We start from the raw sequence: 72,089 nt of genomic DNA, 5'->3' as shown, positions 1-72,089 counted from the left end.
AATGGAATCGAATGGAATGGAAAGGAATCAACCCGAATGGAATGGATTGGAATCTAATGGAATGGAATGGAATGGAATGGAATCTACCGGAATGGAATGGATTGGAATCAACCCGAATAAAATGGAATGGAAAGGAATGGAATGGAATGAAATCGAATGGAATGGAATCACCCCAATGGAATGGAATGGAATGGAATGGAATCAACCGGAATGGAATGGAATGGAAAGTAATGGAATGGAATGGAAAGGAATCAACCCGAATGGAATGGAATGAAGTGGAATGGAATGGAATGGAATGGAATGAAATGGAATGGAATGGAAACAACCCGAATGGAATGGAATGCAATGGAATGGAATGGAATCAACCCGAATGGAATTGATTGGAATGGAATGGAGTGGAGTGGAGTGGAGTGGAGTGGAGTGGATTGGAGTGGAATGGAATGAAATGGAATGGAATAGAATGGAATGGAATGGAATGGAATAGAGTGCAATGGAATGGGATGGAATCAACCCAAATGGAATGGAAAGGAATGGAATGAAATGCCATCAACCCGAATGGAATGGAATGGAATGAAATGGAAAGGAATGGAATGGAATGGAATGGAATGAATTGGAAAGGAATGGAATGGAATGGAATGGAATGGAATCAAACCGAATAAAATGGAATGGAATGGATTGGGATGGAATGGAATCCACCGGAATGGAATGGAATGGAATGGAATCAAACCGAATAAAATGGAATGGAATGGACTGGGATGGAATGGAATCCACCGGAATGGAATGGAATGGAAAGGAATCCACCAGAATGGAATGGAGTGGTATGGAATGGAAAGGAATGGTATGGAATGGAATGGAATCAAACGGAATGGAATGGAATGGAATGTAATCAACCCGAATAGAATGGAATGGAATGGAATGGAATAGAATGGAATCACCCCAATGGAATGGAATGGAATGGAATGGAATCAACACGAATGGAATGGAATGGAATGGAATGGAATCGAATGGAATAGAATGGAATCAACCCGAATGGAATGGAATGGAATGGAATGGAATCACCCAGAATGGTATGGACTGGAATTCAATGGAATGGAGTGGAATCAACCGGAATAGAATGGAATGGAATGGAATGCAATGGAATGGAAAGGAATGGAATGGAATGGAATCAACCCGAATGGAATGGATTGGACTGGAATGGAATCAACACGAATGGAATGGAAAGGAATGGAATGGAATGGAACGGAATCAACCTGAGTGGAATGGAACGGAATGGAATGGAATGGAATGGAATGAAAAGAAATAGAATCAACCTCAATGGAATGGAATGGAATGGAAACAGCCCGAATGGAATGGAAGGGAATGGGATGGAATGGAATGGTATAGAATCAATCCAAATGGAATGGAAAGGAATGGAATGGAATCAACCCGAATGAAATGGAATGGAATGGAATGGAATGGAATGGAATGGAATGAAATCAACCTGAATGGTATGGAATGGAATGGAATGGAATGGAATGGAATGAAATCAACCTGAATGGTATGGAATGGAATGGAATGGAATGGACCCAACGTGAATGGAATGGTATGGAATGTAATGGAATGGAATCAACCGGAATGGAATGGAATGTAATGGAATGGAATGGAATGGATACAACTCGAATGGAATGGAACGGAATGGAATGGAATGGAATGGAACAAACCTGAATGGATTGGTATGGTATGGAATGGAATGGAATGGAATGGAAAGCAATGGAATGGAATCAACACGAATGGAATGGAATGGAATGGAATGGAATGGAATGGAATGGAATGGAATAAACCCGAATGGAATGGAAGGGAATGGAATGGAATGGAAGGGAATCAATACGAATGGAATGGAATGGAATGGAATGGAATCAACCGGAATGGAATGTAATGGAATGGAATCAACCCGGATAGAATGGAATGCAATGGAATGGAATAGAATGGAATCACACCAATGGAATGCAATGGAATGGAATGGAATCAACACGGATGGAATGGAATGGAATGGAATGGAATCAACCCGAATGGAATGGAATGGAATGGAATTGAATCACCCAGAATTGTATGGACTGGAATTCAATGGAATGGAGAGGAATCAACCTGAATATAATGGAATGGAATGGAATGGAATGGAATGGAATGGAATGGAATGGAATGGAATGGAATCAACTCGAATGGAATGGAATGGAATGGAATGGAATGGAATGGAATGGAATCAACCCGAATGGAATGGAATGGAATGGAATGGAATGGAATGGAATCACCCAGAATGGTATGGACTGGAATGCAATGGAATGGAGAGGAATCAACCCGAATATAACGGAATGGAATGGAATGGAATGGAATGGAATGGAATCAACTCGAATGGAATGGAATGGAATCGAATGGAATGGAATGGGATGGAATGAAAAGGAATGGAACCAACATGAATGGAATGGAATGGAATGGAATGGAATGGAATGGAATGGAACGGAATTTATTCAACACGAATGGAATGGAATGGAATGGAATGGAATCACCCTGAATGATATGTACTGGAATTCAATGGAATGGAGTGGAATCAACCCGAATAGAATGGAATGGAATGGAATGGAATGGAATGGAATGGAATGGAAAGGAATGGAATGGAATGGAAGCAACCCGAATGGAATGGAATGGAATGGAAAGGAATGGAATCAACACGAATGGAATGGAAGGGAATGGAATGGAATGGAATGGAATGGAATGGAATGGAATCAACCTGAATGGAATGGAATGGAATGGAATGGGATGGAATCAACCGGAATGTATTGTAATGTAATGGAATGGAATGGAGAAAAAGGGAACGGAATGGAATGGAAGCGAATCAAATGGAATGTAATGGAATGGTATGGAATGGAATGGAATGGAATGGAATGGAATGGATCTGAATGGAATGGAATGGAATCAACCCGAATGGAAAGGAATGGAATGGAAAGGAATTGAATGGAATGGAAAGGAAAGTAATGGAAAGGATTGGAATGGAATCAACCCGAATGGAATGGAATGGAATGGAATGGAATGGAATGGAATTGAATCAACCCAAATGGAATGGAATGGAATGGAATGGCATCAACCCGAATGGAATGGAATGGAATGGAATGGAATGGAATGGAATGGAATGGAATGGAATGGAATGAAATCAACCTGAATTGTATGGAATGGAATGGAATGGAATCCACCCGAATGGAATGGAATGGAATGGAATGGAAAGGAATCAACCCGAATTGAATGGATTGGAATCTAATGGAATGGAATGGAATGGAATGGAATGGAATCGAATGAAATGGAATCAACACGAACGGAATGGAATGGAATGGAATGGAATCCACCCGAATGGAATGGAATGGAATCGAATGGAATGGAAAGGAATCAACCCGAATGGAATGGATTGGAATCTAATGGAATGGAATGGAATGGAATCTACCGGAATGGAATGGAATGGAATGGAATCAACCCGAATAAAACGGAATGGAAAGGAATGGAATGGAATGAAATCGAATGGAATGGAATCACCCCAATGGAATGGAATGGAATGGAATCAACCGGAGTGGAATGGAATGGAAAGTAATGGAATGGAATGGAAAGGAATCAACCCGAATGGAATGGAATGAAGTGGAATGGAATGGAATCAACCCGAATGGAATTGATTGGAATGGAATGGAGTGGAGTGGAGTGGAGTGGAGGGGATTGGAGTGGAATGGAATGGAATGGAATGGAATAGAATGGAATGGAATGGAATGGAAGAGTGGAATGGAATGGGATGGAATCAACCCAAATGGAATGGAAAGGAATGGAATGAAATGCCATCAACCCTAATGGAATGGAATGGAATGAAATTGAATGGAATGGAATGGAATGGTATGGAATGAATTGGAAAGGAATGGAATGGAATGGAATGGAATGCAATCAAACCGAATAAAATGGAATGGAATGGATTGGGATGGAATGGAATCCACCGGAATGGAATGGAATGGAATGGAATGGAATCAAACCGAATAAAATGGAATGGAATGGATTGGGATGGAATGGAATCCACCGGAATGGAACGGAATGGAATGGAATGGAAAGGAATCCACCGCAATGGATTGGAATGGAATGGAATGGAATGGAATGGAATGGAATGGAATCAAACGGAATGGAATGGATTGGAATGCAATCAACCCGAATAGAAAGGAATGGAATGGAATGGAATAGAATGGAATCACACCAATGGAATGGAATGGAATGGAATTGAATCAACACGAATGGAATGGAATGGAATGGAATGGAATGGAATAGAATGGAATAGAATGGAATCAACTCGAAAGGAATGGAATGGAATGGAATGGAATCACCCAGAATGGTATGGACTGGAATTCAATGGAATGGAGTGGAATCAACCGGAATAGAATGGAATGGAATGGAATGGAATGGAATGGAAAGGAATGGAATGGAATGGAATCAACCCGAATGGAATGGAATGGGATGGAATGGAATCAACAAGAATGGAATGGAAAGGAATGGAATGGAAAGAAATAGAATCAACCTCAATGGAATGGAATGGAATGGAATCAGCCCGAATGGAATGGAAGGGAATTGGATGGAATGGAATGGTATTGAATCAACCCTAATGGAATGGAATGGAATGGAATGGAATCAACCCGAATGAAATGGAATGGAATGGAATGGAATGGAATGAAATCAACCTGAATGGTATGGAATGGAATGGAATGGAATGGATCCAACGTGAATGGAATGATATGGAATGTAATGGAATGGAATCAACCGGAATGGAATGGAATGTAATGGAATGGAATGGAATGGAAACAACTCGAATGGAATGGAACGGAATGGAATGGAATGGAATGGAACAAACCTGAATGGAATTGTATGGTATGGAATGGAATGGAATGGAATGGAAAGCAATGGAATGGAATCAACACGAATGGAATGGAATGGAATGGAATGGAATGGAATGGAATAAACCCGAATGGAATGGAAGGGAATGGAATGGAATGGAAGGGAATCAATACGAATGGAATGGAATGGAATGGAATGGAACGGAATCAACCAGAATGGAATGGAATGGAATGGAATGGAAAGGAATAGAATCAACCTGAATGGAATGGAATGGAATCAGCCCAAATGGAATGGAATGCAATGGGATGGAAAGGAATGGAATGGAATCTACCCAAATGGAATGGAATGGAATGGAATGGAATCAACCCGATTGCAATGGAATGAAATCAACATGAATGGAATGGAATCAACATGAATGGAATGGAATGGAATGGAATGGAATGGAATGGAATGCCATGGAATGGAGTCAACCCGAATGGAATGGAATGGAATGAAAGGAATTGAATGGAAAGGAATGGAACTGAATCAACTGGAATGGAATGGAATGGAATGGAATGGAATGGAATGGAATGGAATCAACTCGAATGGAATGGAATGGAATGGAACCAACCTGAATGGAATGGAATGGAATGGAATGGAATGGAACCAACCTGAATGGAATGGAATGGAATGGAATGGAATGGAACGTAATGGAATAAACACGAATGGAATGGAAGGGAATGGAATGGAATGGAATGGAATGGAATCAACCTGAATGGAATGGAATGGAATGGAATGGAATGGAATGGAATGGAATGGAATGGAATCAAGCTGAATGGAATGGAATCAACCGGAATATATTGTAATGTAATGGAATGGAATGGAGAAAAAGGGAACGGAATGGAATGGAAGCGAATCAAACCGAATGTAATGTAATGTAATGGAATGGAATGGAATGGAATGGAACTGAATGGAATGGAATGGAATCAACCCGAATGGAAAGGAATGGAATGGAAAGGAATTGAATGGAATGGAAAGGAAAGGAATGGAAAGGATTGGAATGGAATCAACCCGAATGGAATGGAAAGGAATGGAATGGAATGGAATGGAATGGAATCAACTGGAGTGGAATGGAATGGAATGGAATGGAATCAACCCGAATGGAATGGAATGGAATGGAATGGAATGGAATGGAATCAACGCGAATGGAACTAAATGCAGTGGAATGGAATGGAAAGGAATCAAACTGAATAGAATGGAATGGAATGGAATCAACCCGAATGGAATGGAATGGAATGGAATGGAATGGAATGGAATGGAACGGAACGGAATACAATCGAATCACACCAATGGAATGGAATGGAATGGAATGAAATTGAATGGAATGGAATCAACCCGAATGGAATGGAATGAAATGGAATGGAATGGAATGGAATGGAATCAAACCGAATGGAATTGATTGGAATGGAATGGAGTGGAGTGGAGTTGAGTGGACGGGATTGGAGTGGAATGGAATGGAATGGAATAGAATGGAATGGAATGAAATGCAATAGAGTGCAATGGAATGGGATGGAATCAACCCAAATGGAATGGAAAGGAATGGAATGAAATGCCATCAACCCGAATAGAATGGAATGGAATGAAATGGAAAGGAATGGAATGGAATGGAATGGAATGGAATCAAACCGAATAAAATGGAATGGAATGGAATGGGAGGGAATGGAATCCACCGGAATGGAATGGAATGGAATGGAATGGAATGGAATGGAATCCACTGGAATAGAATGGAATGGAAAGGAATGGAATGGAATGGAATCAACCGGAATGGAATGTAACGGAATGGAATCAACCAGAATAGAATGGAATGGAATGGAATGGAATAGAATGGAATCACACCAATGGAATGGAATGGAATGGAACGGAATCAACACGGATGGAATGGAATGGAATGGAATGGAATGGAATGGAATGGAATCAACCCGAATGGAATGGAATGGAATGGAATCACCCAGAATGGTATGGACTGGAATGCAATGGAATGGAGAGGAATCAACCCGAATAGAATGGAATGGAATGGAATGGAATGGAATGGAATGGAATCAACTCTAATGGAATGGAATGGAATCGAATGGAATGGAATGGAATGGAATGGAATGAAATGGAATGGAACCAACCTGAATGGAATGGAATGGAATGGAATGGAATGGAATGGAATGGAACGGAACGGAATGGAATCAACACGACTGGAATGGAATGGAATGGAATGGAATGAAATGGAATCACCCAGAATGGTATGTACTGGAATTCAATGGAATGGAGTGGAATCAACCCGAATAGAATGGAATGGATTGGAATGGAATGGAATGGAATGGAAAGGAATGGAATGGAATGGAATCAAACCGAATGGAATGGAATGGAACGGAATGGAATGGAATGGAATGGAATGGAATGGAATGAAACCGAATGGAATTGATTGGAATGGAATGGAGTGGAGTGGAGTGGAGTGGACGGGATTGGAGTGGAATGGAATGGAATAGAATGGAATGGAATGAAACGCAATAGAGTGCAATGGAATGGGATGGAATCAACCCAAATGGAATGGAAAGGAATGGAATGAAATGCCATCAACCCGAATAGAATGGAATGGAATGAAATGGAAAGGAATGGAATGGAATGGAATGGAATGGAATCAAACCGAATAAAATGGAATGGAATGGAATGGGAGGGAATGGAATCCACCGGAATGGAATGGAATGGAATGGATTGGAATGGAATCCACTGGAATAGAATGGAATGTAATGGAATGGAATGGAATCAACCGGAATGGAATGTAATGGAATGGAATCAACCCGGATAGAATGGAATGCAATGGAATGGAATAGAATGGAATCACACCAATGGAATGGAATGGAATGGAATGGAATCAACACGGATGGAATGGAATGGAATGGAATGGAATCAACCCGAATGGAATGGAATGGAATGGAATGGAATGGAATCACCCAGAATTGTATGGACTGGAATTCAATGGAATGGAGAGGAATCAACCTGAATATAATGGAATGGAATGGAATGGAATGGAATGGAATGGAATCAACTCGAATGGAATGGAATGGAATGGAATGGAATGGAATGGAATGGAATGGAATGGAATGGAATCAACCCGAATGGAATGGAATGGAATGGAATGGAATGGAATCACCCAGAATGGTATGGAATGGAATGCAATGGAATGGAGAGGAATCAACCCGAATATAACGGAATGGAATGGAATGGAATGGAATGGAATGGAAAAACTCGAATGGAATGGAATGGAATCGAATGGAATGGAATGGGATGGAATGAAATGGAATGGAACCAACCTGAATGGAATGGAATGGAATGGAGTGGAATGGAATGGAATGGAACGGAATTTATTCAACACGAATGGAATGGAATGGAATGGAATGGAATGGAATGGAATGGAAAGGAATGGAATGGAATGGAATCAACCCGAATGGAATGGAATGGAATGGAATGGAATGGAAAGGAATGGAATCAACACGAATGGAATGGAAGGGAATGGAATGGAATGGAATGGAATGGAATGGAATGGAATCAACCTGAATGGAATGGAATGGAATGGAATGGGATGGAATCAACCGGAATGTATTATAATGTAATGGAATGGAATGGAGAAAAAGGGAACGGAATGGAATGGAAGCGAATCAAATGGAATGTAATGGAATGGTATGGAATGGAATGGAATGGAATGGAATGGAATGGAACTGAATGGAATGGAATGGAATCAACCCGAATGGAAAGGAATGGAATGGAAAGGAATTGAATGGAATGGAAAGGAAAGTAATGGAAAGGATTGGAATGGAATCAACCCGAATGGAATGGAATGGAATGGAATGGAATTGAATCAACCCAAATGGAATGGAATGGAATGGAATGGCATCAACCCGAATGGAATGGAATGGAATGGAATGGAATGGAATGGAATGGAATGGAATGGAATGGAATGAAATCAACCTGAATTGTATGGAATGGAATGGAATGGAATCCACCCGAATGGAATGGAATGGAATGGAATGGAAAGGAATCAACCCGAATTGAATGGATTGGAATCTAATGGAATGGAATGGAATGGAATGGAATGGAATCGAATGAAATGGAATCAACACGAACGGAATGGAATGGAATGGAATGGAATCCACCCGAATGGAATGGAATGGAATCGAATGGAATGGAAAGGAATCAACCCGAATGGAATGGATTGGAATCTAATGGAATGGAATGGAATGGAATCTACCGGAATGGAATGGAATGGAATGGAATCAACCCGAATAAAACGGAATGGAAAGGAATGGAATGGAATGAAATCGAATGGAATGGAATCACCCCAATGGAATGGAATGGAATGGAATCAACCGGAATGGAATGGAATGGAAAGTAATGGAATGGAATGGAAAGGAATCAACCCGAATGGAATGGAATGAAGTGGAATGGAATGGAATCAACCCGAATGGAATTGATTGGAATGGAATGGAGTGGAGTGGAGTGGAGTGGAGGGGATTGGAGTGGAATGGAATGGAATGGAATGGAATAGAATGGAATGGAATGGAATGGAAGAGTGGAATGGAATGGGATGGAATCAACCCAAATGTAATGGAAAGGAATGGAATGAAATGCCATCAACCCTAATGGAATGTAATGGAATGAAATTGAATGGAATGGAATGGAATGGTATGGAATGAATTGGAAAGGAATGGAATGGAATGGAATGGAATGGAATCAAACCGAATAAAATGGAATGGAATGGATTGGGATGGAATGGAATCCACCGGAATGGAATGGAATGGAATGGAATGGAATCAAACCGAATAAAATGGAATGGAATGGATTGGGATGGAATGGAATCCACCGGAATGGAACGGAATGGAATGGAATGGAAAGGAATCCACCGCAATGGATTGGAATGGAATGGAATGGAATGGAATGGAATGGAATAAAACGGAATGGAATGGATTGGAATGCAATCAACCCGAATAGAAAGGAATGGAATGGAATGGAATAGAATGGAATCACACCAATGGAATGGAATGGAATGGAATTGAATCAACACGAATGGAATGGAATGGAATGGAATGGAATGGAATAGAATGGAATAGAATGGAATCAACTCGAAAGGAATGGAATGGAATGGAATGGAATCACCCAGAATGGTATGGACTGGAATTCAATGGAATGGAGTGGAATCAACCGGAATAGAATGGAATGGAATGGAATGGAATGGAATGGAAAGGAATGGAATGGAATGGAATCAACCCGAATGGAATGGAATGGGATGGAATGGAATCAACACGAATGGAATGGAAAGGAATGGAATGGAAAGAAATAGAATCAACCTCAATGGAATGGAATGGAATGGAATCAGCCCGAATGGAATGGAAGGGAATTGGATGGAATGGAATGGTATTGAATCAACCCTAATGGAATGGAATGGAATGGAATGGAATCAACCCGAATGAAATGGAATGGAATGGAATGGAATGGAATGAAATCAACCTGAATGGTATGGAATGGAATGGAATGGAATGGATCCAACGTGAATGGAATGGTATGGAATGTAATGGAATGGAATCAACCGGAATGGAATGGAATGTAATGGAATGGAATGGAATGGAAACAACTCGAATGGAATGGAACGGAATGGAATGGAATGGAATGGAACAAACCTGAATGGAATGGTATGGTATGGAATGGAATGGAATGGAATGGAAAGCAATGGAATGGAATCAACACGAATGGAATGGAATGGAATGGAATGGAATGGAATGGAATGGAATAAACCCGAATGGAATGGAAGGGAATGGAATGGAATGGAAGGGAATCAATACGAATGGAATGGAATGGAATGGAATGGAACGGAATCAACCAGAATGGAATGGAATGGAATGGAATGGAAAGGAATAGAATCAACCTGAATGGAATGGAATGGAATCAGCCCAAATGGAATGGAATGCAATGGGATGGAAAGGAATGGAATGGAATCTACCCAAATGGAATGGAATGGAATGGAATGGAATCAACCCGATTGCAATGGAATGAAATCAACATGAATGGAATGGAATCAACATGAATGGAATGGAATGGAATGGAATGGAATGGAATGGAATGACATGGAATGGAGTCAACCCGAATGGAATGGAATGGAATGAAAGGAATTGAATGGAAAGGAATGGAACTGAATCAACTGGAATGGAATGGAATGGAATGGAATGGAATGGAATGGAATGGAATCAACTCGAATGGAATGGAATGGAATGGAACCAACCTGAATGGAATGGAATGGAATGGAATGGAATGGAACCAACCTGAATGGAATGGAATGGAATGGAATGGAATGGAACGGAATGGAATAAACACGAATGGAATGGAAGGGAATGGAATGGAATGGAATGGAATGGAATGGAATCAACCTGAATGGAATGGAATGGAATGGAATGGAATGGAATGGAATGGAATGGAATGGAATGGAATGGAATCAAGCTGAATGGAATGGAATCAACCGGAATATATTGTAATGTAATGGAATGGAATGGAGAAAAAGGGAACGGAATGGAATGGAAGCGAATCAAACCGAATGTAATGTAATGTAATGGAATGGAATGGAATGGAATGGAACTGAATGGAATGGAATGGAATCAACCCGAATGGAAAGGAATGGAATGGAAAGGAATTGAATGGAATGGAAAGGAAAGGAATGGAAAGGATTGGAATGGAATCAACCCGAATGGAATGGAAAGGAATGGAATGGAATGGAATGGAATGGAATCAACTGGAGTGGAATGGAATGGAATGGAATGGAATCAACCCGAATGGAATGGAATGGAATGGAATGGAATGGAATGGAATCAACGCGAATGGAACTAAATGCAGTGGAATGGAATGGAAAGGAATCAAACTGAATAGAATGGAATGGAATGGAATGGAACGGAATGGAATAGAATCAAACAGAATGGAGTGGAATGGATTGGAATGGAATGGAATGGAATGGAATCAACCAGAATGGAATGGAATGGAATGGAATCAACCCGAATGGAATGGAATGGAATGGAATGGAATGGAATGGAATGGAACGGAACGGAATACAATCGAATCACACCAATGGAATGGAATGGAATGGAATGAAATTGAATGGAATGGAATCAACCCGAATGGAATGGAATGAAATGGAATGGAATGGAATGGAATGGAATCAAACCGAATGGAATTGATTGGAATGGAATGGAGTGGAGTGGAGTTGAGTGGACGGGATTGGAGTGGAATGGAATGGAATGGAATAGAATGGAATGGAATGAAATGCAATAGAGTGCAATGGAATGGGATGGAATCAACCCAAATGGAATGGAAAGGAATGGAATGAAATGCCATCAACCCGAATAGAATGGAATGGAATGAAATGGAAAGGAATGGAATGGAATGGAATGGAATGGAATCAAACCGAATAAAATGGAATGGAATGGGAGGGAATGGAATCCACCGGAATGGAATGGAATGGAATGGAATGGAATGGAATCCACTGGAATAGAATGGAATGGAATGGAATGGAATGGAATGGAATCAACCGGAATGGAATGTAACGGAATGGAATCAACCCGAATAGAATGGAATGGAATGGAATGGAATAGAATGGAATCACACCAATGGAATGGAATGGAATGGAACGGAATCAACACGGATGGAATGGAATGGAATGGAATGGAATGGAATGGAATGGAATGGAATCAACCCGAATGGAATGGAATGGAATGGAATCACCCAGAATGGTATGGACTGGAATGCAATGGAATGGAGAGGAATCAACCCGAATAGAATGGAATGGAATGGAATGGAATGGAATGGAATCAACTCTAATGGAATGGAATGGAATCGAATGGAATGGAATGGAATGGAATCAACCCGAATGGAATGGAATGGAATGGAATGGAATGGAATCAACCCGAATGGAATGGAATGGAATGGAATGGAATGGAATGGAATGGAACGGAACGGAATGGAATCAACACGACTGGAATGGAATGGAATGGAATGGAATGAAATGGAATCACCCAGAATGGTATGTACTGGAATTCAATGGAATGGAGTGGAATCAACCCGAATAGAATGGAATGGATTGGAATGGAATGGAATGGAATGGAAAGGAATGGAATGGAATGGAATCAAACCGAATGGAATGGAATGGAACGGAATGGAATGGAATGGAATGGAATGGAATGGAATGAAACCGAATGGAATTGATTGGAATGGAATGGAGTGGAGTGGAGTGGAGTGGACGGGATTGGAGTGGAATGGAATGGAATAGAATGGAATGGAATGAAACGCAATAGAGTGCAATGGAATGGGATGGAATCAACCCAAATGGAATGGAAAGGAATGGAATGAAATGCCATCAACCCGAATAGAATGGAATGGAATGAAATGGAAAGGAATGGAATGGAATGGAATGGAATGGAATCAAACGGAATAAAATGGAATGGAATGGAATGGGAGGGAATGGAATCCACCGGAATGGAATGGAATGGAATGGATTGGAATGGAATCCACTGGAATAGAATGGAATGTAATGGAATGGAATGGAATCAACCGGAATGGAATGTAATGGAATGGAATCCACCCGGATAGAATGGAATGCAATGGAATGGAATAGAATGGAATCACACCAATGGAATGGAATGGAATGGAATGGAATCAACACGGATGGAATGGAATGGAATGGAATGGAATCAACCCGAATAGAATGGAATGGAATGGAATGGAATGGAATCACCCAGAATTGTATGGACTGGAATTCAATGGAATGGAGAGGAATCAACCTGAATATAATGGAATGGAATGGAATGGAATGGAATGGAATGGAATCAACTCGAATGGAATGGAATGGAATGGAATGGAATGGAATGGAATGGAATCAACCCGAATGGAATGGAATGGAATGGAATGGAATGGAATCACCCAGAATGGTATGGACTGGAATGCAATGGAATGGACAGGAATCAACCCGAATATAACGGAATGGAATGGAATGGAATGGAATGGAATGGAATCAACTCGAATGGAATGGAATGGAATCGAATGGAATGGAATGGGATGGAATGAAATGGAATGGAACCAACCTGAATGGAATGGAATGGAATGGAGTGGAATGGAATGGAATGGAACGGAATTTATTCAACACGAATGGAATGGAATGGAATGGAAAGGAATGGAATGGAATCACCCTGAATGATATGTACTGGAATTCAATGGAATGGAGTGGAATCAACCCGAATAGAATGGAATGGAATGGAATGGAATGGAATGGAATGGAATGGAATGGAATGGAATGGAAAGGAATGGAATGGAATGGAATCAACCCGAATGGAATGGAATGGAATGGAATGGAATGGAAAGGAATGGAATCAACACGAATGGAATGGAAGGGAATGGAATGGAATGGAATGGAATGGAATGGAATCAACCTGAATGGAATGGAATGGAATGGAATGGAATGGAATGGAATGGAATGGAATGGAATGGAATCAACCTGAATGGAATGGAATGGAATGGAATGGGATGGAATCAACCGGAATGTATTGTAATGTAATGGAATGGAATGGAGATAAAGGGAACGGAATGGAATGGAAGCGAATCAAATGGAATTTAATGGAATGGTATGGTATGGAATGGAATGGAATGGAATGGAATGGAATGGAACTGAATGGAATGGAATGGAATCAACCCGAATGGAAAGGAATGGAATGGAAAGGAATTGAATGGAATGGAAAGGAAAGTAATGGAAAGGATTGGAATGGAATCAACCCGAATGGAATGGAATGGAATGGAATGGAATGGAATGGAATTGAATCAACCCAAATGGAATGGAATGGAATGGAATGGCATCAACACGAATGGAATGGAATGGAATGGAATGGAATGGAATGGAATGGAATGGAATTGAATGGAATGAAATCAACCTGAATTGTATGGAATGGAATGGAATGGAATGGAATGGAATCCTCCCGAATGGAATGGAATGGAATGGAATGGAAAGGAATCAACCCGAATTGAATGGATTGGAATCTAATGGAATGGAATGGAATGGAATGGAATGGAATCGAATGAAATGGAATCAACACGAACGGAATGGAATGGAATGGAATGGAATCCACCCGAATGGAATGGAATGGAATCGAATGGAATGGAAAGGAATCAACCCGAATGGAATGGATTGGAATCTAATGGAATGGAATGGAATGGAATCTACCGGAATGGAATGGAATGGAATGGAATCAACCCGAATAAAATGGAATGGAAAGGAATGGAATGGAATGAAATCGAATGGAATGGAATCACCCCAATGGAAGAAATGGAATGGAATCAACCGGAATGGAATGGAATGGAAAGTAATGGAATGGAGTGGAAAGGAATCAACCCGAATGGAATGGAATGAAGTGGAATGGAATGGAATGGAATGGAATGAAATGGAATGGAATGGAATCAAACCGAATGGAATGGAATGGAATGGAATGGAATGGAATGGAATCAACCCGAATGGAATTGATTGGAATGGAATGGAGTGGAGTGGAGTGGAGTGGAGGGGATTGGAGTGGAATGGAATGGAATGGAATGGAATAGAATGGAATGGAATGGAATGGAAGAGTGGAATGGAATGGGATGGAATCAACCCAAATGGAATGGAAAGGAATGGAATGAAATGCCATCAACCCGAATGGAATGGAATGGAATGAAATTGAATGGAATGGAATGGAATGGTATGGAATGAATTGGAAAGGAATGGAATGGAATGGAATGGAATGGAATCAAACCGAATAAAATGGAATGGAATGGATTGGGATGGAATGGAATCCACCGGAATGGAATGGAATGGAATGGAATGGAATGGAATCAAACCGAATAAAATGGAATGGAATGGATTGGGATGGAATGGAATCCACCGGAATGGAACGGAATGGAATGGAATGGAAAGGAATCCACCGCAATGGATTGGAATGGAATGGAATGGAATGGAATGGAATGGAATGGAATCAAACGGAATGGAATGGATTGGAATGCAATCAACCCGAATAGAAAGGAATGGAATGGAATGGAATAGAATGGAATCACACCAATGGAATGGAATGGAATGGAATTGAATCAACACGAATGGAATGGAATGGAATGGAATGGAATGGAATCGAATGGAATAGAATGGAATCAACTCGAAAGGAATGGAATGGAATGGAATGGAATCACCCAGAATGGTATGGACTGGAATTCAACGGAATGGAGTGGAATCAACCGGAATAGAATGGAATGGAATGGAATGGAATGGAATGGAAAGGAATGGAATGTAATGGAATCAACCCGAATGGAATGGAATGGGATGGAATGGAATCAACACGAAAGGAATGGAAAGGAATGGAATGGAATGGAACGGAATCAACCTGAGTGGAATGGAACGGAATGGAATGGAAGGGAATGGAATGGAAAGAAATAGAATCAACCTCAATGGAATGGAATGGAATGGAATCAGCCCGAATGGAATGGAAGGGAATGGGATGGAATGGAATGGTATTGAATCAACCCAAATGGAATGGATTGGAATGGAATGGAATCAACCCGAATGAAATGGAATGGAATGGAATGGAATGAAATCAACCTGAATGGTATGGAATGGAATGGAATGGAATGGAACCAACCTGAATGGAATGGTATGGAATGTAATGGAATGGAATCAACCGGAATGGAATGGAATGTAATGGAATGGAATGGAATGGATACAACTCGAATGGAATGGAACGGAATGGAATGGAATGGAATGGAACAAACCTGAATGGAATGGTATGGTATGGAATGGAATGGAATGGAATGGAATGGAATGGAATGGAATGGCATGGAATGGAGTAAACCCGAATGGAATGGAAGGGAATGGAATGGAATGGAAGGGAATCAATACGAATGGAATGGAATGGAATGGAATGGAACGGAATCAACCAGAATGTAATGGAATGGAATGGAATGGAATAGATTGGAATGGAATGGAATGCAATAGAGTGCAATGGAATGGGATGGAATCAACCCAAATGGAATGGAAAGGAATGGAATGAAATGCCAGCAACCCGAATGGAATGGAATGGAATGAAATGGAAAGGAATGGAATGGAATGGAATGGAATGGAATCAAACCGAATAAAATGGAATGGAATGGAATGGGAGGGAATGGAATCCACCGGAATGGAATGGAATGGAATGGAATGGAATCAACCGGAATGGAATGTAATGGAATGGAATCAACCCGAATAGAATGGAATGGAATGGAAAGGAATAGAATGGAATCACCCCAATGGAATGGAATGGAATGGAAAGGAATCAACACGAATGGAATGGAATGGAATGGAATGGAATGGAATGGAACGGAATCAACCCGAATGGAATGGAATGGAATGGAATCACCCAGAATGGTATGGACTGGAATGCAATGGAATGGAGTGGAATCAACCTGAATACAATGGAATGGAATGGAATGGAATGGAATGGAATGGAATGGAATGGAATCCACTCGAATGGAATGGAATGGAATGGAATGGAATGGAATGGAATGGAATGGAATGAAATGGAATGGAACCAACCTGAATGGTATGGAATGGAATGGAATGAAATGGAATGGAATCCACCCGAATGGAATGGAATGGAAAGGAATCAACTCGAATTGAATGGATTGGAATCTAATGGAATGGAATGGAATGGAATGGAATCGAATGAAATGGAATCATCACGAACGGAATGGAATGGAATGGAATGGAATCCACCCGAATGGAATGGAATGGAATCGAATGGAATGGAAAGGAATCTACCCGAATGGAATGTATTGGAATCTAATGGAATGGAATGGAATGGAATGGAATCTACCGGAATGGAATGGAATGGAATGGAATGGAATGGAATGGAATCAACCCGAATAAAATGGAATGGAAAGGAATGGAATGGAATGAAATCGAATGGAATGGAATCACCCCAATGGAATGGAATGGAATGGAATGGAATGGAATGGAATCAACCCGTATGGAATGGAATGGAATGGAATGGAATGGAATCACCCAGAATGGTATGGACTGGAATGCAATGGAATGGAGAGGAATCAACCTGAATAGAGTGGAATGGAATGGAATGGAATGGAATGGAATGGAATGGAATGGAATGGAATGGAATCAACTCGAATGGAATGGAATGGAATTGAATGGAATTGAATGGAATGGAATGGAATGAAATGGAATGGAACCAAGCTGAATGGAATGGAATGGAATGGAATGGAATGGAATGGAATGGAATGGAATCAACACGAATGGAATGGAATGGAATGGAATGGAATGGAATGGAATGGAATCACCCAGAATGGTATATACTGGAATTCAATGGAATGGAGTGGAATCAACACGAATAGAATGGAATGGAATGGAATGGAAAGGAATGGAATGGAATGGAATCAACCCGAATGGAATGGAATGGAAAGGAATGGAATGGAATGGAATCAACCCGAATGGAATGGAATGGAATGGAATGGAATGGAATGGAATGGAATGGAATGGAATCAACACGAATGGAATGGAACGGAATGGAATGGAACGGAATCAACCTGAGTGGAATGGAACGGAATGGAATGGAATGGAATGGAATGGAAAGGAATAGAATCAAACTCAATGGAATGGAATGGAATGGAATCAGCCCGAATGGAATGGAATGGAATGGAATGGAATGGAATGGAATGGAATAAACCCGAATGGAATGGAATGGAAGGGAAGGGAATCAATACCAATGGAATGGAATGGAATGGAATGGAACGGAATCAACCAGAATGGAATGGAATGGAATGGAATGGAATAGAATCAACCTGAATGGAATGGAATGGAATGGAATGGAATCAGCCCAAATGGAATGGAATGCAATGGGATGGAATGGAATGGAATGGTATCTATCCAAATGGAATGGAATGGAATGGAATGGAATCAACCCGATTGCAATGGAATGAAAGCAACATGAACGGAATGGAATCAACATGAATGGAATGGAATGGAATGGAATGGAATGGAATGGAATGGAATAGAATCAAACGGAATGGAGTGGAATGGAATGGAATGGAATGGAATGGAATGGAATGGAATGGAATCAACCAGAATGGAATGGAATGGAATGGAATCAACCCGAATGGAATGGAATGGTATGGAACGGAACGGAATAGAATCGAATAACCCCAATGGAATGGCATGGAATTGAATGGAATGGAATGGAATGGAATCAACCCGAATGGAATTGATTGGATTGGAATGGAGTGGAGTGGAGTGGAGTGGACGGGATTGGAGTGGAATGGAATGGAATGGAATGGAATAGAATGGAATGGAATGGAATGCAATAGAGTGCAAATGGAATGGGATGGAATCAACCCAAATGGAATGGAAAGGAATGGAATGAAATGCCATCAACCCGAATGGAATGGAATGGAATGAAATGGAAAGGAATGGAATGGAATGGAATGGAATGGAATCAAACCGAATAAAATGGAATGGAATGGAATGGGAGGGAATGGAATCCACCGGAATGGAATTGAATGGAATGGAATGGAATCAACCGGAATGGAATGTAATGGAATGGAATCAACCCGATTAGAATGGAATGGAATGGAATGGAATAGAATGGAATCACCCCAATGGAATGGAATGGAATGGAATGGAATGGAATCAACACGATTGGAATGGAATGGAATGGAATGGAATGGAATGGAATGGAACGGAATCAACCCGAATGGAATGGAATGGAATGGAATCACCCAGAATGGTATGGACTGGAATGCAATGGAATGGAGTGGAATCAACCTGAATACAATGGAATGGAATGGAATGGAATGGAATGGAATGGAATGGAATGGAATGGAATGGAATCAACTCGAATGGAATGGAATGGAATCGAATGGAATGGAATGGAATGGAATGGAATGAAATGGAATGGAACCAACCTGAATGGTATGGAATGGAATGGAATGGAATGGAATGGAATCCACTAGAATGGAATGGAATGGAAGCGAATGGAATGGAATGGAATGGAATGGAATGAAATGGAATGGAACCAACCTGAATGGTATGGAATGGAATGGAATGAAATGGAATGGAATCCACCCGAATGGAATGGAATGGAAAGGAATCAACTCGAATTGAATGGATTGGAATCTAATGGAATGGAATGGAATGGAATGGAATCGAATGAAATGGAAACATCACGAACGGAATGGAATGGAATGGAATGGAATCCACCCGAATGGAATGGAATGGAATCGAATGGAATGGAAAGGAATCTACCCGAATGGAATGGATTGGAATCTAATGGAATGGAATGGAATGGAATGGAATCTACCGGAATGGAATGGAATGGAATGGAATCAACCCGAATGGAAAGGAATGGAATGGAAAGGAATTGAATGGAATGGAAAGGAAAGGAATGCAAAGGATTGGAATGGAATCAACCCGAATGGAATGGAAAGGAATGGAATGGAATGGAATGGAATGGAATCAACTGGAGTGGAATGGAATGGAATGGAATGGAATCAACCCGAATGGAATGGAATGGAATGGAATGGAATGGAATGGAATGGAATCAACGCGAATGGAACTAAATGCAGTGGAATGGAATGGAAAGGAATCAAACTGAATAGAATGGAATGGAATGGAATGGAACGGAATGGAATAGAATCAAACAGAATGGAGTGGAATGGATTGGAATGGAATGGAATGGAATGGAATCAACCAGAATGGAATGGAATGGAATGGAATCAACCCGAATGGAATGGAATGGAATGGAATGGAATGGAATGGAACGGAACGGAATACAATCGAATCACACCAATGGAATGGAATGGAATGGAATGAAATTGAATGGAATGGAATCAACCCGAATGGAATGGAATGAAATGGAATGGAATGGAATGGAATGGAATCAAACCGAATGGAATTGATTGGAATGGAATGGAGTGGAGTGGAGTTGAGTGGACGGGATTGGAGTGGAATGGAATGGAATGGAATAGAATGGAATGGAATGAAATGCAATAGAGTGCAATGGAATGGGATGGAATCAACCCAAATGGAATGGAAAGGAATGGAATGAAATGCCATCAACCCGAATAGAATGGAATGGAATGAAATGGAAAGGAATGGAATGGAATGGAATGGAATGGAATCAAACCGAATAAAATGGAATGGAATGGAATGGGAGGGAATGGAATCCACCGGAATGGAATGGAATGGAATGGAATGGAATGGAATGGAATGGAATCCACTGGAATAGAATGGAATGGAATGGAATGGAATGGAATGGAATCAACCGGAATGGAATGTAACGGAATGGAATCAACCCGAATAGAATGGAATGGAATGGAATGGAATAGAATGGAATCACACCAATGGAATGGAATGGAATGGAACGGAATCAACACGGATGGAATGGAATGGAATGGAATGGAATGGAATGGAATGGAATCAACCCGAATGGAATGGAATGGAATGGAATCACCCAGAATGGTATGGACTGGAATGCAATGGAATGGAGAGGAATCAACCCGAATAGAATGGAATGGAATGGAATGGAATGGAATGGAATGGAATGGAATGGAATGGAATCAACTCTAATGGAATGGAATGGAATCGAATGGAATGGAATGGAATGGAATGGAATGAAATGGAATGGAACCAACCTGAATGGAATGGAATGGAATGGAATGGAATGGAATGGAATGGAACGGAACGGAATGGAATCAACACGACTGGAATGGAATGGAATGGAATGGAATGAAATGGAATCACCCAGAATGGTATGTACTGGAATTCAATGGAATGGAGTGGAATCAACCCGAATAGAATGGAATGGATTGGAATGGAATGGAATGGAATGGAAAGGAATGGAATGGAATGGAATCAAACCGAATGGAATGGAATGGAACGGAATGGAATGGAATGGAATGGAATGGAATGAAACCGAATGGAATTGATTGGAATGGAATGGAGTGGAGTGGAGTGGAGTGGACGGGATTGGAGTGGAATGGAATGGAATAGAATGGAATGGAATGAAACGCAATAGAGTGCAATGGAATGGGATGGAATCAACCCAAATGGAATGGAAAGGAATGGAATGAAATGCCATCAACCCGAATAGAATGGAATGGAATGAAATGGAAAGGAATGGAATGGAATGGAATGGAATGGAATCAAACCGAATAAAATGGAATGGAATGGAATGGGAGGGAATGGAATCCACCGGAATGGAATGGAATGGAATGGATTGGAATGGAATCCAGTGGAATAGAATGGAATGTAATGGAATGGAATGGAATCAACCGGAATGGAATGTAATGGAATGGAATCAACCCGGATAGAATGGAATGCAATGGAATGGAATAGAATGGAATCACACCAATGGAATGGAATGGAATGGAATGGAATCAACACGGATGGAATGGAATGGAATGGAATGGAATCAACCCGAATGGAATGGAATGGAATGGAATGGAATGGAATCACCCAGAATTGAATGGACTGGAATTCAATGGAATGGAGAGGAATCAACCTGAATATAATGGAATGGAATGGAATGGAATGGAATGGAATGGAATGAACTCGAATGGAATGGAATGGAATGGAATGGAATGGAATGGAATGGAATGGAATCAACCCGAATGGAATGGAATGGAATGGAATGGAATGGAATGGAATGGAATCACCCAGAATGGTATGGACTGGAATGCAATGGAATGGAGAGGAATCAACCCGAATATAACGGAATGGAATGGAATGGAATGGAATGGAATGGAATCAACTCGAATGGAATGGAATGGAATCGAATGGAATGGAATGGGATGGAATGAAATGGAATGGAACCAACCTGAATGGAATGGAATGGAATGGAGTGGAATGGAATGGAATGGAACGGAATTTATTCAACACGAATGGAATAGAATGGAATGGAATGGAATGGAATGGAATCACCCTGAATGATATGTACTGGAATTCAATGGAATGGAGTGGAATCAACCCGAATAGAATGGAATGGAATGGAATGGAATGGAATGGAATGGAATGGAAAGGAATGGAATGGAATGGAATCAACCCGAATGGAATGGAATGGAATGGAATGGAATGGAAAGGAATGGAATCAACACGAATGGAATGGAAGGGAATGGAATGGAATGGAATGGAATGGAATCAACCTGAATGGAATGGAATGGAATGGAATGGAATGGAATGGAATGGAATGGAATGGAATCAACCTGAATGGAATGGAATGGAATGGAATGGGATGGAATCAACCGGAATGTATTGTAATGTAATGGAATGGAATGGAGATAAAGGGAACGGAATGGAATGGAAGCGAATCAAATGGAATGTAATGGAATGGTATGGAATGGAATGGAATGGAATGGAATGGAATGGAACTGAATGGAATGGAATGGAATCAACCCGAATGGAAAGGAATGGAATGGAAAGGAATTGAATGGAATGGAAAGGAAAGTAATGGAAAGGATTGGAATGGAATCAACCCGAATGGAATGGAATGGAATGGAATGGAATGGAATGGAATTGAATCAACCCAAATGGAATGGAATGGAATGGAATGGCATCAACCCGAATGGAATGGAATGGAATGGAATGGAATGGAATGGAATGGAATGGAATGAAATCAACCTGAATTGTATGGAATGGAATGGAATGGAATCCTCCCGAATGGAATGGAATGGAATGGAATGGAAAGGAATCAACCCGAATTGAATGGATTGGAATCTAATGGAATGGAATGGAATGGAATGGAATGGAATGGAATCGAATGAAATGGAATCAACACGAACGGAATGGAATGGAATGGAATGGAATCCACCCGAATGGAATGGAATGGAATCGAATGGAATGGAAAGGAATCAACCCGAATGGAATGGATTGGAATCTAATGGAATGGAATGGAATGGAATCTACCGGAATGGAATGGAATGGAATGGAATCAACCCGAATAAAATGGAATGGAAAGGAATGGAATGGAATGAAATCGAATGGAATGGAATCACCCCAATGGAATGGAATGGAATGGAATCAACCGGAATGGAATGGAATGGAAAGTAATGGAATGGAATGGAAAGGAATCAACCCGAATGGAATGGAATGAAGTGGAATGGAATGGAATGGAATGGAATGAAATGGAATGGAATGGAATCAAACCGAATGGAATGGAATGGAATGGAATGGAATGGAATGGAATCAACCCGAATGGAATTGATTGGAATGGAATGGAGTGCAGTGGAGTGGAGTGGAGGGGATTGGAGTGGAATGGAATGGAATGGAATGGAATAGAATGGAATGGAATGGAATGGAAGAGTGGAATGGAATGGGATGGAATCAACCCAAATGGAATGGAAAGGAATGGAATGAAATGCCATCAACCCGAATGGAATGGAATGGAATGAAATTGAATGGAATGGAATGGAATGGTATGGAATGAATTGGAAAGGAATGGAATGGAATGGAATGGAATGGAATCAAACCGAATAAAATGGAATGGAATGGATTGGGATGGAATGGAATCCACCGGAATGGAATGGAATGGAATGGAATGGAATGGAATCAAACCGAATAAAATGGAATGGAATGGATTGGGATGGAATGGAATCCACCGGAATGGAACGGAATGGAATGGAATGGAAAGGAATCCACCGCAATGGATTGGAATGGAATGGAATGGAATGGAATGGAATGGAATGGAATCAAACGGAATGGAATGGATTGGAATGCAATCAACCCGAATAGAAAGGAATGGAATGGAATGGAATAGAATGGAATCACACCAATGGAATGGAATGGAATGGAATTGAATCAACACGAATGGAATGGAATGGAATGGAATGGAATGGAATCGAATGGAATAGAATGGAATCAACTCGAAAGGAATGGAATGGAATGGAATGGAATCACCCAGAATGGTATGGACTGGAATTCAACGGAATGGAGTGGAATCAACCGGAATAGAATGGAATGGAATGGAATGGAATGGAATGGAATGGAAAGGAATGGAATGTAATGGAATCAACCCGAATGGAATGGAATGGGATGGAATGGAATCAACACGAAAGGAATGGAAAGGAATGGAATGGAATGGAACGGAATCAACCTGAGTGGAATGGAACGGAATGGAATGGAAGGGAATGGAATGGAAAGAAATAGAATCAACCTCAATGGAATGGAATGGAATGGAATCAGCCCGAATGGAATGGAAGGGAATGGGATGGAATGGAATGGTATTGAATCAACCCAAATGGAATGGATTGGAATGGAATGGAATCAACCCGAATGAAATGGAATGGAATGGAATGGAATGAAATCAACCTGAATGGTATGGAATGGAATGGAATGGAATGGAACCAACCTGAATGGAATGGTATGGAATGTAATGGAATGGAATCAACCGGAATGGAATGGAATGTAATGGAATGGAATGGAATGGATACAACTCGAATGGAATGGAACGGAATGGAATGGAATGGAATGGAACAAACCTGAATGGAATGGTATGGTATGGAATGGAATGGAATGGAATGGAATGGAATGGAATGGCATGGAATGGAGTAAACCCGAATGGAATGAAAGGGAATGGAATGGAATGGAAGGGAATCAATACGAATGGAATGGAATGGAATGGAATGGAACGGAATCAACCAGAATGGAATGGAATGGAATGGAATGGAATAGATTGGAATGGAATGGAATGCAATAGAGTGCAATGGAATGGGATGGAATCAACCCAAATGGAATGGAAAGGAATGGAATGAAATGCCATCAACCCGAATGGAATGGAATGGAATGAAATGGAAAGGAATGGAATGGAATGGAATGGAATGGAATCAAACCGAATAAAATGGAATGGAATGGAATGGGAGGGAATGGAATCCACCGGAATGGAATGGAATGGAATGGAATGGAATCAACCGGAATGGAATGTAATGGAATGGAATCAACCCGAATAGAATGGAATGGAATGGAAAGGAATAGAATGGAATCACCCCAATGGAATGGAATGGAATGGAAAGGAATCAACACGAATGGAATGGAATGGAATGGAATGGAATGGAATGGAACGGAATCAACCCGAATGGAATGGAATGGAATGGAATCACCCAGAATGGTATGGACTGGAATGCAATGGAATGGAGTGGAATCAATCTGAATACAATGGAATGGAATGGAATGGAATGGAATGGAATGGAATGGAATGGAATCCACTCGAATGGAATGGAATGGAATGGAATGGAATGGAATGGAATGGAATGGAATGAAATGGAATGGAACCAACCTGAATGGTATGGAATGGAATGGAATGAAATGGAATGGAATCCACCCGAATGGAATGGAATGGAAAGGAATCAACTCGTATTGAATGGATTGGAATCTAATGGAATGGAATGGAATGGAATGGAATCGAATGAAATGGAATCATCACGAACGGAATGGAATGGAATGGAATGGAATCCACCCGAATGGAATGGAATGGAATCGAATGGAATGGAAAGGAATCTACCCGAATGGAATGGATTGGAATCTAATGGAATGGAATGGAATGGAATGGAATCTACCGGAATGGAATGGAATGGAATGGAATGGAATGGAATGGAATCAACCCGAATAAAATGGAATGGAAAGGAATGGAATGGAATGAAATCGAATGGAATGGAATCACCCCAATGGAATGGAATGGAATGGAATGGAATGGAATGGAATCAACCCGTATGGAATGGAATGGAATGGAATGGAATGGAATCACCCAGAATGGTATGGACTGGAATGCAATGGAATGGAGAGGAATCAACCCGAATAGAGTGGAATGGAATGGAATGGAATGGAATGGAATGGAATGGAATCAACTCGAATGGAATGGAATGGAATTGAATGGAATTGAATGGAATGGAATGGAATGAAATGGAATGGAACCAAGCTGAATGGAATGGAATGGAATGGAATGGAATGGAATGGAATGGAATGGAATCAACACGAATGGAATGGAATGGAATGGAATGGAATGGAATGGAATGGAATGGAATCACCCAGAATGGTATATACTGGAATTCAATGGAATGGAGTGGAATCAACACGAATAGGATGGAATGGAATGGAATGGAATGGAATGGAAAGGAATGGAATGGAATGGAATCAACCCGAATGGAATGGAATGGAAAGGAATGGAATGGAATGGAATCAACCCGAATGGAATGGAATGGAATGGAATGGAATGGAATGGAATGGAATGGAATGGAATCAACACGAATGGAATGGAACGGAATGGAATGGAATGGAATCAACCTGAGTGGAATGGAACGGAATGGAATGGAATGGAATGGAATGGAAAGGAATAGAATCAACCTCAATGGAATGGAATGGAATGGAATCAGCCCGAATGGAATGGAATGGAATGGAATGGAATGGAATGGAATGGAATAAACCCGAATGGAATGGAATGGAAGGGAAGGGAATCAATACCAATGGAATGGAATGGAATGGAATGGAACGGAATCAACCAGAATGGAATGGAATGGAATGGAATGGAATAGAATCAACCTGAATGGAATGGAATGGAATGGAATGGAATCAGCCCAAATGGAATGGAATGCAATGGGATGGAATGGAATGGAATGGAATCTATCCAAATGGAATGGAATGGAATGGAATGGAATCAACCCGAATGGAATGGAATGGTATGGAACGGAACGGAATAGAATCGAATAACCCCAATGGAATGGCATGGAATTGAATGGAATGGAATGGAATGGAATCAACCCGAATGGAATTGATTGGATTGGAATGGAGTGGAGTGGAGTGGAGTGGACGGGATTGGAGTGGAATGGAATGGAATGGAATGGAATAGAATGGAATGGAATGGAATGCAATAGAGTGCAAATGGAATGGGATGGAATCAACCCAAATGGAATGGAAAGGAATGGAAAGAAATGCCATCAACCCGAATGGAATGGAATGGAATCAACTGGAGTGGAATGGAATGGAATGGAATGGAATCAACCCGAATGGAATGGAATGGAATGGAATCAACCCGAATGGAATGGAATGGAATGGAATGGAATGGAATGGAATGGAACGGAACGGAATACAATCGAATCACACCAATGGAATGGAATGGAATGGAATGAAATTGAATGGAATGGAATCAACCCGAATGGAATGGAATGAAATGGAATGGAATGGAATGGAATGGAATCAAACCGAATGGAATTGATTGGAATGGAATGGAGTGGAGTGGAGTTGAGTGGACGGGATTGGAGTGGAATGGAATGGAATGGAATAGAATGGAATGGAATGAAATGCAATAGAGTGCAATGGAATGGGATGGAATCAACCCAAATGGAATGGAAAGGAATGGAATGAAATGCCATCAACCCGAATAGAATGGAATGGAATGAAATGGAAAGGAATGGAATGGAATGGAATGGAATGGAATCAAACCGAATAAAATGGAATGGAATGGAATGGGAGGGAATGGAATCCACCGGAATGGAATGGAATGGAATGGAATGGAATGGAATGGAATGGAATCCACTGGAATAGAATGGAATGGAATGGAATGGAATGGAATGGAATCACCCGGAATGGAATGTAACGGAATGGAATCAACCCGAATAGAATGGAATGGAATGGAATGGAATAGAATGGAATCACACCAATGGAATGGAATGGAATGGAACGGAATCAACACGGATGGAATGGAATGGAATGGAATGGAATGGAATGGAATCAACTCGAATGGAATGGAATGGAATGGAATGGAATGGAATGGAATGGAATCAACCCGAATGGAATGGAATGGAATGGAATGGAATGGAATGGAATCACCCAGAATGGTATGGACTGGAATGCAATGGAATGGAGAGGAATCAACCCGAATATAACGGAATGGAATGGAATGGAATGGAATGGAATGGAATCAACTCGAATGGAATGGAATGGAATCGAATGGAATGGAATGGGATGGAATGAAATGGAATGGAACCAACCTGAATGGAATGGAATGGAATGGAGTGGAATGGAATGGAATGGAACGGAATTTATTCAACACGAATGGAATAGAATGGAATGGAATGGAATGGAATGGAATCACCCTGAATGATATGTACTGGAATTCAATGGAATGGAGTGGAATCAACCCGAATAGAATGGAATGGAATGGAATGGAATGGAATGGAATGGAATGGAATGGAAAGGAATGGAATGGAATGGAATCAACCCGAATGGAATTGAATGGAATGGAATGGAATGGAAAGGAATGGAATCAACACGAATGGAATGGAAGGGAATGGAATGGAATGGAATGGAATGGAATCAACCTGAATGGAATGGAATGGAATGGAATGGAATGGAATGGAATGGAATGGAATGGAATCAACCTGAATGGAATGGAATGGAATGGAATGGGATGGAATCAACCGGAATGTATTGTAATGTAATGGAATGGAATGGAGATAAAGGGAACGGAATGGAATGGAAGCGAATCAAATGGAATGTAATGGAATGGTATGGAATGGAATGGAATGGAATGGAATAGAATGGAATGGAACTGAATGGAATGGAATGGAATCAACCCGAATGGCAAGGAATGGAATGGAAAGGAATTGAATGGAATGGAAAGGAAAGTAATGGAAAGGATTGGAATGGAATCAACCCGAATGGAATGGAATGGAATGGAATGGAATGGAATGGAATTGAATCAACCCAAATGGAATGGAATGGAATGGAATGGCATCAACCCGAATGGAATGGAATGGAATGGAATGGAATGGAATGGAATGGAATGGAATGAAATCAACCTGAATTGTATGGAATGGAATGGAATGGAATCCTCCCGAATGGAATGGAATGGAATGGAATGGAAAGGAATCAACCCGAATTGAATGGATTGGAATCTAATGGAATGGAATGGAATGGAATGCAATGGAATGGAATCGAATGAAATGGAATCAACACGAACGGAATGGAATGGAATGGAATGGAATCCACCCGAATGGAATGGAATGGAATCGAATGGAATGGAAAGGAATCAACCCGAATGGAATGGATTGGAATCTAATGGAATGGAATGGAATGGAATCTACCGGAATGGAATGGAATGGAATGGAATCAACCCGAATAAAATGGAATGGAAAGGAATGGAATGGAATGAAATCGAATGGAATGGAATCACCCCAATGGAATGGAATGGAATGGAATCAACCGGAATGGAATGGAATGGAAAGTAATGGAATGGAATGGAAAGGAATCAACCCGAATGGAATGGAATGAAGTGGAATGGAATGGAATGGAATGGAATGAAATGGAATGGAATGGAATCAAACCGAATGGAATGGAATGGAATGGAATGGAATGGAATGGAATCAACCCGAATGGAATTGATTGGAATGGAATGGAGTGCAGTGGAGTGGAGTGGAGGGGATTGGAGTGGAATGGAATGGAATGGAATGGAATAGAATGGAATGGAATGGAATGGAAGAGTGGAATGGAATGGGATGGAATCAACCCAAATGGAATGGAAAGGAATGGAATGAAATGCCATCAACCCGAATGGAATGGAATGGAATGAAATTGAATGGAATGGAATGGAATGGTATGGAATGAATTGGAAAGGAATGGAATGGAATGGAATGGAATGGAATCAAACCGAATAAAATGGAATGGAATGGATTGGGATGGAATGGAATCCACCGGAATGGAATGGAATGGAATGGAATGGAATGGAATCAAACCGAATAAAATGGAATGGAATGGATTGGGATGGAATGGAATCCACCGGAATGGAACGGAATGGAATGGAATGGAAAGGAATCCACCGCAATGGATTGGAATGGAATGGAATGGAATGGAATGGAATGGAATGGAATGGAATCAAACGGAATGGAATGGATTGGAATGCAATCAACCCGAATAGAAAGGAATGGAATGGAATGGAATAGAATGGAATCACACCAATGGAATGGAATGGAATGGAATTGAATCAACACGAATGGAATGGAATGGAATGGAATGGAATGGAATCGAATGGAATAGAATGGAATCAACTCGAAAGGAATGGAATGGAATGGAATGGAATCACCCAGAATGGTATGGACTGGAATTCAACGGAATGGAGTGGAATCAACCGGAATAGAATGGAATGGAATGGAATGGAATGGAATGGAAAGGAATGGAATGTAATGGAATCAACCCGAATGGAATGGAATGGGATGGAATGGAATCAACACGAAAGGAATGGAAAGGAATGGAATGGAATGGAACGGAATCAACCTGAGTGGAATGGAACGGAATGGAATGGAAGGGAATGGAATGGAAAGAAATAGAATCAAACTCAATGGAATGGAATGGAATGGAATCAGCCCGAATGGAATGGAAGGGAATGGGATGGAATGGAATGGTATTGAATCAACCCAAATGGAATGGATTGGAATGGAATGGAATCAACCCGAATGAAATGGAATGGAATGGAATGGAATGAAATCAACCTGAATGGTATGGAATGGAATGGAATGGAATGGAACCAACCTGAATGGAATGGTATGGAATGTAATGGAATGGAATCAACCGGAATGGAATGGAATGTAATGGAATGGAATGGAATGGATACAACTCGAATGGAATGGAACGGAATGGAATGGAATGGAATGGAACAAACCTGAATGGAATGGTATGGTATGGAATGGAATGGAATGGAATGGAATGGAATGGAATGGCATGGAATGGAGTAAACCCGAATGGAATGGAAGGGAATGGAATGGAATGGAAGGGAATCAATACGAATGGAATGGAATGGAATGGAATGGAACGGAATCAACCAGAATGGAATGGAATGGAATGGAATGGAATAGATTGGAATGGAATGGAATGCAATAGAGTGCAATGGAATGGGATGGAATCAACCCAAATGGAATGGAAAGGAATGGAATGAAATGCCATCAACCCTAATGGAATGGAATGGAATGAAATGGAAAGGAATGGAATGGAATGGAATGGAATGGAATCAAACCGAATAAAATGGAATGGAATGGAATGGGAGGGAATGGAATCCACCGGAATGGAATGGAATGGAATGGAATGGAATCAACCGGAATGGAATGTAATGGAATGGAATCAACCCGAATAGAATGGAATGGAATGGAAAGGAATAGAATGGAATCACCCCAATGGAATGGAATGGAATGGAAAGGAATCAACAAGAATGGAATGGAATGGAATGGAATGGAACGGAATCAACCCGAATGGAATGGAATGGAATGGAATCACCCAGAATGGTATGGACTGGAATGCAATTGAATGGAGTGGAATCAACCTGAATACAATGGAATGGAATGGAATGGAATGGAATGGAATGGAATGGAATGGAATGGAATCCACTCGAATGGAATGGAATGGAATGGAATGGAATGGAATGGAATGAAATGGAATGGAACCAACCTGAGTGGTATGGAATGGAATGGAATGAAATGGAATGGAATCCACCCGAATGGAATGGAATGGAAAGGAGTCAACTCGAATTGAATGGATTGGAATCTAATGGAATGGAATGGAATGGAATGGAATCGAATGAAATGGAATCATCACGAACGGAATGGAATGGAATGGAATGGAATCCACCCGAATGGAATGGAATGGAATCGAATGGAATGGAAAGGAATCTACCCGAATGGAATGGATTGGAATCTAATGGAATGGAATGAAATGGAATGGAATCTACCGGAATGGAATGGAATGGAATGGAATGGAATGGAATGGAATCAACCCGAATAAAATGGAATGGAAAGGAATGGAATGGAATGAAATCGAATGGAATGGAATCACCCCAATGGAATGGAATGGAATGGAATGGAATGGAATGGAATGGAATCAACCCGTATGGAATGGAATGGAATGGAATGGAATGGAATCACCCAGAATGGTATGGACTGGAATGCAATGGAATGGAGAGGAATCAACCCGAATAGAGTGGAATGGAATGGAATGGAATGGAATGGAATCAACTCGAATGGAATGGAATGGAATTGAATGGAATTGAATGGAATGGAATGGAATGAAATGGAATGGACCCAAGCTGAATGGAATGGAATGGAATGGAATGGAATGGAATGGAATGGAATCAACACGAATGGAATGGAATGGAATGGAATGGAATGGAATGGAATGGAATCACCCAGAATGGTATATACTGGAATTCAATGGAATGGAGTGGAATCAACCCGAATAGAATGGAATGGAATGGAATGGAATGGAATGGAAAGGAATGGAATGGAATGGAATCAACCCGAATGGAATGGAATGGAAAGGAATGGAATGGAATGGAATCAACCCGAATGGAATGGAATGGAATGGAATGGAATGGAATAGAATCAACCTCAATGGAATGGAATGGAATGGAATCAGCCCGAATGGAATGGAATGGAATGGAATGGAATGGAATAAACCCGAATGGAATGGAATGGAATGGAAGGGAATCAATACCAATGGAATGGAATGGAATGGAATGGAACGGAATCAACCAGAATGGAATGGAATGGAATGGAATGGAATAGAATCAACCTGAATGGAATGGAATGGAATGGAATGGAATCAGCCCAAATGGAATGGAATGCAATGGGATGGAATGGAATGGAATGGAATCTACCCAAATGGAATGGAATGGAATGGAATGGAATCAACCCGATTGCAATGGAATGAAATCAACATGAACGGAATGGAATCAACATGAATGGAATGGAATGGAATGGAATGGAATGGAATGGAATGGAATAGAATCAAACGGAATGGAGTGGAATGGAATGGAATGGAATGGAATGGAATGGAATGGAATGGAATCAACCAGAATGGAATGGAATGGAATGGAATCAACCCGAGTGGAATGGAATGGTATGGAACGGAACGGAATAGAATCGAATCACCCCAATGGAATGGCATGGAATTGAATGGAATGGAATGGAATGGAATCAACCCGAAAGGAATTGATTGGATTGGAATGGAGTGGAGTGGAGTGGAGTGGACGGGATTGGAGTGGAATGGAATGGAATGGAATGGAATAGAATGGAATGGAATGGAATGCAATAGAGTGCAAATGGAATGGGATGGAATCAACCCAAATGGAATGGAAAGGAATGGAATGAAATGCCATCAACCCGAATGGAATGAAATGGAATGAAATGGAAAGGAATGGAATGGAATGGAATGGAATGGAATCAAACCGAATAAAATGGAATGGAATGGAATGGGAGGGAATGGAATCCACCGGAATGGAATTGAATGGAATGGAATGGAATCAACCGGAATGGAATGTAATGGAATGGAATCAACCCGAATAGAATGGAATGGAATGGAATGGAATGGAATGGAATGGAATCAACACGATTGGAATGGAATGGAATGGAATGGAATGGAATGGAACGGAATCAACCCGAATGGAATGGAATGGAATGGAATCACCCAGAATGGTATGGAGTGGAATGCAATGGAATGGAGTGGAATCAACCTGAATACAATGGAATGGAATGGAATGGAATGGAATGGACTGGAATGGAATGGAATCAACTCGAATGGAATGGAATGGAATCGAATGGAATGGAATGGAATGGAATGGAATGAAATGGAATGGAACCAACCTGAATGGTATGGAATGGAATGGAATGGAATGGAATGGAATTCACTAGAATGGAATGGAATGGAATGGAATGGAATGGAATGGAATGGAATGGAATGAAATGGAATGGAACCAACCTGAATGGTATGGAATGGAATGGAATGAAATGGAATGGAATCCACCCGAATGGAATGGAATGGAAAGGAATCAACTCGAATTGAATGGATTGGAATCTAATGGAATGGAATGGAATGGAATGGAATCGAATGAAATGGAAACATCACGAACGGAATGGAATGGAATGGAATGGAATCCACCCGAATGGAATGGAATGGAATCGAATGGAATGGAAAGGAATCTACCCGAATGGAATGGATTGGAATCTAATGGAATGGAATGGAATGGAATGGAATCTACCGGAATGGAATGGAATGGAATGGAATCAACCCGAATAAAATGGAATGGAAAGGAATGGAATGGAATGAAATCGAATGGAATGGAATCACCCCAATGGAATGGAATGGAATGGAATGGAATGGAATGGAATCAACCCGAATGGAATGGAATGGAATGGAATGGAATGGAATCACCCAGAATGGTATGGACTGGAATGCAATGGAATGGAGAGGAATCAACCCGAATAGAGTGGAATGGAATGGAATGGAATGGAATGGAATGGAATGGAATGGAATGGAATGGAATCAACTCGAATGGAATGGAATGGAATTGAATGGAATTGAATGGAATGGAATGGAATGAAATGGAATGGAACCAAGCTGAATAGAATGGAATGGAATGGAATGGAATGGAATGGAATGGAACGGAATGGAATCAACACGAATGGAATGGAATGGAATGGAATGGAATGGAATGGAATGGAATGGAATCACCCAGAATGGTATATACTGGAATTCAATGGAATGGAGTGGAATCAACCCGAATAGAATGGAATGGAATGGAATGGAATGGAATGGAATCGAATGGAAAGGAATGGAATGGAATGGAATCAACCCGAATGGAATGGAATGGAATGGAATGGAATGGAATGGAATGGAATCAACACGAATGGAATGGAATGGAATGGAATGGAATGGAACGGAATCAACCTGAGTGGAATGGAATGGAATGGAATGGAATGGAAAGGAATGGAATGGAAAAGAATAGAATCAACCTTAATGGAATGGAATGGAATAGAATCAGCCCGAATGGAATGGAATGGAATGGAATGGAATGGAATGGAATGGAATGGAATAAACCCGAATGGAATGGAATGGAATGGAAGGGAATCAATACCAATGGAATGGAATGGAATGGAATGGAACGGAATCAACCAGAATGGAATGGAATGGAAAGGAAAGGAATAGAATCAACCTGAATGGAATGGAATGGAATCAGCCCAAATGGAATGGAATGCAATGGGATGGAATGGGATGGAATGGAATCTACCCAAATGGAATGGAATGGAATGGAATGGAATCAACCCGATTGCAATGGAATGAAATCAATATGAATGGAATAGAATCAACATAAATGGAATGGAATGGAATGGAATGGAATGGAATGGAATAGAATCAAACGGAATGGAGTGGAATGGAATGGAATGGAATGGAATGGAATGGAATGGAATGGAATGGAATCAACCAGAATGGAATGGAATGGAATGGAATCAACCCGAATGGAATGGAATGGAATGGAACGGAACGGAATAGAATCGAATCACCCCAATGGAATGGAATGGAATTGAATTGAATGGAATGGAATGGTATCAACCCGAATGGAATTGATTGGATTGGAATGGAGTGGAGTGGAGTGGAGTGGACGGGATTGGAGTGGAATGGAATGGAATGGAATAGAATGGAATGGAAAGGAATGCAATAGTGTGCAATGGAATGGGATGGAATCAACCCAAATGGAATGGAAAGGAATGGAATGAAATGCCATCAACCCGAATGGAATGGAATGGAATGAAATGGAAAGGAATGGAATGGAATGGAATGGAATGGAATGGAATCAAACCGAATAAAATGGAATGGAATGGAATGGGATGGAATGGAATCCACCGGAATGGAATGGAATGGAATGGAATGGAATCCACTGGAATGGTATGGAATGGAATGGAATGGAATGTAATCAACCGGAATGGAATGTAATGGAATGGAATCAACCCGAATAGCATGGAATGGAATGGAATGGAATAGAATGGAATGACCCCAATGGAATGGAATGGAATGGAATGGAATCAACACGAATGGAATGGAATGGAATGGAATGGAATGGAATCAACCCGAATGGAAAGGAATGGAATGGAATGGAATGGAATCACCCAGAATGGTATGGACTGGAATACAATGGAATGGAGTGGAATCAACCTGAATACAATGGAATGGAATGGAATGGAATGGAATGGAATCAACTCGTTTGGAATGGAATGGAATGGAATGGAATGGAATGGAATGGAATGAAATGGAATGGAACCAACCTGAATTGAATGGAATGGAATGGAATGGAACGGAATGGAATCAACCTGAATGGTATGGAATGGAATGGAATGAAATGGAATGGAATCCACCCGAATGGAATGGAATGGAAAGGAATCAACTCGAATTGAATGGATTGGAATCTAATGGAATGGAATGGAATGGAATCGAATGAAATGGAATCATGACGAACGGAATGGAATGGAATGGAATGGAATCCACCTGAATGGAATGGAATGGAATCGAATGGAATGGAAAGGAATCAACCCGAATGGAATGGATTGGAATCTAATGGAATGGAATGGAATGGAATGGAATCTACCGGAATGGAATGGAATGGAATGGAATGGAATCAACCCGAATAAAATTGAATGGAAAGGAATGGAATGGAATGAAATCGAATGGAATGCAATCACCCCAATGGAATGGAATGGAATGGAATGGAATGGAATGGAATGGAATGGAATCAAGCGGAGTGGAATGGAATGGAATGGAATGGAATCAACCCGAATGGAATGGAATGGAATGGAATGGAATGGAATCAACACGAATGGAACTAAATGCGATGAAATGGAATGGAAAGGAATCAAACAGAATAGAATGGAATGGAATGGAAAGGAATGGAATGGAATAGAATCAAACGGAATGGAGTGGAATGGAATGGAATGGAATGGAATCAACTAGAATGGAATGCATTGGAATGGAATCAACCCGAATGGAATGGAATGGAATGGAATGGAATGGAACGGAACGGAATAGAATCGAATCACACCAATGGAATGGAATGGAATGGAATGAAATTGAATGGAATGGAATCAACCCGAATGGAATGGAATGGAATGGAATGGAATTGAATGGAATGGAATGGAATCAACCCGAATGGAATTGATTGGAATGGAATGGAGTGGAGTGGAGTGGAGTGGACGGGATAGGAGTGGAATGGAATGGAATGGAATGGAATAGAATGGAATGGAATGAAATGCAATAGAGTACAATGGAATGGGATGGAATCAACCCAAATGGAATGGAAAGGAATGGAATGAAATGCCATCAACCCGAATGGAATGGAATGGAATGAAATGGAAAGGAATGGAATGGAATGGAATGGAATCAAACCGAATAAAATGGAATGGAATGGAATGGGAGGGAATGGAATCCAACGGAATGGAATGGAATGGAATGGAATGGAATGGAGTGGAATCCACTGAAATAGAATGGAATGGAATGTAATGGAATGGAATGGAATTAACCGGAATGGAATGTAACGGAATGGAATCAACCCGAATAGAATGGAATGGAATGGAATGGAATAGAATGGAATCACACAAATGGAATGGAATGGAATGGAATGGAATGGAATCAACACGGATGGAATGGAATGGAATGGAATGGAATCAACCCGAATGGAATGGAATGGAATGGAATGGAATGGAATCACCCAGAATGGTATGGACTGGAATGCAATAGAATGGAGAGGAATCAACCCGAATAGAATGTAATGTAATGGAATGGAATGGAAAGGAATGGAATGGAATGGAATGGAATGGAATCAACTCGAATGGAATGGAATGGAATGGAATGGAATTGAATGGAATGGAATGGAATGAAATGTAATGGAACCAACCTGAATGGAATGGAATGGAATGGAATGGAATGGAATGGAATGGAATCAGCACGAATGGAATGGATTGGAATGGAATCACCCAGAATGGTATATACTGGAATTCAATGGAAAGGAGTGGAATCAACCCGAATAGAATGGAATGGAATGGAATGGAATGGAATGGAATGGAATGGAATGGAATCAACCCGAATGGAATGGAATGGAATGGAATGGAATGGAATCAACACGAATGGAAAGAATGGAATTGAATGGAATGGAACGGAATCAACCTGAGTGGAATGGAACGGAATGGAATGGAATAGAATGGAATGGAAAGGAATAGAATCAACCTCAATGGAATGGAATGGAATGGAATCAGCCCGAATGGAATGGAATGGAATGGAATGGAATAAACCCGAATGGAATGGAATGGAATGGAAGGGAATCAATACCAATGGAATGGAATGGAATGGAATGGAACGGAATCAACCAGAATGGAATGGAATGGAATGGAATGGAAAGGAATAGAATCAACCTGAATGGAATGGAATGGAATGGAATGGAATCTACCCAAATGGAATGGAATGGAATGGAATGGAATCAACCCGATTGCAATGGAATGAAATCAACATGAATGGAATGGAATCAACATGAATGGAATGGAATGGAATGGAATGGAATGGAATGGAATAGAATCAAACGGAATTGAGTGGAATGGAATGGAATGGAATGAATGGAATGGAATCTACCAGAATGGAATGGAATGGAATGGAATCAACCCGAGTGGAATGGAATGGAATGGAATGGAATGGAATGGAATGGAATGGAACGGAACGGAATAGAATCGAATCACCCCAGGGGAATGGAATGGAATTGAATTGAATGGAATGGAATGGAATCAACCAGAATGGAATTGATTGGATTGGAATGGAGTGGAGTGGAGTGGACGGGATTGGAGTGGAATGGAATGGAATGGAATGGAATAGAATGGAATGGAATGGAATGCAATAGAGTGCAATGGAATGGGATGGAATCAACCCAAATGGAATGGAAAGGAATGGAATGAAATGCCATCAACCCGAATGGAATGGAATGGAATGGAATGGAATGGAAAGGAATGGAATGGAATGGAATGGAATGGAATGGAATGGAATGGAATGGAATGGAATGGAATGGAATCAAACCGAATAAAATGGAATGGAATGGAATGGGAGGGAATGGAATCCACCGGAATGGAATGAAATGGAATGGAATGGAATCCACTGGAATGGAACGGAATGGAATGGAATCAACCGGAATGGAATGTAATGGAATGGAATCAACCCGAATAGAATGGAATGGAATGGAATGGAATAGAATGGAGTCACCCCAATGGAATGGAACGGAATGGAATGGAATCAACACGAATGGAATGGAATGGAATGGAATGGAATGGAATGGAATGGAATGGAATGGAATGGAATGGAATGGAATGGAATCAACCCGAATGGAATGGAATGGAATGGAATGGAATGGAATCACCCAGAATGGTATGGACTGGAATGCAATCGAATGGAGTGGAATCAACCTGAATACAATGGAATGGAATGGAATGGAATGGAATGGAATGGAATGGAATCAAATCGAATGGAATGGAATGGAATCGAATGGAATGGAATGGAATGGAATGGAATGAAATGGAATGGAACCTACCTGACTGGAATGGAATGGAATGGAATGGAACGGAATGGAATCAACACGAATGGAAAGGAATGGAATGGAATCACCCAGAATGGTATGGACTGGAATTCAATGGAATGGAGTGGAATCAACCCGAATAGAATGGAATGGAATGGAATGGAATGGAAAGGAATGGAATGGAATGGAATCAAACCGAATGGAATGGAATGGAAAGAATCAACACGAAGGGAATGGAATGGAATGGAATGGAATGGAATGGAACGGAATCAACCTGAGTGGAATGGAACGGAATGGAATGGAATGGAATGGAATGGAAAGGAACAGAATCAACCTCAATGGAATGGAATGGAATGGAATCAGCCCGAATGGAATGGAATGGAATGGGATGGAATGGAATGGAATTGAATCAACCCAAATGGAATGGAATGGAATGGAATGGAATCAACCTGAATGGAATGGAATGGAATGGAATGGAATGGAATGAAATCAACCTGAATGGTATGGAATGGAATGGAATGGAATGGAATGGAATCCACCCGAATGGAATGGAATGGAAAGGAATCAACTCGAATTGAATGGATTGGAATCTAATGGAATGGAATGGAATGGAATGGAATGGAATGGAATCGAATGAAATGGAATCAACACGAATGGAATGGAATGGAATGGAATGGAATCTACCGGAATGGAATGGAATGGAATGGAATGGAATCAACCCGAATAAAATGGAATGGAAAGGAATGGAATGGAATGGAATCACCCCAATGGAATGGAATGGAATGGAATGGAATCAACCGGAATGGAATGGAATGGAAAGTAATGGAATGGAATGGAAAGGAATCAACCCGAATGGAATGGAATGAAGTGGAATGGAATGGAATGGAATGGAATGAAATGGAATGGAATGGAAACAACCCGAATGGAATGGAATGCAATGGAATGGAATGGAATCAAACCGAATGGAATTGATTGGAATGGAATGGAGTGGAGTGGAGTGGAGTGGAGTGGATTGGAGTGGAATGGAATGAAATGGAATGGAATAGAATGGAATGGAATGGAATGGAATAGAGTGCAATGGAATTGGATGGAATCAACCCAAATGGAATGGAAAGGAATGGAATGAAATGCCATCAACCCGAATGGAATGGAATGGAATGAAATGGAAAGGAATGGAATGGAATGGAATGGAATGAACCGGAAAGGAATGGAATGGAATGGAATGGAATGGAATCAAACCGAATAAAATGGAATGGAATGGATTGGGATGGAATGGAATCCACCGGAATGGAATGGAATGGAATGGAATGGAATGGAATCAAACCGAATAAAATGGAATGGAATGGACTGGGATGGAATGGAATCCACCGGAATGGAATGGAATGGAAAGGAATCCACCGGAATGGAATGGAGTGGTATGGAATGGAAAGGAATGGTATGGAATGGAATGGAATCAAACGGAATGGAATGGAATGGAATGCAATCAACCCGAATAGAATGGAATGGAATGTAATGGAATAGAATGGAATCACCCCAATGGAATGGAATGGAATGGAATTGAATCAACACGAATGGAATGGAATGGAATGGAATGGAATGGAATCGAATGGAATAGAATGGAATCAACCCGAAAGGAATGGAATGGAATGGAATGGAATCACCCAGAATGGTATGGACTGGAATTCAATGGAATGGAGTGGAATCAACCGGAATAGAATGGAATGGAATGGAATGGAATGGAATGGAAAGGAATGGAATGGAATGGAATCAACCCGAATGGAATGGATTGGACTGGAATGGAATCAACACGAATGGAATGGAAAGGAATGGAATGGAATGGAACGGAATCAACCTGAGTGGAATGGAACGGAATGGAATGGAATGGAATGGAATGAAAAGAAATAGAATCAACCTCAATGGAATGGAATGGAATGGAAATAGCCCGAATGGAATGGAAGGGAATGGGATGGAATGGAATGGTATTGAATCAATCCAAATGGAATGGAAAGGAATGGAATGGAATCAACCCGAATGAAATGGAATGGAATGGAATGGAATGGAATGGAATGGAATGAAATCAACCTGAATGGTATGGAATGGAATGGAATGGAATGGATCCAACGTGAATGGAATGGAATGGAATGTAATGGAATGGAATCAACCGGAATGGAATGGAATGTAATGGAATGGAATGGAATGGATACAACTCGAATGGAATGGAACGGAATGGAATGGAATGGAATGGAACAAACCTGAATGGATTGGTATGGTATGGAATGGAATGGAATTGAATGGAAAGCAATGGAATGGAATCAACACGAATGGAATGGAATGGAATGGTATGGAATGGAATGGAATGGAATGGAATGGAATGGAATGGAATGGAATGGAATAAACCCGAATGGAATGGAAGGGAATGGAATGGAATGGAAGGGAATCAATACGAATGGAATGGAATGGAATGGAACGGAACGGAATCAACCAGAATGCAATGGAAGGGAATGGAATGGAAAGGAATACAATCAACCTGAATGGAATGGAATGGAATAGAATGGAATCAGCCCAAATGGAATGGAATGGAATGGAATGGAATCAACTAGAATGGAATGCATTGGAATGGAATCAACCCGAATGGAATGGAATGGAATGGAATGGAATGGAACGGAACGGAATAGAATCGAATCACACCAATGGAATGGAATGGAATGGAATGAAATTGAATGGAATGGAATCAACCCGAATGGAATGGAATGGAATGGAATGGAATTGAATGGAATGGAATGGAATCAACCCGAATGGAATTGATTGGAATGGAATGGAGTGGAGTGGAGTGGAGTGGACGGGATAGGAGTGGAATGGAATGGAATGGAATGGAATAGAATGGAATGGAATGAAATGCAATAGAGTGCAATGGAATGGGATGGAATCAACCCAAATGGAATGGAAAGGAATGGAATGAAATGCCATCAACCCGAATGGAATGGAATGGAATGAAATGGAAAGGAATGGAATGGAATGGAATGGAATCAAACCGAATAAAATGGAATGGAATGGAATGGGAGGGAATGGAATCCAACGGAATGGAATGGAATGGAATGGAATGGAGTGGAATCCACTGAAATAGAATGGAATGGAATGTAATGGAATGGAATGGAATTAACCGGAATGGAATGTAACGGAATGGAATCAACCCGAATAGAATGGAATGGAATGGAATGGAATAGAATGGAATCACACAAATGGAATGGAATGGAATGGAATGGAATGGAATGGAATCAACACGGATGGAATGGAATGGAATGGAATGGAATCAACCCGAATGGAATGGAATGGAATGGAATGGAATGGAATCACCCAGAATGGTATGGACTGGAATGCAATAGAATGGAGAGGAATCAACCCGAATAGAATGTAATGTAATGGAATGGAATGGAAAGGAATGGAATGGAATGGAATGGAATGGAATCAACTCGAATGGAATGGAATGGAATGGAATGGAATTGAATGGAATGGAATGGAATGAAATGTAATGGAACCAACCTGAATGGAATGGAATGGAATGGAATGGAATGGAATGGAATGGAATCAGCACGAATGGAATGGATTGGAATGGAATCACCCAGAATGGTATATACTGGAATTCAATGGAAAGGAGTGGAATCAACCCGAATAGAATGGAATGGAATGGAATGGAATGGAATGGAATGGAATGGAATGGAATGGAATCAACCCGAATGGAATGGAATGGAATGGAATGGAATGGAATCAACACGAATGGAAAGAATGGAATTGAATGGAATGGAACGGAATCAACCTGAGTGGAATGGAACGGAATGGAATGGAATGGAATGGAATGGAAAGGAATAGAATCAACCTCAATGGAATGGAATGGAATGGAATCAGCCCGAATGGAATGGAATGGAATGGAATGGAATAAACCCGAATGGAATGGAATGGAATGGAAGGGAATCAATACCAATGGAATGGAATGGAAAGGAATGGAACGGAATCAACCAGAATGGAATGGAATGGAATGGAATGGAAAGGAATAGAATCAACCTGAATGGAATGGAATGGAATGGAATGGAATCTACCCAAATGGAATGGAATGGAATGGAATGGAATCAACCCGATTGCAATGGAATGAAATCAACATGAATGGAATGGAATCAACATGAATGGAATGGAATGGAATGGAATGGAATGGAATAGAATCAAACGGAATGGAGTGGAATGGAATGGAATGGAATGAATGGAATGGAATCTACCAGAATGGAATGGAATGGAATGGAATCAACCCGAGTGGAATGGAATGGAATGGAATGGAATGGAATGGAATGGAATGGAACGGAACGGAATAGAATCGAATCACCCCAGGGGAATGGAATGGAATTGAATTGAATGGAATGGAATGGAATCAACCCGAATGGAATTGATTGGATTGGAATGGAGTGGAGTGGAGTGGACGGGATTGGAGTGGAATGGAATGGAATGGAATGGAATAGAATGGAATGTAATGGAATGCAATAGAGTGCAATGGAATGGGATGGAATCAACCCAAATGGAATGGAAAGGAATGGAATGAAATGCCATCAACCCGAATGGAATGGAATGGAATGGAATGGAATGGAAAGGAATGGAATGGAATGGAATGGAATGGAATTAAATCAAACCGAATAAAATGGAATGGAATGGAATGGGAGGGAATGGAATCCACCGGAATGGAATGGAATGGAATGGAATGGAATCCACTGGAATGGAATGGAATGGAATGGAATCAACCGGAATGGAATGTAATGGAATGGAATCAACCCGAATAGAATGGAATGGAATGGAATGGAATAGAATGGAATCACCCCAATGGAATGGAACGGAATGGAATGGAATCAACACGAATGGAATGGAATGGAATGGAATGGAATGGAATGGAATGGAATCAACCCGAATGGAATGGAATGGAATGGAATGGAATGGAATCACCCAGAATGGTATGGACTGGAATGCAATCGAATGGAGTGGAATCAACCTGAATACAATGGAATGGAATGGAATGGAATGGAATGGAATGGAATCAAATCGAATGGAATGGAATGGAATCGAATGGAATGGAATGGAATGGAATGGAATGAAATGGAATGGAACCTACCTGACTGGAATGGAATGGAATGGAATGGAACGGAATGGAATCAACACGAATGGAAAGGAATGGAATGGAATCACCCAGAATGGTATGGACTGGAATTCAATGGAATGGAGTGGAATCAACCCGAATAGAATGGAATGGAATGGAATGGAATGGAAAGGAATGGAATGGAATGGAATCAAACCGAATGGAATGGAATGGAAAGAATCAACACGAAGGGAATGGAATGGAATGGAATGGAATGGAATGGAACGGAATCAACCTGAGTGGAATGGAACGGAATGGAATGGAATGGAATGGAATGGAAAGGAACAGAATCAACCTCAATGGAATGGAATGGAATGGAATCAGCCCGAATGGAATGGAATGGAATGGGATGGAATGGAATGGAATTGAATCAACCCAAATGGAATGGAATGGAATGGAATGGAATCAACCTGAATGGAATGGAATGGAATGGAATGGAATGGAATGAAATCAACCTGAATGGTATGGAATGGAATGGAATGGAATGGAATGGAATCCACCCGAATGGAATGGAATGGAAAGGAATCAACTCGAATTGAATGGATTGGAATCTAATGGAATGGAATGGAATGGAATGGAATGGAATGGAATCGAATGAAATGGAATCAACACGAATGGAATGGAATGGAATGGAATGGAATCTACCGGAATGGAATGGAATGGAATGGAATGGAATCAACCCGAATAAAATGGAATGGAAAGGAATGGAATGGAATGAAATCGAATGGAATGGAATCACCCAAATGGAATGGAATGGAATGGAATGGAATCAACCGGAATGGAATGGAATGGAAAGTAATGGAATGGAATGGAAAGGAATCAACCCGAATGGAATGGAATGAAGTGGAATGGAATGGAATGGAATGGAATGAAATGGAATGGAATGGAAACAACCCGAATGGAATGGAATGCAATGGAATGGAATGGAATCAAACCGAATGGAATTGATTGGAATGGAATGGAGTGGAGTGGAGTGGAGTGGAGTGGATTGGAGTGGAATGGAATGAAATGGAATGGAATAGAATGGAATGGAATGGAATGGAATAGAGTGCAATGGAATTGGATGGAATCAACCCAAATGGAATGGAAAGGAATGGAATGAAATGCCATCAACCCGAATGGAATGGAATGGAATGAAATGGAAAGGAATGGAATGGAATGGAATGGAATGAATCGGAAAGGAATGGAATGGAATGGAATGGAATGGAATCAAACCGAATAAAATGGAATGGAATGGATTGGGATGGAATGGAATCCACCGGAATGGAATGGAATGGAATGGAATGGAATGGAATCAAACCGAATAAAATGGAATGGAATGGACTGGGATGGAATGGAATCCACCGGAATGGAATGGAATGGAAAGGAATCCACCGGAATGGAATGGAGTGGTATGGAATGGAAAGGAATGGTATGGAATGGAATGGAATCAAACGGAATGGAATGGAATGGAATGCAATCAACCCGAATAGAATGGCATGGAATGTAATGGAATAGAATGGAATCACCCCAATGGAATTTAATGGAATGGAATTGAATCAACACGAATGGAATGGAATGGAATGGAATGGAATGGAATCGAATGGAATAGAATGGAATCAACCAGAAAGGAATGGAATGGAATGGAATGGAATCACCCAGAATGGTATGGACTGGAATTCAATGGAATGGAGTGGAATCAACCGGAATAGAATGGAATGGAATGGAATGGAATGGAATGGAAAGGAATGGAATGGAATGGAATCAACCCGAATGGAATGGATTGGACTGGAATGGAATCAACACGAATGGAATGGAAAGGAATGGAATGGAATGGAACGGAATCAACCTGAGTGGAATGGAACGGAATGGAATGGAATGGAATGGAATGAAAAGAAATAGAATCAACCTCAATGGAATGGAATGGAATGGAAATAGCCCGAATGGAATGGAAGGGAATGGGATGGAATGGAATGGTATTGAATCAATCCAAATGGAATGGAAAGGAATGGAATGGAATCAACCCGAATGAAATGGAATGGAATGGAATGGAATGGAATGGAATGGAATGAAATCAACCTGAATGGTATGGAATGGAATGGAATGGAATGGATCCAACGTGAATGGAATGGAATGGAATGTAATGGAATGGAATCAACCGGAATGGAATGGAATGTAATGGAATGGAATGGAATGGATACAACTCGAATGGAATGGAACGGAATGGAATGGAATGGAATGGAACAAACCTGAATGGATTGGTATGGTATGGAATGGAATGGAATGGAATGGAAAGCAATGGAATGGAATCAACACGAATGGAATGGAATGGAATGGTATGGAATGGAATGGAATGGAATGGAATGGAATGGAATGGAATGGAATGGAATAAACCCGAATGGAATGGAAGGGAATGGAATGGAATGGAAGGGAATCAATACGAATGGAATGGAATGGAATGGAACGGAACGGAATCAACCAGAATGCAATGGAATGGAATGGAATGGAAAGGAATACAATCAACCTGAATGGAATGGAATGGAATAGAATGGAATCAGCCCAAATGGAATGGAATGGAATGGAATGGAATCAACCCGATTGCAATGGAATGAAATCAACATGAATGGAATGGAATCAACATGAATGGAATGGAATGGAATGGAATGGAATGGAATGGAATGGAATGGAATGGAATGCAATGGAATTGAGTCAACCCGAATAGAATGGAATGGAATGAAAGGAATTGAATGGAAAGGAATGGAACTGAATCAACTGGAATGGAATGGAATGGAATGGAATGCAATGGAATGGAGTCAACCCGAATGGAATGGAATGGAATGAAAGGAATTGAAGGGAAAGGAATGGAACTGAATCAACTGGAATGGAATGGAATGGAATGGAATGGAATGGAATGGAATGGAATGGAATCAACTCGAATGGAATGGAATGGAATGGAATGGAACCAACCTGAATGGAATGGAATGGAATGGAATGGAATGGAATGGAATGGAACCAACCTGAATGGAATAGAATGGAATGGAATGGAATGGAATGGAACGGAATGGAATCAACACGAATGGAATGGAAGGGAATGGAATGGAATGGAATGGAATGGAATCAACCTGAATGGAATGGAATGGAATGGAATGGAATGGAATGGAATGGAATGGAATGGAATGGAATCAACCTGAATGGAATGGAATGGAATGGAATGGGATGGAATCAACCGGAATATATTGTAATGTAATGGAATGGAATGCAGAAAAAGGGAACGGAATGGAATGGAAGCGAATCAAACCGAATGGAATGGAATGGTATGGAATGGAATGGAATGGAATGGAATGGAACTGAATGGAATGGAATGGAATCAACCCGAATGGAAAGGAATGGAATGGAAAGTAATTGAATGGAATGGAAAGTAAAGGAATGGAAAGGATTGGAATGGAATCAACCCGAATGGAATGGAATGGAATGGAATCAACCGGAGTGGAATGGAATGGAATGGAATGGAATCAACCCGAATGGAAGGGAATGGAATGGAATGGAATCAACGCGAATGGAACTAAATGCAATGGAATGGAGTGGAAAGGAATCAAACTGAATAGAATGGAATGGAGTGGAACAGAATGGAATAGAATCAAACAGAATGGAGTGGAATGGATTGGAATGGAATGGAATGGAATGGAATCAACCAGAATGGAATGGAATGGAATGGAATCAACCCGAATGGAATGGAATGGAATGGAATGGAATGGAATGGAACGGAACGGAATAGAATCGAATCACCGCAATGGAATGGAATGGAATGGAATGAAATTGAATGGAATGGAATCAACCCGAATGGAATGGAATGGAACGGAATGGAATTGAATGGAATGGAATGGAATCAAACCGAATGGAATTGATTGGAATGGAATGGAGTGGAGTGGAGTGGAGTGGACGGGATTGGAGTGGAATGGAATGGAATGGAATGGAATAGAATGGAATGGAATGAAATGCAATAGAGTGCAATGGAATGGGATGGAATCAACCCAAATGGAATGGAAAGGAATGGAATGAAATGCCATCAACCAGAATAGAATGGAATGGAATGAAATGGAAAGGAATGTAATGGAATGGAATGGAATCAAACAGAATAAAATGGAATGGAATGGAATGGGAGGGAATGGAATCCACCGGAATGGAATGGAATGGAATGGAATGGAATGGAATCCACTGGAATAGAATGGAATGGAATGGAATGGAATGGAATGGAATCAACCGGAATGGAATGTAATGGAATGGAATCAACCCGAATAGAATGGAATGGAATGGAATGGAATAGAATGGAATCACACCAATGGAATGGAATGGAATGGAATGGAATCAACACGGATGGAATGGAATGGAATGGAATGGAATGGAATGGAATCAACCTGAATGGAATGGAATGGAATGGAATGGAATGGAATGGAATCACCCAGAATGGTATGGACTGGAATGCAATGGAATGGAGAGGACTCAACCCGATTAGAATGGAATGGAATGGAATGGAATGGAATCAACTCGAATGGAATGGAATGGAATGGAATGGAATGGAATGAAATGGAATGGAACCAACCTGAATGGAATGGAATGGAATGGAATGGAACGGAATGGAATCAACACGATTGGAATGGAATGGAATGGAATGGAATGGAATCACCCAGAATGGTATGGACTGGAATTCAATGGAATGGAGTGGAATCAACCCGAATAGAATGGAATGGAATGGAATGGAATGGCATGGAATGGAAAGGAATGGAATGGAATGGAATCAACCCGAATGGAATGGAATGGAATGGAATGGAATGGAATGGAATCAACACGAATGGAATGGAATGGAATGGAATGGAATGGAACGGAATCAACCTGAGTGGAATGGAACAGAACGGAATGGAATGGAATGGAATGGAAAGGAACAGAATCAACCTCAATGGAATGGAATGGAATGGAATCAGCCCGAATGGAATGGAATGGAATGGGATGGAATGGAATGGAATTGAATCAACCCAAATGGAATGGAATCGAATGGATTGGAATCAACCCGAATGGAATGGAATGGAATGGAATGGAATGGAATGGAATGGAATGGAATGGAATGGAATGGAATGAAATCAACCTGAATGGTATGGAATGGAATGGAATGGAATGGAATGGAATCCACCCGAATGGAATGGAATGGAAAGGAATCAACTCGAATTGAATGGATTGGAATCTAATGGAATGGAATGGAATGGAATGGAATGGAATGGAATGGAATGGAATCGAATGGAATCGAATGAAATGGAATCCACACGAACGGAATGGAATGGAATGGAATGAAATCCACCCGAATGGAATGGAATGGAATCGAATGGAATGGAAAGGAATCAACCCGAATGGAATGGATTGGAATCTAATGGAATGGAATGGAATGGAATGGAATCTACCGGAATGGAATGGAATGGAATGGAATGGAATGGAATGGAATCAACCCGAATAAAATGGAATGGAAAGGAATGGAATGGAATGAAATCGAACGGAATGGAATCACCCCCATGGAATGGAATGGAATGGAATGGAATCAACCGGAATGGAATGGAATGGAAAGTAATGGAATGGAATGGAAAGGAATCAACCCGAATGGAATGGAATGAAGTGCAATGGAATGGAATGGAATGGAATGAAATGGAATGGAATGGAAACAACCCGAATGGAATGGAATGCAATGGAATGGAATGGAATCAACCCGAATGGAATTGATTGGAATGGAATGGAGTGGAGTGGAGTGGAGTGGATTGGAGTGGAATGGAATGAAATGGAATGGAATAGAATGGAATGGAATGGAATGGAATAGAGTGCAATGGAATGGGATGGAATCAACCCAAATGGAATGGAAAGGAATGGAATGAAATGCCATCAACCCGAATGGAATGGAATGGAATGAAATGGAAAGGAATGGAATGGAATGGAATGGAATGAATTGGAAAGGAATGGAATGGAAAGGAATGGAATGGAATCAAACCGAATAAAATGGAATGGAATGGATTGGGATGGAATGGAATCCACCGGAATGGAATGGAATGGAATGGAATGGAATCAAACCGAATAAAATGGAATGGAATGGATTGGGATGGAATGGAATCCACCGGAATGGAATGGAATGGAAAGGAATCCACCGGAATGGAATGGAATGAAATGGAATGGAAAGGAATGGAATGGAATGGAATGGAATGCAATCAAACGGAATGGAATGGAATGGAATGCAATCAACCCGAATAGAATGGAATGGAATGGAATGGAATAGAATGGAATCACCCCAATGGAATGGAATGGAATGGAATTGAATCAACACGAATGGAATGGAATGGAATGGAATGGAATGGAATCGAATGGAATAGAATGGAAAAAACACGAAAGGAATGGAATGGAATGCAATGTAATCACCCAGAATGGTATGGACTGGAATTCAATGGAATGGAGTGGAATCAACCGGAATAGAATGGAATGGAATGGAATGGAATGGAATGGAATGGAAAGGAATGGAATGGAATGGAATCAACCCGAATGGAATGGAATGGGATGGAATGGAATCAACACGAATGGAATGGAAAGGAATGGAATGGAAAGAAATAGAATCAACCTCAATGGAATGGAATGGAATGGAATCAGCCCGAATGGAATGGAAGGGAATAGGATGGAATGGAATGGTATTGAATCAACCCTAATGGAATGGAATGGAATGGAATGGAATCAACCCGAATGAAATGGAATGGAATGGAATGGAATGGAATGAAATCAACCTGAATGGTATGGAATGGAATGGAATGGAATGGATCCAACGTGAATGGAATGGTATGGAATGTAATGGAATGGAATCAACCGGAATGGAATGGAATGTAATGTAATGGAATGGAATGGATACAACTCGACTGGAATGGAACGGAATGGAATGGAATGGAATGGAACAAACCTGAATGGAATGGTATGGTATGGAATGGAATGGAATGGAATGGAAAGCAATGGAATGGAATCAACACGAATGGAATGGAATGGAATGGAATGGAATGGAATCACCCAGAATGGTATGGACTGGTATGCAATGGAATGGAGAGGAATCAACCCGAATAGAATGTAATGGAATGGAATGGAATGGAAAGGAATGGAATGGAATGGAATGGAATGGAATCAACTCGAATGGAATGGAATGGAATGGAATGGAATGGAATGGAATGGAATGGAATGAAATGTAATGGAACCAACCTGAATGGAATGGAATGGAATGGAATGGAATGGAATGGAATGGAATGGAATCAGCACGAATGGAATGGATTGGAATGGAATCACCCAGAATGGTATATACTGGAATTCAATGGAAAGGAGTGGAATCAACCCGAATAGAATGGAATGGAATGGAATGGAATGGAATGGAATGGAATGGAATGGAATGGAATCAACCCGAATGGAATGGAATGGAATGGAATGGAATGGAATCAACACGAATGGAAAGAATGGAATTGAATGGAATGGAACGGAATCAACCTGAGTGGAATGGAACGGAATGGAATGGAATGGAATGGAATGGAAAGGAATAGAATCAACCTCAATGGAATGGAATGGAATGGAATCAGCCCGAATGGAATGGAATGGAATGGAATGGAATAAACCCGAATGGAATGGAATGGAATGGAAGGGAATCAATACCAATGGAATGGAATGGAATGGAATGGAACGGAATCAACCAGAATGGAATGGAATGGAATGGAATGGAAAGGAATAGAATCAACCTGAATGGAATGGAATGGAATGGAATGGAATCTACCCAAATGGAATGGAATGGAATGGAATGGAATCAACCCGATTGCAATGGAATGAAATCAACATGAATGGAATGGAATCAACATGAATGGAATGGAATGGAATGGAATGGAATGGAATAGAATCAAACCGAATGGAGTGGAATGGAATGGAATGGAATGAATGGAATGGAATCTACCAGAATGGAATGGAATGGAATGGAATCAACCCGAGTGGAATGGAATGGAATGGAATGGAATGGAATGGAATGGAATGGAACGGAACGGAATAGAATCGAATCACCCCAGGGGAATGGAATGGAATTGAATTGAATGGAATGGAATGGAATCAACCCGAATGGAATTGATTGGATTGGAATGGAGTGGAGTGGAGTGGACGGGATTGGAGTGGAATGGAATGGAATGGAATGGAATAGAATGGAATGGAATGGAATGCAATAGAGTGCAATGGAATGGGATGGAATCTACCCAAATGGAATGGAAAGGAATGGAATGAAATGCCATCAACCCGAATGGAATGGAATGGAATGGAATGGAATGGAAAGGAATGGAATGGAATGGAATGGAATGGAATGGAATGGAATCAAACCGAATAAAATGGAATGGAATGGAATGGGAGGGAATTGAATCCACCGGAATGGAATGGAATGGAATGGAATGGAATCCACTGGAATGGAATGGAATGGAATGGAATCAACACGAATGGAATGGAATGTTATGGAATCACCCAGAATGGTATGGACTGGAATTCAACGGAATGGAGTGGAATCAACCCGAATAGAATGGAATGGAATGGAATGGAATGGAAAGGAATGGAATGGAATGGAATCAAACCGAATGGAATGGAATGGAAAGAATCAACACGAAGGGAATGGAATGGAATGGAATGGAATGGAATGGAACGGAATCAACCTGAGTGGAATGGAACGGAATGGAATGGAATGGAATGTAATGGAAAGGAACAGAATCAACCTCAATGGAATGGAATGGAATGGAATCAGCCCGAATGGAATGGAATGGAATGGGATGGAATGGAATGGAATTGAATCAACCCAAATGGAATGGAATGGAATGGAATGGAATCAACCTGAATGGAATGGAATGGAATGGAATGGAATGGAATGAAATCAACCTGAATGGTATGGAATGGAATGGAATGGAATGGAATGGAATCCACCCGAATGGAATGGAATGGAAAGGAATCAACTCGAATTGAATGGATTGGAATCTAATGGAATGGAATGGAATGGAATGGAATGGAATGGAATGGAATGGAATCGAATGAAATGGAATCAACACGAATGGAATGGAATGGAATGGAATGGAATCCACCCGAATGGAATGGAATGGAATCGAATGGAATGGAAAGGAATCAACCCGAATGGAATGGATTGGAATCTAATGGAATGGAATGGAATGGAATGGAATCTACCGGAATGGAATGGAATGGAATGGAATGGAATCAACCCGAATAAAATGGAATGGAAAGGAATGGAATGGAATGAAATCGAATGGAATGGAATCACCCCAATGGAGTGGAATGGAATGGAATGGAATCAACCGGAATGGAATGGAATGGAAAGTAATGGAATGGAATGGAAAGGAATCAACCCGAATGGAATGGAATGAAGTGGAATGGAATGGAATGGAATGGAATGAAATGGAATGGAATGGAAACAACCCAAATGGAATTGAATGCAATGGAATGGAATGGAATCAACCCGAATGGAATTGATTGGAATGGAATGGAGTGGAGTGGAGTGGAGTGGAGTGGATTGGAGTGGAATGGAATGAAATGGAATGGAATAGAATGGAATGGAATGGAATGGAATAGAGTGCAATGGAATGGGATGGAATCAACCCAAATGGAATGGAAAGGAATGGAATGAAATGCCATCAACGCGAATGGAATGGAATGGAATGAAATGGAAAGGAATGGAATGGAATGAATCGGAAAGGAATGGAATGGAATGGAATGGAATGGAATCAAACCGAATAAAATGGAATGGAATGGATTGGGATGGAATGGAATCCACCGGAATGGAATGGAATGGAATGGAATGGAATGGAATCAAACCGAATAAAATGGAATGGAATGGACTGGGATGGAATGGAATCCACCGGAATGGAATGGAATGGAAAGGAATCCACCGGAATGGAATGGAGTGGTATGGAATGGAAAGGAATGGTATGGAATGGAATGGAATCAAACGGAATGGAATGGAATGGAATGCAATCAACCCGAATAGAATGGAATGGAATGTAATGGAATAGAATGGAATCACCCCAATGGAATGGAATGGAATGGAATTGAATCAACACGAATGGAATGGAATGGAATGGAATGGAATGGAATCGAATGGAATAGAATGGAATCAACCCGAAAGGAATGGAATGGAATGGAATGGAATCACCCAGAATGGTATGGACTGGAATTCAATGGAATGGAGTGGAATCAACCGGAATAGAATGGAATGGAATGGAATGGAATGGAATGGAAAGGAATGGAATGGAATGGAATCAACCCGAATGGAATGGATTGGACTGGAATGGAATCAACAGGAATGGAATGGAGAGGAATGGAATGGAATGGAACGGAATCAACCTGAGTGGAATGGAACGGAATGGAATGGAATGGAATGGAATGAAAAGAAATAGAATCAACCTCAATGGAATGGAATGGAATGGAAACAGCCCGAATGGAATGGAAGGGAATGGGATGGAATGGAATGGTATTGAATCAATCCAAATGGAATGGAAAGGAATGGAATGGAATCAACCCGAATGAAATGGAATGGAATGGAATGGAATGGAATGAAATCAACCTGAATGGTATGGAATGGAATGGAATGGAATGGATCCAACGTGAATGGATTGGAATGGAATGGAATGGAATGGAATGGAATGGAATCAACCGGAATGGAATGGAATGTAATGGAATGGAATGGAATGGATACAACTCGAATGGAATGGAACGGAATGGAATGGAATGGAATGGAACAAACCTGAATGGATTGGTATGGTATGGAATGGAATGGAATGGAATGGAATGGAAAGCAATGGAATGGAATCAACACGAATGGAATGGAATGGAATGGTATGGAATGGAATGGAATGGAATGGAATGGAATGGAATAAACCCGAATGGAATGGAAGGGAATGGAATGGAATGGAAGGGAATCAATACGAATGGAATGGAATGGAATGGAATGGAACGGAATCAACCAGAATGCAATGGAATGGAATGGAATGGAAAGGAATAGAATCAACCTGAATGGAATGGAATAGAATGGAATCAGCCCAAATGGAATGGAATGCAAAGGGATGGAATGGAATGGAATGGAATCTACCCAAATGGAATGGAATGGAATGGAATGGAATCAACCCGATTGCAATGGAATGAAATCAACATGAATGGAATGGAATCAACATGAATGGAATGGAATGGAATGGAATGGAATGGAATGGAATGGAATGGAATGGAATGCAATGGAATGGAGTCAACCCGAATAGAATGGAATGGAATGAAAGGAATTGAATGGAAAGGAATGGAACTGAATCAACTGGAATGGAATGGAATGGAATGGAATGCAATGGAATGGAGTCAACCCGAATGGAATGGAATGGAATGAAAGGAATTGAAGGGAAAGGAATGGAACTGAATCAAATGGAATGGAATGGAATGGAATGGAATGGAATGGAATGGAATGGAATGGAATGGAATGGAATCAACTCGAATGGAATGGAATGGAATGGAATGGAATGGAACCAACCTGAATGGAATGGAATGGAATGGAATGGAATGGAACCAACCTGAATGGAATAGAATGGAATGGAATGGAATGGAATGGAACGGAATGGAATCAACACGAATGGAATGGAAGGGAATGGAATGGAATGGAATCAACCTGAATGGAATGGAATGGAATGGAATGGAATGGAATGGAATGGAATCAACCTGAATGGAATGGAATGGAATGGAATGGGATGGAATCAACAGGAATATATTGTAATGTAATGGAATGGAATGCAGAAAAAGGGAACGGAATGGAATGGAAGCGAATCAAACCGAATGGAATGGAATGGAATGGAATGGAATGGAATGGAACTGAATGGAATGGAATGGAATCAACCCGAATGGAAAGGAATGGAATGGAAAGTAATTGAATGGAATGGAAAGTAAAGGAATGGAAAGGATTGGAATGGAATCAACCCGAATTGAATGGAATGGAATGGAATCAACCGGAGTGGAATGGAATGGAATGGAATGGAATCAACCCGAATGGAATGGAATGGAATGGAATGGAATCAACGCGAATGGAACTAAATGCAATGGAATGGAATGGAAAGGAATCAAACTGAATAGAATGGAATGGAGTGGAACAGAATGGAATAGAATCAAACAGAATGGAGTGGAATGGATTGGAATGGAATGGAATGGAATGGAATGGAATCAACCAGAATGGAATGGAATGGAATGAAATCAACCCGAATGGAATGGAATGGAATGGAATGGAATGGAATGGAACGGAACGGAATAGAATCGAATCACCGCAATGGAATGGAATGGAATGGAATGAAATTGAATGGAATGGAATCAACCCGAATGGAATGGAATGGAATGCAATGGAACGGAATGGAATTGAATGGAATGGAATGGAATCAAACCGAATGGAATTGATTGGAATGGAATGGAGTGGAGTGGAGTGGACGGGATTGGAGTGGAATGGAATGGAATGGAATGGAATAGAATGGAATGGAATGAAATGCAATAGAGTGCAATGGAATGGGATGGAATCAACCCAAATGGAATGGAAAGGAATGGAATGAAATGCCATCAACCAGAATAGAATGGAATGGAATGAAATGGAAAGGAATGTAATGGAATGGAATGGAATCAAACAGAATAAAATGGAATGGAATGGAATGGGAGGGAATGGAATCCACCGGAATGGAATGGAATGGAATGGAATGGAATCCACTGGAATAGAATGGAATGGAATGGAATGGAATGGAATGGAATCAACCGGAATGGAATGTAATGGAATGGAATCAACCCGAATAGAATGGAATGGAATGGAATGGAATAGAATGGAATCACACCAATGGAATGGAATGGAATGGAATGGAATCAACACGGATGGAATGGAATGGAATGGAATGGAATGGAATGGAATCAACCTGAATGGAATGGAATGGAATGGAATGGAATGGAATCACCCAGAATGGTATGGACTGGAATGCAATGGAATGGAGAGGACTCAACCCGATTAGAATGGAATGGAATGGAATGGAATGGAATGGAATGGAATCAACTCGAATGGAATGGAATGGAATGGAATGGAATGAAATGGAATGGAACCAACCTGAATGGAATGGAATGGAATGGAATGGAACGGAATGGAATCAACACGATTGGAATGGAATGGAATGGAATGGAATGGAATCACCCAGAATGGTATGGACTGGAATTCAATGGAATGGAGTGGAATCAACCCGAATAGAATGGAATGGAATGGAATGGAATGGCATGGAATGGAAAGGAATGGAATGGAATGGAATCAACCCGAATGGAATGGAATGGAATGGAATGGAATGGAATCAACACGAATGGAATGGAATGGAATGGAATGGAATGGAACGGAATCAACCTGAGTGGAATGGAACAGAATGGAATGGAATGGAATGGAATGGAAAGGAACAGAATCAACCTCAATGGAATGGAATGGAATGGAATCAGCCCGAATGGAATGGAATGGAATGGGATGGAATGGAATGGAATTGAATCAACCCAAATGGAATGGAATCGAATGGAATGGAATCAACCCGAATGGAATGGAATGGAATGGAATGGAATGGAATGGAATGAAATCAACCTGAATGGTATGGAATGGAATGGAATGGAATGGAATGGAATCCACCCGAATGGAATGGAATGGAAAGGAATCAACTCGAATTGAATGGATTGGAATCTAATGGAATGGAATGGAATGGAATGGAATGGAATGGAATCGAATGAAATGGAATCCACACGAACGGAATGGAATGGAATGGAATGGAATCCACCCGAATGGAATGGAATGGAATCGAATGGAATGGAAAGGAATCAACCCGAATGGAATGGATTGGAATCTAATGGAATGGAATGGAATGGAATGGAATCTACCGGAATGGAATGGAATGGAATGGAATGGAATGGAATGGAATGGAATCAACCCGAATAAAATGGAATGGAAAGGAATGGAATGGAATGAAATCGAACGGAATGGAATCACCCCCATGGAATGGAATGGAATGGAATGGAATCAACCGGAATGGAATGGAATGGAAAGTAATGGAATGGAATGGAAAGGAATCAACCCGAATGGAATGGAATGAAGTGCAATGGAATGGAATGGAATGGAATGAAATGGAATGGAATGGAAACAACCCGAATGGAATGGAATGCAATGGAATGGAATGGAATCAACCCGAATGGAATTGATTGGAATGGAATGGAGTGGAGTGGAGTGGAGTGGATTGGAGTGGAATGGAATGAAATGGAATGGAATAGAATGGAATGGAATGGAATGGAATAGAGTGCAATGGAATGGGATGGAATCAACCCAAATGGAATGGAAAGGAATGGAATGAAATGCCATCAACCCGAATGGAATGGAATGGAATGAAATGGAAAGGAATGGAATGGAATGAATTGGAAAGGAATGGAATGGAAAGGAATGGAATGGAATCAAACCGAATAAAATGGAATGGAATGGATTGGGATGGAATGGAATCCACCGGAATGGAATGGAATGGAATGGAATGGAATCAAACCGAATAAAATGGAATGGAATGGATTGGGATGGAATGGAATCCACCGGAATGGAATGGAATGGAAAGGAATCCACCGGAATGGAATGGAATGAAATGGAATGGAAAGGAATGGAATGGAATGGAATGGAATGGAATCAAACGGAATGGAATGGAATGGAATGCAATCAACCCGAATAGAATGGAATGGAATGGAATGGAATAGAATGGAATCACCCCAATGGAATGGAATGGAATGGAATTGAATCAACACGAATGGAATGGAATGGAATGGAATGGAATGGAATCGAATGGAATAGAATGGAATCAACACGAAAGGAATGGAATGGAATGGAATGGAATCACCCAGAATGGTATGGACTGGAATTCAATGGAATGGAGTGGAATCAACCGGAATAGAATGGAATGGAATGGAATGGAATGGAATGGAATGGAATGGAAAGGAATGGAATGGAATGGAATCAACCCGAATGGAATGGAATGGGATGGAATGGAATCAACACGAATGGAATGGAAAGGAATGGAATGGAAAGAAATAGAATCAACCTCAATGGAATGCAATGGAATGGAATCAGCCCGAATGGAATGGAAGGGAATAGGATGGAATGGAATGGTATTGAATCAACCCTAATGGAATGGAATGGAATGGAATGGAATCAACCCGAATGAAATGGAATGGAATGGAATGGAATGGAATGAAATCAACCTGAATGGTATGGAATGGAATGGAATGGAATGGATCCAACGTGAATGGAATGGTATGGAATGTAATGGAATGGAATCAACCGGAATGGAATGGAATGTAATGTAATGGAATGGAATGGATACAACTCGACTGGAATGGAACGGAATGGAATGGAATGGAATGGAACAAACCTGAATGGAATGGTATGGTATGGTATGGAATGGAATGGAATGGAATGGAATAAACCCGAATGGAATGGAATGGAATGGAAGGGAATCAATACCAATGGAATGGAATGGAATGGAATGGAACGGAATCAACCAGAATGGAATGGAATGGAATGGAATGGAAAGGAATAGAATCAACCTGAATGGAATGGAATGGAATGGAATGGAATCTACCCAAATGGAATGGAATGGAATGGAATGGAATCAACCCGATTGCAATGGAATGAAATCAACATGAATGGAATGGAATCAACATGAATGGAATGGAATGGAATGGAATGGAATGGAATAGAATCAAACGGAATGGAGTGGAATGGAATGGAATGGAATGAATGGAATGGAATCTACCAGAATGGAATGGAATGGAATGGAATCAACCCGAGTGGAATGGAATGGAATGGAATGGAATGGAATGGAATGGAATGGAATGGAACGGAACGGAATAGAATCGAATCACCCCAGGGGAATGGAATGGAATTGAATTGAATGGAATGGAATGGAATCAACCCGAATGGAATTGATTGGATTGGAATGGAGTGGAGTGGAGTGGACGGGATTGGAGTGGAATGGAATGGAATGGAATGGAATAGAATGGAATGGAATGGAATGCAATAGAGTGCAATGGAATGGGATGGAATCAACCCAAATGGAATGGAAAGGAATGGAATGAAATGCCGTCAACCCGAATGGAATGGAATGGAATGGAATGGAATGGAATGGAATGGAAAGGAATGGAATGGAATGGAATGGAATGGAATGGAATGGAATGGAATCAAACCGAATAAAATGGAATGGAATGGAATGGGAGGGAATGGAATCCACCGGAATGGAATGGAATGGAATGGAATGGAATCCACTGGAATGGAATGGAATGGAATGGAATCAACACGAATGGAATGGAATGGAATGGAATCACCCAGAATGGTATGGACTGGAATTCAATGGAATGGAGTGGAATCAACCCGAATAGAATGGAATGGAATGGAATGGAATGGAAAGGAATGGAATGGAATGGAATCAAACCGAATGGAATGGAATGGAAAGAATCAACAAGAAGGGAATGGAATGGAATGTAATGGAATGGAATGGAACGGAATCAACCTGAGTGGAATGGAACGGAATGGAATGGAATGGAATGTAATGGAAAGGAACAGAATCAACCTCAATGGAATGGAATGGAATGGAATCAGCCCGAATGGAATGGAATGGAATGGGATGGAATGGAATGGAATTGAATCAACCCAAATGGAATGGAATGGAATGGAATGGAATCAACCTGAATGGAATGGAATGGAATGGAATGGAATGGAATGAAATCAACCTGAATGGTATGGAATGGAATGGAATGGAATGGAATGGAATCCACCCGAATGGAATGGAATGGAAAGGAATCAACTCGAATTGAATGGATTGGAATCTAATGGAATGGAATGGAATGGAATGGAATGGAATGGAATGGAATCGAATGAAATGGAATCAACACGAATGGAATGGAATGGAATGGAATGGAATCCACCCGAATGGAATGGAATGGAATCGAATGGAATGGAAAGGAATCAACCCGAATGGAATGGATTGGAATCTAATGGAATGGAATGGAATGGAATGGAATCTACCGGAATGGAATGGAATGGAATGGAATGGAATCAACCCGAATAAAATGGAATGGAAAGGAATGGAATGGAATGAAATCGAATGGAATGGAATCACCCCAATGGAATGGAATGGAATGGAATGGAATCAACCGGAATGGAATGGAATGGAAAGTCATGGAATGGAATGGAAAGGAATCAACCCGAATGGAATGGAATGAAGTGGAATGGAATGGAATGGAATGGAATGAATTGGAATGGAATGGAAACAACCCGAATGGAATGGAATGCAATGGAATGGAATGGAATCAACCCCAATGGAATTGATTGGAATGGAATGGAGTGGAGTGGAGTGGAGTGGATTGGAGTGGAATGGAATGAAATGGAATGGAATAGAATGGAATGGAATGGAATGGAATAGAGTGCAATGGAATGGGATGGAATCAACCCAAATGGAATGGAAAGGAATGGAATGAAATGCCATCAACCCGAATGGAATGGAATGGAATGAAATGGAAAGGAATGGAATGGAATGAATCGGAAAGGAATGGAATGGAATGGAATGGAATGGAATCAAACCGAATAAAATGGAATGGAATGGATTGGGATGGAATGGATTCCACCGGAATGGAATGGAATGGAATGGAATGGAATGGAATCAAACCGAATAAAATGGAATGGAATGGACTGGGATGGAATGGAATCCACCGGAATGGAATGGAATGGAAAGGAATCCACCGGAATGGAATGGAGTGGTATGGAATGGAAAGGAATGGTATGGAATGGAATGGAATCAAACGGAATGGAATGGAATGGAATGCAATCAACCCGAATAGAATGGAATGGAATGTAATGGAATAGAATGGAATCACCCCAATGGAATGGAATGGAATGGAATTGAATCAACACGAATGGAATGGAATGGAATGGAATGGAATGGAATCGAATGGAATAGAATGGAATCAACCCGAAAGGAATGGAATGGAATGGAATGGAATCACCCAGAATGGTATGGACTGCAATTCAATGGAATGGAGTGGAATCAACCGGAATAGAATGGAATGGAATGGAATGGAATGGAAAGGAATGGAATGGAATGGAATCAACCCGAATGGAATGGATTGGACTGGAATGGAATCAACAGGAATGGAATGGAGAGGAATGGAATGGAATGGAACGGAATCAACCTGAGTGGAATGGAACGGAATGGAATGGAATGGAATGGAATGAAAAGAAATAGAATCAACCTCAATGGAATGGAATGGAATGGAAACAGCCCGAATGGAATGGAAGGGAATGGGATGGAATGGAATGGTATTGAATCAATCCAAATGGAATGGAAAGGAATGGAATGGAATCAACCCGAATGAAATGGAATGGAATGGAATGGAATGGAATGAAATCAACCTGAATGGTATGGAATGGAATGGAATGGAATGGATCCAACGTGAATGGAATGGAATGGAATGGAATGGAATGGAAAGGAATCAACCGGAATGGAATGGAATGTAATGGAATGGAATGGAATGGATACAACTCGAATGGAATGGAACGGAATGGAATGGAATGGAATGGAACAAACCTGAATGGATTGGTATGGTATGGAATGGAATGGAATGGAATGGAAAGCAATGGAATGGAATCAACACGAATGGAATGGAATGGAATGGTATGGAATGGAATGGAATGGAATGGAATGGAATGGAATAAACCCGAATGGAATGGAAGGGAATGGAATGGAATGGAAGGGAATCAATACGAATGGAATGGAATGGAATGGAATGGAACGGAATCAACCAGAATGCAATGGAATGGAATGGAATGGAAAGGAATAGAATCAACCTGAATGGAATGGAATGGAATAGAATGGAATCAGCCCAAATGGAATGGAATGCAAAGGGATGGAATGGAATGGAATGGAATCTACCCAAATGGAATGGAAAGGAATGGAATGGAATCAACCCGATTGCAATGGAATGAAATCAACATGAATGGAATGGAATCAACATGAATGGAATGGAATGGAATGGAATGGAATGGAATGGAATGGAATGGAATGCAATGGAATTGAGTCAACCCGAATAGAATGGAATGGAATGAAACGAATTGAATGGAAAGGAATGGAACTGAATCAACTGGAATGGAATGGAATGGAATGGAATGCAATGGAATGGAGTCAACCCGAATGGAATGGAATGGAATGAAAGGAATTGAAGGGAAAGGAATGGAACTGAATCAAATGGAATGCAATGGAATGGAATGGAATGGAATGGAATGGAATGGAATGGAATCAACTCGAATGGAATGGAATGGAATGGAATGGAATGGAACCAACCTGAATGGAATGGAATGGAATGGAATGGAATGGAATGGAATGGAACCAACCTGAATGGAATAGAATGGAATGGAATGGAATGGAATGGAACGGAATGGAATCAACACGAATGGAATGGAAGGGAATGGAATGGAATGGAATCAACCTGAATGGAATGGAATGGAATGGAATGGAATGGAATGGAATGGAATGGAATGGAATCAACCTGAATGGAATGGAATGGAATGGAATGGGATGGAATCAACCGGAATATATTGTAATGTAATGGAATGGAATGCAGAAAAAGGGAACGGAATGGAATGGAAGCGAATCAAACCGAATGGAATGGAATGGAATGGAATGGAATGGAATGGAATGGAATGGAACTGAATGGAATGGAATGGAATCAACCCGAATGGAAAGGAATGGAATGGAAAGTAATTGAATGGAATGGAAAGTAAAGGAATGGAAAGGATTGGAATGGAATCAACCCGAATTGAATGGAATGGAATGGAATCAACCGGAGTGGAATGGAATGGAATGGAATGGAATCAACCCGAATGGAATGGAATGGAATGGAATGGAATGGAATCAACGCGAATGGAACTAAATGCAATGGAATGGAATGGAAAGGAATCAAACTGAATAGAATGGAATGGAGTGGAACAGAATAGAATAGAATCAAACAGAATGGAGTGGAATGGATTGGAATGGAATGGAATGGAATGGAATCAACCAGAATGGAATGGAATGGAATGGAATCAACCCGAATGGAATGGAATGGAATGGAATGGAATGGAATGGAACGGAACGGAATAGAATCGAATCACCGCAATGGAATGGAATGGAATGGAATGAAATTGAATGGAATGGAATCAACCCGAATGGAATGGAATGGAATGGAATGGAACGGAATGGAATTGAATAGAATGGAATGGAATCAAACCGAATGGAATTGATTGGAATGGAATGGAGTGGAGTGGAGTGGAGTGGACGGGATTGGAGTGGAATGGAATGGAATGGAATGGAATAGAATGGAATGGAATGAAATGCAATAGAGTGCAATGGAATGGGATGGAATCAACCCAAATGGAATGGAAAGGAATGGAATGAAATGCCATCAACCAGAATAGAATGGAATGGAATGAAATGGAAAGGAATGTAATGGAATGGAATGGAATCAAACAGAATAAAATGGAATGGAATGGAATGGGAGGGAATGGAATCCACCGGAATGGAATGGAATGGAATGGAATGGAATCCACTGGAATAGAATGGAATGGAATGGAATGGAATGGAATCAACCGGAATGGAATGTAATGGAATGGAATCAACCAGAATAGAATGGAATGGAATGGAATGGAATAGAATGGAATCACACAAATGGAATGGAATGGAATGGAATGGAATCAACACGGATGGAATGGAATGGAATGGAATGGAATGGAATGGAATCAACCTGAATGGAATGGAATGGAATGGAATGGAATGGAATGGAATGGAATGGAATCACCCAGAATGGTATGGACTGGAATGCAATGGAATGGAGAGGACTCAACCCGATTAGAATGGAATGGAATGGAATGGAATGGAATGGAATGGAATGAACTCGAATGGAATGGAATGGAATGGAATGGAATGGAATGAAATGGAATGGAACCAACCTGAATGGAATGGAATGGAATGGAATGGAACGGAATGGAATCAACACGATTGGAATGGAATGGAATGGAATGGAATGGAATCACCCAGAATGGTATGGACTGGAATTCAATGGAATGGAGTGGAATCAACCCGAATAGAATGGAATGGAATGGAATGGAATGGAATGGAATGGAATGGAATGGCATGGAATGGAAAGGAATGGAATGGAATGGAATCAACCCGAATGGAATGGAATGGAATGGAATGGAATGGAATCAACACGAATGGAATGGAATGGAATGGAATGGAATGGAATGGAACGGAATCAACCTGAGTGGAATGGAACAGAATGGAATGGAATGGAATGGAATGGAAAGGAACAGAATCAACCTCAATGGAATGGAATGGAATGGAATCAGCCCGAATGGAATGGAATGGAATGGGATGGAATGGAATGGAATTGAATCAACCCAAATGGAATGGAATCGAATGGAATGGAATCAACCCGAATGGAATGGAATGGAATGGAATGGAATGGAATGGAATGGAATGAAATCAACCTGAATGGTATGGAATGGAATGGAATGGAATGGAATGGAATGGAATGGAACGGAATGGAATCAACACGTTTGGAATGGAATGGAATGGAATGGCATGGAATCACCCAGAATGGTATATACTGGAATTCAATGGAATGGAGTGGAATCAACCCGAATAGAATGGAATGGAATGGAATGGAATGGAATGGAATGGAAAGGAATGGAATGGAATGGAATCAACCCGAATGGAATGGAATGCAATGGAATGGAATGGAATGGAATGGAATCAACACGAATGGAATGGAACGGAATGGAATGGAACGGAATCAACCTGAGTGGAATTGAACGGAATGGAATGGAATGGAATGGAATGGAAAGGAATAGAATCAACCTCAATGGAATGGAATGGAATGGAATCAGCCCGAATGGAATGGAATGGAATGGAATGGAATGGAATGGAATGGAATAAAGCCGAATGGAATGGAATGGAATGGAAGGGAATCAATACCATTGGAATGGAATGGAATGGAATGGAACGGAATCAACCAGAATGGAATGGAATGGAATGGAAAGGAATAGAATCAACCTGAATGGAATGGAATGGAATGGAATGGAATCAGCCCAAATGGAATGGAATGCAATGGGATGGAATGGAATGGAATGGAATCTACCCAAATGGAATGGAATGGAATGGAATGGAATAAACCCGATTGCAATGGAATGAAATCAACATGAATGGAATGGAATCAACATGAATGGAATGGAATGGAATGGAATGGAATGGAATGGAATGGAATGGAATAGAATCAAACGGAATGGAGTGGAATGGAATGGAATGGAATGGAATGGAATCAACCAGAATGGAATGGAATGGAATGGAATCAACCCGAATGGAATGGAATGGAATGGAATGGAATGGAATGGAACGGAACGGAATAGAATCGAATCACTCCAATGGAATGGCATGGAATTGAATGGAATGGAATGGAATGGAATCAACCCGAATGGAATTGATTGGATTGGAATGGAGTGGAGTGGAGTGGAGTGGACGGGATTGGAGTGGAATGGAATGGAATGGAATGGAATAGAATGGAATGGAATGGAAAGCAATAGAGTGCAATGGAATGGGATGGAATCAACCCAAATGGAATGGAAAGGAATGGAATGAAATGCCATCAACCCGAATGGAATGGAATGGAATGAAATGGAAAGGAATGGAATGGAATGGAATGGAATGGAATCAAACCGAATAAAATGGAATGGAATGGAATGGGAGGGAATGGAATCCAACGGAATGGAATGGAATGGAATGGAATGGAATCAACCGGAATGGAATGTAATGGAATGGAATCAACCCGAATAGAATGGAATGGAATGGAATGGAATAGAATGGAATCACCCCAATGGAATGGAATGGAATGGAATGGAATCAACACGAATGGAATGGAATGGAATGGAATGGAATGGAATGGAATGGAACGGAATCAACCCGAATGGAATGGAATGGAATGCAATGGAATCACCCAGAATGGTATGGACTGGAATGCAATGGAATGGAGTGGAATCAACATGAATACAATGGAATGGAATGGAATGGAATGGAATGGAATGGAATGGAATGGAATCAACTCGAATGGAATGGAATGGAATCGAATGGAATGGAATGGAATGGAATGGAATGAAATGGAATGGAAGCAACCTGAATAGTATGGAATGGAATGGAATGGAATGGAATGGAATGGAATCCACTCGAATGGAATGGAATGGAATCGAATGGAATGGAATGGAATGGAATGGAATGAAATGGAATGGAACCAACCTGAATGGTATGGAATGGAATGGAATGAAATGGAATGGAATCCACCCGAATGGAATGGAATGGAAAGGAGTCAACTCGAATTGAATGGATTGAAATCTAATGGAATGGAATGGAATGGAATGGAATGGAATCGAATGAAATGGAATCATCACGAACGGAATGGAATGGAATGGAATGGAATCCACCCGAATGGAATGGAATGGAATCGAATGGAATGGAAAGGAATCTACCCGAATGGAATGGATTGGAATCTAATGGAATGGAATGGAATGGAATGGAATCTACCGGAATGGAATGGAATGGAATGGAATGGAATGGAATCAACCCTAATAAAAAGGAATGGAAAGGAATGGAATGGAATGAAATCGAATGGAATGGAATCACCCCAATGGAATGGAATGGAATGGGATGGAATGGAATGGAATCAACCCGAATGGAATGGAATGGAATGGAATGGAATGGAATGGAATCACCCAGAATGGTATGGACTGGAATGCAATGGAATGGAGAGGAATCAACCAGAATAGAGTGGAATGGAATGGAATGGAATGGAATGGAATGGAATGGAATCAACTCGAATGGAATGGAATGGAATTGAATGGAATTGAATGGAATGGAATGGAATGAAATGGAATGGAACCAAGCTGAATGGAATGGTATGGAATGGAATGGAATGGAATGGAATGGAATGGAATGGAACGGAATGGAATCAACACGAATGGAATGGAATGGAATGGAATGGAATGGAATGGAATCACCCAGAATGGTCTATACTGGAATTCAATGGAATGGAGTGGAATCAACCCGAATAGAGTGGAATGGAATGGAATGGAATGGAATGGAATGGAATGGAAAGGAATGGAATGGAATGGTATCAACCCGAATGGAATGGAATGGAATGGAATGGAATGGAATGGAATGGAATCAACACGAATGGAATGGAATGGAATGGAATGAAATGGAATGGAACGGAATCAACCTGAGTGGAATGGAACGGAATGGAATGGAATGGAATGTAATGGAAAGGAATAGAATCAACCTTAATGCAATGGAATGGAATGGAATCAGCCCGAATGGAATGGAATGGAATGGAATGGAATGGAATGGAATAGAATAAACCAGAATGGAATGGAATGGAATGGAAGGGAATCAATACCAATGGAATGGAATGGAATGGAATGGAACGGAATCAACCAGAATGGAATGGAATGGAATGGAAAGGAATAGAATCAACCTGAATGGAATGGAATGGAATGGAATGGAATCAGCCCAAATGGAATGGAATGCAATGGGATGGAATGGAATGGAATGGAATCTACCCAAATGGAATGGAATCGAATGGAATGGAATCAACCCGATTGCAATGGAATGAAATCAACATGAATGGAATGGAATCAACATAAATGGAATGGAATGGAATGGAATGGAATGGAATGGAATAGAATCAAACGGAATGGAGTGGAATGGAATGGAATGGAATGGAATGGAATGGAATGGAATGGAATCAACCAGAATGGAATGGAATGGAATGGAATCAACCCGAATGGAATGGAATGGAATGGAACGGAACGGAATAGAATCGAATCACCCCAATGGAATGGAATGGAATTGAATTGAATGGAATGGAATGGAATCAACCCGAATGGAATTGATTGGATTGGAATGGAGTGGAGAGGAGTGGAGTGGACGGGATTGGAGTGGAATGGAATGGAATGGAATGGAATGGAAAGGAATGGAATGGAATGGAATCAACCCGAATGGAATGGAATGGAATGGAATGGAATGGAATGGAATCAACACGAAGGGAATGGAACGGAATGGAATGGAACGGAATCAACCTGAGTGGAATGGAACGGAATGGAATGGAATGGAATGGAATGGAATGGAATGGAAAGGAAAAGAATCAACCTCAATGGAATGGAATGGAATGGAATCAGCCCGAATGGAATGGAATGGAATGGAATGGAATGGAATGGAATAAACCCGAATGGAATGGAATGGAATGGAAGGGAATCAATGCCAATGGAATGGAATGGAATGGAATGGAACGGAATCAACCAGAATGGAATGGAATGGAATGGAATGGAATAGAATCAACCTGAATGGAATGGAATGGAATGGAATGGAATCAGCCCAAATGGAATGGAATGCAATGGGATGGAATGGAATGGAATGGAATGGACTGGAATAGAATCAACCTGAATGGAATGGAATGGAATGGAATGGAATCAGCCCAAATGGAATGGAATGCAATGGGATGTAATGGAATGGAATGGAATCTACCCAAATGGAATGGAATGGAATGGAATCAACACAATTGCAATGGAATGAAGTCAACATGAACGGAATGGAATCAACATGAATGGAATGGAATGGAATGGAATGGAATGGAATGGAGTGGAATAGAATCAAACGGAATGGAGTGGAATGGAATGGAATGGAATGGAATGGAATGAAATCAACCAGAATGAAATGGAATGGAATGGAATCAACCCGAATGGAATGGAATGGAATGGAATGGAATGGTATGGAACGGAACGGAATAGAATCGAATCACCCCAATGGAATGGCATGGAATTGAATGGAATGGAATGGCATGGAATCAACCCGAATGGAATTGATTGGATTGGAATGGAGTGGAGTGGTGTGGAGTGGACGGGATTGGAGTGGAATGGAATGGAATGGAATGGAATAGATTGGAATGGAATGGAATGCAATAGAGTGCAATGGAATGGGATGGAATCAACCCAAATGGAATGGAAAGGAATGGAATGAAATGCCATCAACCCGAATGGAATGGAATGGAATGAAATGGAAAGGAATGGAATGGAATGGAATGGAATGGAATGGAATGGAATCAAACCGAATAAAATGGAATGGAATGGAATGGGAGGGAATGGAATCCACCGGAATGGAATGGAATGGAATGGAATGGAATCAACCGGAATGGAATGTAATGGAATGGAATCAACCCGAATAGAATGGAATGGAATGGAAAGGAATAGAATGGAATCACCCCAATGGAATGGAATGGAATGGAAAGGAATCAACACGAATGGAATGGAATGGAATGGAATGGAACGGAATCAACCCGAATGGAATGGAATGGAATGGAATCACCCAGAATGGTATCGACTGGAATGCAATGGAATG

Source organism: Pan paniscus, chromosome 11, assembly GCF_029289425.2.
Source record: "Pan paniscus chromosome 11, NHGRI_mPanPan1-v2.0_pri, whole genome shotgun sequence".
Classification (NCBI taxonomy): Eukaryota; Metazoa; Chordata; class Mammalia; order Primates; family Hominidae; genus Pan; species Pan paniscus.
This window is presented reverse-complemented; position numbering follows the sequence as displayed.